General features: G+C 58.9%; 1 protein-coding gene across 1 annotated transcript; it reads left to right on the forward strand.

Moving 5' to 3' along the window:
• The first annotated feature begins 28,258 nt into the window (after nucleotides 1-28,258).
• Nucleotides 28,259-41,356, forward strand: LOC128136642 (endoplasmic reticulum aminopeptidase 1-like). Its single transcript, XM_052776562.1, is given in 17 exon segments — nucleotides 28,259-28,568; nucleotides 29,216-29,226; nucleotides 29,423-29,596; nucleotides 31,357-31,509; nucleotides 31,727-31,773; nucleotides 32,696-32,786; nucleotides 35,220-35,354; nucleotides 35,937-36,063; nucleotides 36,413-36,564; nucleotides 37,135-37,248; nucleotides 38,101-38,232; nucleotides 38,769-38,900; nucleotides 39,051-39,134; nucleotides 40,159-40,316; nucleotides 40,818-40,897; nucleotides 41,180-41,237; nucleotides 41,239-41,356. Coding segments are annotated over 17 exon segments (2,076 nt in total).
• Nucleotides 41,357-69,036: the final 27,680 nt, after the last annotated feature.

The raw sequence follows: 69,036 nt of genomic DNA on the forward strand, positions 1-69,036 counted from the left end.
AGCCCTCGCAGGGATAAATCTTGAGCGAAGCAGATCCTCCAAAAGTCCCAGGGCCTGTGCAGCACCTCTCAGGGGCACGCGTGGGGCCAAGCAGACCCTCCAGAGATGCCCTGCATTTCACCAAGCCCTGTCAAAGGCACACGTAGGGAGAAGCAGACCCTCCAGAGAAGCCCAGGGTTTCTCCAGAACCTCTCCGGGGCAAACATAGGGCCAAGCAGACCCTCCAGAGAGGACCAGAGCCTCTCACAGCCCTCAGAGGGGCACTCGTAGGGCCAAGCAGAACCTCGAGGGAAGCCCGTGGTTTCTCACAGCCTTTATAGGTGTACGTGTTGGGCCAAGCAGACCCTCCAGAGAAGGCCAGGGTTTCTGCAGAACCTCTCAGGGGCACACACAGGGCCAAGCAGACCCTCCAGAAAAGCCCAGGGTTTCTGCAGAACCTGTCAAGGGCACACGTAGGGAGAAGCAGACCCTCCAGAAAAGGCCAGGGCCTCTCACAGCCCTCTCAGGGGCACGCATGGGGCCAAGCAGACCCTTCAGGGAAGCGGCAGAGTTTTCCAGAACCACTCATGGGCACACGTAGGGCCAAGCAGACCCTCCAGAGGAGCCCAGGGCCTCTCACAGCCCTAGCAGGGGCATGCGTGGGGCCAAGCAGACCCTCCAGAGAAGCTCTGCATTGCTCCAAGCCCTCTCGAGGTCGCGCATGGGGCCAAGCAGCCCTCCAGAGAAGCCCAGGGTTTCTGCAGAACCTGTCAAGGGCACACGTAGGGAGAAGCAGACCCTCCAGAAAAGGCCACAGGGCCTCTCACAACCCTCTCAGGGGCCCGCACGGGGCCAAGCAGACCCTCCAGAGAAGGCCAGGGTTTCTCAAATCCCTCGTAAGGGTACGAGTCAGGGCAAGCAGGCCCTCCAGAAAAGGCCAGGACCTCCCACAGCCCTTGTACGGGCACGTGTGGGGCCAAGCAGACCCTGCAGAAAAGCCCAGGGTTTCTCCAGAACCTCTCAGGGGCACTCGTAGGGCCAAGCAGACCCTCCAGAGAAGGCCAGGGTTTCTCACAGCCTTTATAGGTGTACGCGTGGGGCCAAGCAGACCCTCCAGAGAAGCCCGTGGTTTCTCACAGCCTTTATAGGTGGACATGTGGGGCCAAGCAGACCCTCGAGAGAAGCCCAAGGGTTCTCACAGCCCTCGCAATGGCAAGTGTGGGGCCAAGCAGACCCTCCAGAGAAGCCTATGGTTTCTCCAAACCTACTCAGGGCTACACGTAGAGCCAAGCAGACCCTCCAGAGAAGGCCGTGGTTTCTCACAGCCTTTATAGGTGTACACGTAGGGCCAAGCAGACCCTCCAAAGAAGCCTGTGGTTTCTCACAGCCTTTATAGCTGTACGCGTGCGGCCAAGCAGACCCTCCAGAGAGGGCCAGGGCCTCTCACAGCCCTCGCAGGGATAAATCTTGAGCGAAGCAGATCCTCCAAAAGTCCCAGGGCCTGTGCAGCACCTCTCAGGGGCACGCGTGGGGCCAAGCAGACCCTCCAGAGATGCTCTGCATTTCACCAAGCCCTGTCAAAGGCACACGTAGGGAGAAGCAGACCCTCCAGAGAAGCCCAGGGTTTCTCCAGAACCTCTCCGGGGCAAACATAGGGCCAAGCAGACCCTCCAGAGAGGACCAGAGCCTCTCACAGCCCTCAGAGGGGCACTCGTAGGGCCAAGCAGAACCTCGAGGGAAGCCCGTGGTTTCTCACAGCCTTTATAGGTGTACGTGTTGGGCCAAGCAGACCCTCCAGAGAAGGCCAGGGTTTCTGCAGAACCTCTCAGGGGCACACACAGGGCCAAGCAGACCCTCCAGAAAAGCCCAGGGTTTCTGCAGAACCTGTCAAGGGCACACGTAGGGAGAAGCAGACCCTCCAGAAAAGGCCAGGGCCTCTCACAGCCCTCTCAGGGGCACGCATGGGGCCAAGCAGACCCTTCAGGGAAGCGGCAGAGTTTTCCAGAACCACTCATGGGCACACGTAGGGCCAAGCAGACCCTCCAGAGGAGCCCAGGGCCTCTCACAGCCCTAGCAGGGGCATGCGTGGGGCCAAGCAGACCCTCCAGAGAAGCTCTGCATTGCTCCAAGCCCTCTCGAGGTCGCGCATGGGGCCAAGCAGCCCTCCAGAGAAGCCCAGGGTTTCTGCAGAACCTGTCAAGGGCACACGTAGGGAGAAGCAGACCCTCCAGAAAAGGCCACAGGGCCTCTCACAACCCTCTCAGGGGCCCGCACGGGGCCAAGCAGACCCTCCAGAGAAGGCCAGGGTTTCTCAAATCCCTCGTAAGGGTACGAGTCAGGGCAAGCAGGACCTCCAGAAAAGGCCAGGACCTCCCACAGCCCTTGTACGGGCACGTGTGGGGCCAAGCAGACCCTGCAGAAAAGCCCAGGGTTTCTCCAGAACCTCTCAGGGGCACTCGTAGGGCCAAGCAGACCCTCCAGAGAAGGCCAGGGTTTCTCACAGCCTTTATAGGTGTACGCGTGGGGCCAAGCAGACCCTCCAGAGAAGCCCGTGGTTTCTCACAGCCTTTATAGGTGGACATGTGGGGCCAAGCAGACCCTCGAGAGAAGCCCAAGGGTTCTCACAGCCCTCGCAATGGCAAGTGTGGGGCCAAGCAGACCCTCCAGAGAAGCCTATGGTTTCTCCAAACCTACTCAGGGCTACACGTAGAGCCAAGCAGACCCTCCAGAGAAGGCCAGGGTTTCTCACAGCCTTTATAGGTGTACACGTAGGGCCAAGCAGACCCTCCAAAGAAGCCTGTGGTTTCTCACAGCCTTTATAGCTGTACGCGTGCGGCCAAGCAGACCCTCCAGAGAGGGCCAGGGCCTCTCACAGCCCTCGCAGGGATAAATCTTGAGCGAAGCAGATCCTCCAAAAGTCCCAGGGCCTGTGCAGCACCTCTCAGGGGCACGCGTGGGGCCAAGCAGACCCTCCAGAGATGCCCTGCATTTCACCAAGCCCTGTCAAAGGCACACGTAGGGAGAAGCAGACCCTCCAGAGAAGCCCAGGGTTTCTCCAGAACCTCTCCGGGGCAAACATAGGGCCAAGCAGACCCTCCAGAGAGGACCAGAGCCTCTCACAGCCCTCAGAGGGGCACTCGTAGGGCCAAGCAGAACCTCGAGGGAAGCCCGTGGTTTCTCACAGCCTTTATAGGTGTACGTGTTGGGCCAAGCAGACCCTCCAGAGAAGGCCAGGGTTTCTGCAGAACCTCTCAGGGGCACACACAGGGCCAAGCAGACCCTCCAGAAAAGCCCAGGGTTTCTGCAGAACCTGTCAAGGGCACACGTAGGGAGAAGCAGACCCTCCAGAAAAGGCCAGGGCCTCTCACAGCCCTCTCAGGGGCACGCATGGGGCCAAGCAGACCCTTCAGGGAAGCGGCAGAGTTTTCCAGAACCACTCATGGGCACACGTAGGGCCAAGCAGACCCTCCAGAGGAGCCCAGGGCCTCTCACAGCCCTAGCAGGGGCATGCGTGGGGCCAAGCAGACCCTCCAGAGAAGCTCTGCATTGCTCCAAGCCCTCTCGAGGTCGCGCATGGGGCCAAGCAGCCCTCCAGAGAAGCCCAGGGTTTCTGCAGAACCTGTCAAGGGCACACGTAGGGAGAAGCAGACCCTCCAGAAAAGGCCACAGGGCCTCTCACAACCCTCTCAGGGGCCCGCACGGGGCCAAGCAGACCCTCCAGAGAAGGCCAGGGTTTCTCAAATCCCTCGTAAGGGTACGAGTCAGGGCAAGCAGGACCTCCAGAAAAGGCCAGGACCTCCCACAGCCCTTGTACGGGCACGTGTGGGGCCAAGCAGACCCTGCAGAAAAGCCCAGGGTTTCTCCAGAACCTCTCAGGGGCACTCGTAGGGCCAAGCAGACCCTCCAGAGAAGGCCAGGGTTTCTCACAGCCTTTATAGGTGTACGCGTGGGGCCAAGCAGACCCTCCAGAGAAGCCCGTGGTTTCTCACAGCCTTTATAGGTGGACATGTGGGGCCAAGCAGACCCTCGAGAGAAGCCCAAGGGTTCTCACAGCCCTCGCAATGGCAAGTGTGGGGCCAAGCAGACCCTCCAGAGAAGCCTATGGTTTCTCCAAACCTACTCAGGGCTACACGTAGAGCCAAGCAGACCCTCCAGAGAAGGCCAGGGTTTCTCACAGCCTTTATAGGTGTACACGTAGGGCCAAGCAGACCCTCCAAAGAAGCCTGTGGTTTCTCACAGCCTTTATAGCTGTACGCGTGCGGCCAAGCAGACCCTCCAGAGAGGGCCAGGGCCTCTCACAGCCCTCGCAGGGATAAATCTTGAGCGAAGCAGATCCTCCAAAAGTCCCAGGGCCTGTGCAGCACCTCTCAGGGGCACGCGTGGGGCCAAGCAGACCCTCCAGAGATGCCCTGCATTTCACCAAGCCCTGTCAAAGGCACACGTAGGGAGAAGCAGACCCTCCAGAGAAGCCCAGGGTTTCTCCAGAACCTCTCCGGGGCAAACATAGGGCCAAGCAGACCCTCCAGAGAGGACCAGAGCCTCTCACAGCCCTCAGAGGGGCACTCGTAGGGCCAAGCAGAACCTCGAGGGAAGCCCGTGGTTTCTCACAGCCTTTATAGGTGTACGTGTTGGGCCAAGCAGACCCTCCAGAGAAGGCCAGGGTTTCTGCAGAACCTCTCAGGGGCACACACAGGGCCAAGCAGACCCTCCAGAAAAGCCCAGGGTTTCTGCAGAACCTGTCAAGGGCACACGTAGGGAGAAGCAGACCCTCCAGAAAAGGCCAGGGCCTCTCACAGCCCTCTCAGGGGCACGCATGGGGCCAAGCAGACCCTTCAGGGAAGCGGCAGAGTTTTCCAGAACCACTCATGGGCACACGTAGGGCCAAGCAGACCCTCCAGAGGAGCCCAGGGCCTCTCACAGCCCTAGCAGGGGCATGCGTGGGGCCAAGCAGACCCTCCAGAGAAGCTCTGCATTGCTCCAAGCCCTCTCGAGGTCGCGCATGGGGCCAAGCAGCCCTCCAGAGAAGCCCAGGGTTTCTGCAGAACCTGTCAAGGGCACACGTAGGGAGAAGCAGACCCTCCAGAAAAGGCCACAGGGCCTCTCACAACCCTCTCAGGGGCCCGCACGGGGCCAAGCAGACCCTCCAGAGAAGGCCAGGGTTTCTCAAATCCCTCGTAAGGGTACGAGTCAGGGCAAGCAGGCCCTCCAGAAAAGGCCAGGACCTCCCACAGCCCTTGTACGGGCACGTGTGGGGCCAAGCAGACCCTGCAGAAAAGCCCAGGGTTTCTCCAGAACCTCTCAGGGGCACTCGTAGGGCCAAGCAGACCCTCCAGAGAAGGCCAGGGTTTCTCACAGCCTTTATAGGTGTACGCGTGGGGCCAAGCAGACCCTCCAGAGAAGCCCGTGGTTTCTCACAGCCTTTATAGGTGGACATGTGGGGCCAAGCAGACCCTCGAGAGAAGCCCAAGGGTTCTCACAGCCCTCGCAATGGCAAGTGTGGGGCCAAGCAGACCCTCCAGAGAAGCCTATGGTTTCTCCAAACCTACTCAGGGCTACACGTAGAGCCAAGCAGACCCTCCAGAGAAGGCCGTGGTTTCTCACAGCCTTTATAGGTGTACACGTAGGGCCAAGCAGACCCTCCAAAGAAGCCTGTGGTTTCTCACAGCCTTTATAGCTGTACGCGTGCGGCCAAGCAGACCCTCCAGAGAGGGCCAGGGCCTCTCACAGCCCTCGCAGGGATAAATCTTGAGCGAAGCAGATCCTCCAAAAGTCCCAGGGCCTGTGCAGCACCTCTCAGGGGCACGCGTGGGGCCAAGCAGACCCTCCAGAGATGCTCTGCATTTCACCAAGCCCTGTCAAAGGCACACGTAGGGAGAAGCAGACCCTCCAGAGAAGCCCAGGGTTTCTCCAGAACCTCTCCGGGGCAAACATAGGGCCAAGCAGACCCTCCAGAGAGGACCAGAGCCTCTCACAGCCCTCAGAGGGGCACTCGTAGGGCCAAGCAGAACCTCGAGGGAAGCCCGTGGTTTCTCACAGCCTTTATAGGTGTACGTGTTGGGCCAAGCAGACCCTCCAGAGAAGGCCAGGGTTTCTGCAGAACCTCTCAGGGGCACACACAGGGCCAAGCAGACCCTCCAGAAAAGCCCAGGGTTTCTGCAGAACCTGTCAAGGGCACACGTAGGGAGAAGCAGACCCTCCAGAAAAGGCCAGGGCCTCTCACAGCCCTCTCAGGGGCACGCATGGGGCCAAGCAGACCCTTCAGGGAAGCGGCAGAGTTTTCCAGAACCACTCATGGGCACACGTAGGGCCAAGCAGACCCTCCAGAGGAGCCCAGGGCCTCTCACAGCCCTAGCAGGGGCATGCGTGGGGCCAAGCAGACCCTCCAGAGAAGCTCTGCATTGCTCCAAGCCCTCTCGAGGTCGCGCATGGGGCCAAGCAGCCCTCCAGAGAAGCCCAGGGTTTCTGCAGAACCTGTCAAGGGCACACGTAGGGAGAAGCAGACCCTCCAGAAAAGGCCAGGGCCTCTCACAGCCCTTTCAGGGACATGCTTGGGGCCAAGCAGACCCTCCAGAGAAGCCAGCGCCTCTCACAGCCCTCGGAGGGGCACGCATGGGGCAAAGCAGACCCTCCAGAGAAGCCCAGGGATTCTGCAGAACCTCTCACGGGCAGACATAGGGCCAAGCAGACCCTCCAAGAGAAGCTCAGGCCCTCTCCAAGACCTCAGAGGGGCACGCGTGGGGCCAAGGAGACCCTCCAAGAGAAGTTCAGGCCCTCTCCAAGACCTCAGAGGGGCATGCGTGGGGCCAAGCAGACGCTCCAGAGAAAGCCAGGGCCTCTCACAGCCCTGGCAGGGATAAATCTTGAGCGAAGCAGATCCTCCAAAAATCCCAGGGCCTGTGCAGCCCCTCTCAGGGGCATGCGTGGGGCCAAGCAGACCCTCGACAGAAGCCCAGGGTTTCTCCAGAACCTCTCAGGGGCACACACAGGGCCAAGCAGACCCTCCAGAGAAGGCCAGGGTTTCTCACAGCCTTTATAGGTGTACGCGTGGGGCCAGTCAGACCCTCGAGAGAAGCCCGTGGTTTCTCACAGCCTTTATAGGTGTACGTGTGGGGCCAAGCAGACCCTCCAGAGAAGCCCGTGGTTTCTCACAGCCTTTATAGGTGTACGTGTGGGGCCAAGCAGACCCTCGAGAGAAGCCCGTGGTTTCTCACAGCCTTTATAGGTGTACGCGTGGGGCCAAGCAGACCCTCCAGAGAAGGCCAGGGTTTCTCACAGCCTTTATAGGTGTACACGTAGGGCCAAGCAGACCCTCCAAAGAAGCCTGTGGTTTCTCACAGCCTTTATAGCTGTACTCGTGCGGCCAAGCAGACCCTCCAGAGAGGGCCAGGGCCTCTCACAGCCCTCGCAGGGATAAATCTTGAGCGAAGCAGATCCTCCAAAAGTCCCAGGGCCTGTGCAGCACCTCTCAGGGGCACGCGTGGGGCCAAGCAGACCCTCCAGAGATGCCCTGCATTTCACCAAGCCCTGTCAAAGGCACACGTAGGGAGAAGCAGACCCTCCAGAGAAGCCCAGGGTTTCTCCAGAACCTCTCCGGGGCAAACATAGGGCCAAGCAGACCCTCCAGAGAGGACCAGAGCCTCTCACAGCCCTCAGAGGGGCACTCGTAGGGCCAAGCAGAACCTCGAGGGAAGCCCGTGGTTTCTCACAGCCTTTATAGGTGTACGTGTTGGGCCAAGCAGACCCTCCAGAGAAGGCCAGGGTTTCTGCAGAACCTCTCAGGGGCACACACAGGGCCAAGCAGACCCTCCAGAAAAGCCCAGGGTTTCTGCAGAACCTGTCAAGGGCACACGTAGGGAGAAGCAGACCCTCCAGAAAAGGCCAGGGCCTCTCACAGCCCTCTCAGGGGCACGCATGGGGCCAAGCAGACCCTTCAGGGAAGCGGCAGAGTTTTCCAGAACCACTCATGGGCACACGTAGGGCCAAGCAGACCCTCCAGAGGAGCCCAGGGCCTCTCACAGCCCTAGCAGGGGCATGCGTGGGGCCAAGCAGACCCTCCAAGAGAAGCTCAGGCCCTCTCCAAGACCTCAGAGGGGCACGCGTGGGGCCAAGGAGACCCTCCAAGAGAAGTTCAGGCCCTCTCCAAGACCTCAGAGGGGCATGCGTGGGTCCAAGCAGACGCTCCAGAGAAAGCCAGGGCCTCTCACAGCCCTGGCAGGGATAAATCTTGAGCGAAGTAGATCCTCCAAAAATCCCAGGGCCTGTGCAGCCCCTCTCAGGGGCATGCGTGGGGCCAAGCAGACCCTCGACAGAAGCCCAGGGTTTCTCCAGAACCTCTCAGGGGCACACACAGGGCCAAGCAGACCCTCCAGAGAAGGCCAGGGTTTCTCACAGCCTTTATAGGTGTACGCGTGGGGCCAAGCAGACCCTCCAGAGAAGCCCGTGGTTTCTCACAGCCTTTATAGGTGGACATGTGGGGCCAAGCAGACCCTCGAGAGAAGCCCAAGGGTTCTCACAGCCCTCGCAATGGCACGCGTGGGGCCAAGCAGACCCTCCAGAGAAGCCTATGCTTTCTCCAAACCTACTCAGGGCTACACGTAGGGCCAAGCAGACCCTCCAGAGGAGCCCAGGGCCTCTCACAGCCCTAGCAGGGGCATGCGTGGGGCCAAGCAGACCCTCCAGAGAAGCTCTGCATTGCTCCAAGCCCTCTCGAGGTCGCGCATGGGGCCAAGCAGCCCTCCAGAGAAGCCCAGGGTTTCTGCAGAACCTGTCAAGGGCACACGTAGGGAGAAGCAGACCCTCCAGAAAAGGCCACAGGGCCTCTCACAACCCTCTCAGGGGCCCGCACGGGGCCAAGCAGACCCTCCAGAGAAGGCCAGGGTTTCTCAAATCCCTCGTAAGGGTACGAGTCAGGGCAAGCAGGCCCTCCAGAAAAGGCCAGGACCTCCCACAGCCCTTGTACGGGCACGTGTGGGGCCAAGCAGACCCTGCAGAAAAGCCCAGGGTTTCTCCAGAACCTCTCAGGGGCACTCGTAGGGCCAAGCAGACCCTCCAGAGAAGGCCAGGGTTTCTCACAGCCTTTATAGGTGTACGCGTGGGGCCAAGCAGACCCTCCAGAGAAGCCCGTGGTTTCTCACAGCCTTTATAGGTGGACATGTGGGGCCAAGCAGACCCTCGAGAGAAGCCCAAGGGTTCTCACAGCCCTCGCAATGGCAAGTGTGGGGCCAAGCAGACCCTCCAGAGAAGCCTATGGTTTCTCCAAACCTACTCAGGGCTACACGTAGAGCCAAGCAGACCCTCCAGAGAAGGCCAGGGTTTCTCACAGCCTTTATAGGTGTACACGTAGGGCCAAGCAGACCCTCCAAAGAAGCCTGTGGTTTCTCACAGCCTTTATAGGTGTACACGTAGGGCCAAGCAGACCCTCCAAAGAAGCCTGTGGTTTCTCACAGCCTTTATAGCTGTACGCGTGCGGCCAAGCAGACCCTCCAGAGAGGGCCAGGGCCTCTCACAGCCCTCGCAGGGATAAATCTTGAGCGAAGCAGATCCTCCAAAAGTCCCAGGGCCTGTGCAGCACCTCTCAGGGGCACGCGTGGGGCCAAGCAGACCCTCCAGAGATGCTCTGCATTTCACCAAGCCCTGTCAAAGGCACACGTAGGGAGAAGCAGACCCTCCAGAGAAGCCCAGGGTTTCTCCAGAACCTCTCCGGGGCAAACATAGGGCCAAGCAGACCCTCCAGAGAGGACCAGAGCCTCTCACAGCCCTCAGAGGGGCACTCGTAGGGCCAAGCAGAACCTCGAGGGAAGCCCGTGGTTTCTCACAGCCTTTATAGGTGTACGTGTTGGGCCAAGCAGACCCTCCAGAGAAGGCCAGGGTTTCTGCAGAACCTCTCAGGGGCACACACAGGGCCAAGCAGACCCTCCAGAAAAGCCCAGGGTTTCTGCAGAACCTGTCAAGGGCACACGTAGGGAGAAGCAGACCCTCCAGAAAAGGCCAGGGCCTCTCACAGCCCTCTCAGGGGCACGCATGGGGCCAAGCAGACCCTTCAGGGAAGCGGCAGAGTTTTCCAGAACCACTCATGGGCACACGTAGGGCCAAGCAGACCCTCCAGAGGAGCCCAGGGCCTCTCACAGCCCTAGCAGGGGCATGCGTGGGGCCAAGCAGACCCTCCAGAGAAGCTCTGCATTGCTCCAAGCCCTCTCGAGGTCGCGCATGGGGCCAAGCAGCCCTCCAGAGAAGCCCAGGGTTTCTGCAGAACCTGTCAAGGGCACACGTAGGGAGAAGCAGACCCTCCAGAAAAGGGCAGGGCCTCTCACAGCCCTTTCAGGGACATGCTTGGGGCCAAGCAGACCCTCCAGAGAAGCCAGCGCCTCTCACAGCCCTCGGAGGGGCACGCATGGGGCAAAGCAGACCCTCCAGAGAAGCCCAGGGATTCTGCAGAACCTCTCACGGGCAGACATAGGGCCAAGCAGACCCTCCAAGAGAAGCTCAGGCCCTCTCCAAGACCTCAGAGGGGCACGCGTGGGGCCAAGGAGACCCTCCAAGAGAAGTTCAGGCCCTCTCCAAGACCTCAGAGGGGCATGCGTGGGGCCAAGCAGACGCTCCAGAGAAAGCCAGGGCCTCTCACAGCCCTGGCAGGGATAAATCTTGAGCGAAGCAGATCCTCCAAAAATCCCAGGGCCTGTGCAGCCCCTCTCAGGGGCATGCGTGGGGCCAAGCAGACCCTCGACAGAAGCCCAGGGTTTCTCCAGAACCTCTCAGGGGCACACACAGGGCCAAGCAGACCCTCCAGAGAAGGCCAGGGTTTCTCACAGCCTTTATAGGTGTACGCGTGGGGCCAGTCAGACCCTCCAGAGAAGCCCGTGGTTTCTCACAGCCTTTATAGGTGTACGTGTGGGGCCAAGCAGACCCTCGAGAGAAGCCCGTGGTTTCTCACAGCCTTTATAGGTGTACGTGTGGGGCCAAGCAGACCCTCCAGAGAAGCCCGTGGTTTCTCACAGCCTTTATAGGTGTACGCGTGGGGCCAAGCAGACCCTCCAGAGAAGGCCAGGGTTTCTCACAGCCTTTATAGGTGTACGCGTGCGGCCAAGCAGACCCTCCAGAGAAGCCTATGGTTTCTCCAAACCTACTCAGGGCTACACGTAGAGCCAAGCAGACCCTCCAGAGAAGGCCAGGGTTTCTCACAGCCTTTATAGGTGTACACGTAGGGCCAAGCAGACCCTCCAAAGAAGCCTGTGGTTTCTCACAGCCTTTATAGCTGTACGCGTGCGGCCAAGCAGACCCTCCAGAGAGGGCCAGGGCCTCTCACAGCCCTCGCAGGGATAAATCTTGAGCGAAGCAGATCCTCCAAAAGTCCCAGGGCCTGTGCAGCACCTCTCAGGGGCACGCGTGGGGCCAAGCAGACCCTCCAGAGATGCCCTGCATTTCACCAAGCCCTGTCAAAGGCACACGTAGGGAGAAGCAGACCCTCCAGAGAAGCCCAGGGTTTCTCCAGAACCTCTCCGGGGCAAACATAGGGCCAAGCAGACCCTCCAGAGAGGACCAGAGCCTCTCACAGCCCTCAGAGGGGCACTCGTAGGGCCAAGCAGAACCTCGAGGGAAGCCCGTGGTTTCTCACAGCCTTTATAGGTGTACGTGTTGGGCCAAGCAGACCCTCCAGAGAAGGCCAGGGTTTCTGCAGAACCTCTCAGGGGCACACACAGGGCCAAGCAGACCCTCCAGAAAAGCCCAGGGTTTCTGCAGAACCTGTCAAGGGCACACGTAGGGAGAAGCAGACCCTCCAGAAAAGGCCAGGGCCTCTCACAGCCCTCTCAGGGGCACGCATGGGGCCAAGCAGACCCTTCAGGGAAGCGGCAGAGTTTTCCAGAACCACTCATGGGCACACGTAGGGCCAAGCAGACCCTCCAGAGGAGCCCAGGGTCTCTCACAGCCCTAGCAGGGGCATGCGTGGGGCCAAGCAGACCCTCCAGAGAAGCTCTGCATTGCTCCAAGCCCTCTCGAGGTCGCGCATGGGGGCAAGCAGCCCTCCAGAGAAGCCCAGGGTTTCTGCAGAACCTGTCAAGGGCACACGTAGGGAGAAGCAGACCCTCCAGAAAAGGCCACAGGGCCTCTCACAACCCTCTCAGGGGCCCGCACGGGGCCAAGCAGACCCTCCAGAGAAGGCCAGGGTTTCTCAAATCCCTCGTAAGGGTACGAGTCAGGGCAAGCAGGCCCTCCAGAAAAGGCCAGGACCTCCCACAGCCCTTGTACGGGCACGTGTGGGGCCAAGCAGACCCTGCAGAAAAGCCCAGGGTTTCTCCAGAACCTCTCAGGGGCACTCGTAGGGCCAAGCAGACCCTCCAGAGAAGGCCAGGGTTTCTCACAGCCTTTATAGGTGTACGCGTGGGGCCAAGCAGACCCTCCAGAGAAGCCCGTGGTTTCTCACAGCCTTTATAGGTGTACGCGTGGGGCCAAGCAGACCCTCCAGAGAAGCCTGTGGTTTCTCACAGCCCTTATAGGTGGACATGTGGGGCCAAGCAGACCCTCGAGAGAAGCCCAAGGGTTCTCACAGCCCTCGCAATGGGAAGTGTGGGGCCAAGCAGACCCTCCAGAGAAGCCTATGGTTTCTCCAAACCTACTCAGGGCTACACGTAGAGCCAAGCAGACCCTCCAGAGAAGGCCAGGGTTTCTCACAGCCTTTATAGGTGTACATGTGGGGCCAAGCAGACCCTCGAGAGAAGCCCGTGGTTTCTCACAGCCTTTATAGGTGTACGTGTTGGGCCAAGCAGACCCTCGTGAGAAGGCCGTGGTTTCTCACAGCCTTTATAGGTGTACGCGTGCGGCCAAGCAGACCCTCCAGAGAAGCCCAAGGGTTCTCACAGCCCTCGCATGGGCACACGTGGGGGCAAGTAAACCCTCCAGAAAAGCCCAGGAACTCTCCAAACCCTGTCAGGTGCACAAGTAGGGAGAAGCAGACCCTCCAGAGAAGCCCAGGGTTTCTGCAGAACCTCTCCGGGGCAAACATAGGGCCAAGCAGACCCTCCAGAGAAGGCCAGGGTTTCTCACAGCCTTTATAGGTGTACATGTGGGGCCAAGCAGACCCTCCAGAGAAGCCCGTGGTTTCTCACAGCCTTTATAGGTGTACATGTGGGCCAAGCAGACCCTCAGAGAAGCCTATGGTTTCTCCAAACCTACTCAGGGCTACACGTAGGGCCAAGCAGACCCTCCAGAGAAGCCTGTGGTTTCTCACAGCCTTTATAGGTGTACGCGTGCGGCCAAGCAGACCCTCCAGAGAAGGCCAGGGCCTCTCACAGCCCTCGCAGCGATAAATCTTGAGCGAAGCAGATCCTCCAAAAGTCCCAGGGCCTGTGCAGCACCTCTAAGGGGCACGCGTGGGGCCAAGCAGACCCTCCAGAGATGCCCTGCATTTCACCAAGCCCTGTCAAAGGCACACGTAGGGAGAAGCAGACCCTCCAGAGAAGCCCAGGGTTTCTCCAGAACCTCTCCGGGGCAAACATAGGGCCAAGCAGACCCTCCAGAGGACCAGAGCCTCTCACAGCCCTCAGAGGGGCACTCGTAGGGCCAAGCAGACCCTCGAGAGAAGCCCGTGGATTCTCACAGCCTTTATAGGTGTACGTGTGGGGCCAAGCAGACCATTGAGAGAAGCCCGTGGTTTCTCACAGCCTTTATAGGTGTACGTGTTGGGCCAAGCAGACCCTCGAGAGGAGCCCGTGGTTTCTCACAGCCTTTATAGGTGTACGCGTGGGGCCAAGCAGACCCTCCAGGGAAGGCCGTGGTTTCTCACAGCCTTTATAGGTGTACGCGTGCGGCGAAGCAGACCCTCCAGAGAAGCCCAAGGGTTCTCACAGCCCTCGCAGGGGCACGCGTGGGGGCAAGTAAACCCTCCAGAAAAACCCAGGATCTCTCCAAACCCTGTCAGGTGCACATGTAGGGAGAAGCAGACCCTCCAGAGAAGCCCGTGGTTTCTCACAGCCTTTATAGGTGTACATGTGGGGCCAAGCAGACCGTCCAGAGAATCCTATGGTTTCTCCAAACCTACTCAGGGCTACACGTAGGGCCAAGCAGACCCTCCAGAGAAGCCTGTGGTTTCTCACAGCCTTTATAGCTGTACGCGTGCGGCCAAGCAGACCCTCCAGAGAGGGCCAGGGCCTCTCACAGCCCTCGCAGCGATAAATCTTGAGCGAAGCAGATCCTCCAAAAGTCCCAGGGCCTGTGCAGCACCTCTCAGGGGCACGTGTGGGGCCAAGCAGACCCTCCAGAGATGCCCTGCATTTCACCAAGCCCTGTCAAAGGCACACGTAGGGAGAAGCAGACCCTCCAGAGAAGCCCAGGGTTTCTCCAGAACCTCTCCGGGGCAAACATAGGGCCAAGCAGACCCTCCAGAGAGGACCAGAGCCTCTCACAGCCCTCAGAGGGGCACTCGTAGGGCCAAGCAGACCCTCGAGAGAAGCCCTTGGATTCTCACAGCCTTCATAGGTGTACATGTGGGGCCAAGCAGACCCTCGAGAGAAGCCCGTGGTTTCTCACAGCCTTTATAGGTGTACATGTGGGGCCAAGCAGACCCTCCAGAGAAGCCCGTGGTTTCTCACAGCCTTTATAGGTGTACGCGTGCGGCCAAGCAGACCCTCCAGAGAAGCCCAAGGGTTCTCACAGCCCTCGCAGGGGCACACGTGGGGGCAAGTAAACCCTCCAGAAAAGCCCAGGATCTCTCCAAACCCTGTCAGGTGCACACGTAGGGAGAAGCAGACCCTCCAGAGAAGCCCAGGGGTTCTGCAGAACCTCTCACGGGCACACGCAGGGCAAAGCAGACCCTCCAAGAGAAGCTCAGGCCCTCTCCAAGACCTCGGAGGAGCACGCCTGGGGCCAAGCAGACCCTCCAGAGAAGGCCAGGGTTTCTGCAGAACCTCTCCGGGGCACACACAGGGCCAAGCAGACCCTCCAGAAAAGCCCAGGGTTTCTGCAGAACCTGTCAAGGGCACACGTAGGGAGAAGCAGACCCTCCAGAAAAGGCCAGGGCCTCTCACAGCCCTCTCAGGGGCACGCATGGGGCCAAGCAGACCCTTCAGGGAAGCGGCAGAGTTTTCCAGAACCACTCATGGGCACACGTAGGGCCAAGCAGACCCTCCAGAGGAGCCCAGGGCCTCTCACAGCCCTAGCAGGGGCATGCGTGGGGCCAAGCAGACCCTCCAGAGAAGCTCTGCATTGCTCCAAGCCCTCTCGAGGTCGCGCATGGGGCCAAGCAGCCCTCCAGAGAAGCCCAGGGTTTCTGCAGAACCTGTCAAGGGCACACGTAGGGAGAAGCAGACCCTCCAGAAAAGGCCACAGGGCCTCTCACAACCCTCTCAGGGGCCCGCACGGGGCCAAGCAGACCCTCCAGAGAAGGCCAGGGTTTCTCAAATCCCTCGTAAGGGTACGAGTCAGGGCAAGCAGGCCCTCCAGAAAAGGCCAGGACCTCCCACAGCCCTTGTACGGGCACGTGTGGGGCCAAGCAGACCCTGCAGAAAAGCCCAGGGTTTCTCCAGAACCTCTCAGGGGCACTCGTAGGGCCAAGCAGACCCTCCAGAGAAGGCCAGGGTTTCTCACAGCCTTTATAGGTGTATGCGTGGGGCCAAGCAGACCCTCCAGAGAAGCCCATGGTTTCTCACAGCCTTTATAGGTGTACGTGTGGGGCCAAGCAGACCCTCGAGAGAAGCCCAAGGGTTCTCACAGCCCTCGCAATGGGAAGTGTGGGGCCAAGCAGACCCTCCAGAGAAACCTATGGTTTCTCCAAACCTACTCAGGGCTACACATAGGGCCAAGCAGACCCTCCAGAGAAGGCCGTGGTTTCTCACAGCCTTTATATGTGTATGCGTGCGGCCAAGCAGACCCTCCAGAGAAGCCCAGGGTCTCTCGCAGCCCTCACAGGGCACTCACAGGGCCAAGCAGACCCTCCAGGGAAGCCCACGGCCGCTCCCAGCCCTCGCAGGTCCCCTGCAAGGTGCTATAGGGACGCCGCAAGGGTCTGGGGAGAAGCCTGGCTCCACAGGGCCATGTGCGGGCCCTGCTGGGGCTCCTGTGGGGGCCTGGGGGACAGCAGGGCTCCCCAGGGGTGCAAGTGGGACCCAGTGCAGTCCCTCCATCTGTCTGGGTGGCAGCAGGGCTCCACGGCTCCTCGTGCGGGGCTGGCGGAGTAGGTCTCCTACGGGTGCCTGGGGGGTGACAGGGACGTGGCGGTACGGCGGAGAAGAGCTCAAACAGCACATGAAGTTCCACAGTCTCTTTATCAATGGTGGGGAGACACGCAGGCCGGCTGCGCTCGGGGCTCTGCTTGCGCCCTGCAGGATGCGCGTTTCCTTCCTGGGTCGCAGTCCAAAGCGCCGCCGCACGTGGCTGCTGCTTGCGGCTTCACAGCCAGCACGCCCACGGGAGCCGCAGGCCGTGGCCCTCCTGTCCCCTTCCCCATGAAACGGGAGTGCTGGGGAGTGCGGGCGGCCATCCAGGCCGGGATCTGGAGAGGGCTGGGCAACGCAGGGTGCGGTGGTGTGTCCTGCACGGCCCTGGGCTGCTGGCAAGCGGGCAGCTCCAGCTGCTCAGGTGGAGCCAGCGTGCAGAGCACCCCGGGCTCAGCTCTGCACACAGCTCCGGCAGCACAGCCAGCCGTCTCCCAGGGCGCGGGTCGTCCTCCTCCATGCCCTCCGGAACCGGTAGCGCAGCGCTCGCAGGCTGAATCCGGAGGGAGGCTCTTCCACCGCAGTGCCCAGCATCTGCAGGGTTTGAAGTGCCAGGGAAGAGACCGAGGGGCTGCTGTCGTTCGCCTTGCCTTGAAGGGCTGGGACGAAAAGGAACGGAGCCGAGGTCAGAGCCCGGATCTGCGGGGACCTAAGGAGCCCCTCCAGCCAGGGCCACCCCCGCCCCCGCAGCTCTTGCCAAGACCAGCAGGGAGGCAGGGGCACCGGCATCGGCCAGAAGGGGCTGCCCACCGCTGCCCCACGTGCCCCTGCAATCTCCCCCAGCTATGTCCACGCCACCCCTCACCCGCGCAGGGAGCAGAGCCCTCCCCGGCCGGGGCAGGGATTTGAGCTCCCTACCCAGGGTCTTTCCTCCTCCCTGCCAGCCCCCACTCACCCTCGTAGATGACCTGCAGCTTCTCCTGGTGCCCATCCCTCAGCCGCTGCCCAGCGAGCCCTAGGCACACGCAGCCCATCACAGATCCCGCTGGCCTGCCCGCCCCACCGGCCCAGCTCCCCCCCACCGGCCCCACAGGCCTGGCCACGCGCCCTCCTCCCCTTGGGCAAGGCTGACCCCAGGGCGGTCCCCTGAGCGTGGAGCCCAGGAAGGCTGCCAGGGACCCGACGAGGCTCCCGCCAGCCCCCCCTGCGTGGGCAGGAGTGGGAGAGGGCGGCAGGAAGCCCCGTGGACGCCCAGCCCCGCATCAGGCAGCCGGGGCTCTGCAGCCGCCCGGCGGATTCGTCAGCAGCCGTGGCTGGAGCTAAGCCACCGGCGGGCAGGGAGGGACCCTCGGCTCACCAAGGAACCTGACGGCTGCCTCGCGCAAGGGTTCCTGTGGGCTCTGCAGGTACGGCAGGCTCTGGTCCAGGTACTCCTCCGCTCTGCTGCTGTTCTCTGCCGGCTGGTGAGAGCACCAGGGGACAGGGTTGGCGCAGAGCCTCCCCTGAGGCCCAGGCTGGCCTCCCCGACCTTCCCGTGCCCGGACACCCACGACGTCCAGCCAGCAGCGGGCTGGTGCTGGGCTTTGGAGGGAGCAGAGGACAGGGTGCTCCCCAGGGTGCTGCGGTGCCACCCTGCTGCCAAGGCCCAGCGGGGCACCCCTGGGCTCCGGGGGGGGAAAGGGAGCCTGTGTGCGGTGCAGGCAAGCGGCGCAGGGGCACGGCTGCCAGCAGCGCAGGGGCACGGCTGCCAGCCCCACGCGCTGGGCACCGGGGGAGAGGGGCTTCTCCAGGCTGGCTGTGGGGCTTCGGGGCCGTCCTTACCAGGCACTCAGCAACCCTCCAGGTCTGCTCCGTCTCCAGCAGCTTCCGGAGCTGCCTCCGCTTCAGGAGCTTGGCAGCTCCAAGGAGGGCTTCCCGAGAGGCCTGCAGAGCACCAGAGACTGGGAGATGGCACCGCCGCCCAGGGGCCAGGACCTGGCGGTCCCTGGGCAGAGCGAGAGCCGGGGGCTGGCAAGGGGTGGGGGTCCACACCCTGGCCTTAGACACCTGCAGCACGCTGGGAAGCCCACAGGGGCTCCGGGGCGTAGGTCTTTGTGGCTGCGCACTGCTGCCAAGCTCTGCTGCGTCAGGCAGGGCAGGGGTAGGAAGAGCCCCTGCCCGCCTTCTCAGCTGCTGCCAGCTCTGCGGCCGCAGGCAGGGAGGGGCTCTGAGCCCTCCCCAGGGACTCCGGAGGTTGGGCCCCGACTGAGGCACATTCCAAGCGCTTGGAAATGCCCACCTGAGCTACGCTGTGGTCCTCGTCGTGCAGGTGGAAGAACAGGGGCATCAGGCTCCTCCGCACCTCCTTGCTCATCTGCTTCGCGTGGGTGCCGACTGCGACCTCCACCGCATCTCTGCAGAGGAGGATGGAGTGCTCGCGCACGGAGCTGGACTCCTAGGAGGAGAGAAGGAGGAGGGGAGGACCTCAGTCCTGGCTCCTCCAAGCCCACGGTGAGGAGACGAACGCTTGTGGCCCTCCCTCTGCGGCGAGGAGAGGAACTCGCAGGCCGGCGGGCACGTGCGGAGAGGGACGCACCGGCCCCGGGCCGCGCACGCGAGCCCCCCCCCGCAGGCATGCTAACTGAGCCTCTGTTCTCCCGCCGCCTTACATTTTCAAAGAGCGGCAGGAGCGCCGCCAGCAGCTGCGGAGCGATGGGGACAGCCGTCTGCCTGTCCACCAGGCCGAGCGTGTTCCTGAGGACAGTCAGGGCCGCCGTCCTGATGCCGCAGTCGTCGTCCTGCAGTCGCTGCGTGACCTCTGGCAGCAGGCCTTGCAGAGTCGCTGCCTACGCCAAACAGGCGATCTCATTTTGTGGCCGCAAAATGAAACCGCGCTGGCAAACCCGCTCTGTGTGTAGAGGGTGCGGCGCCGGTCGGGCAGACGTCCGTGTGCGGCACAGCCCGGGACCTGGCCTGAAGCGCTCGGGGGCCGCCCGACGGGGGACGGGGGACGGGGGACGAGGGGGCAGCGGTCACCCTTCCTGCCGCTCCCACCGCTCCCACCGCTCCCGCCGCTCCCGCTTCCCGGCACAGCCCGAGCAAGCTGCTGCACACACCACCACCCGCAGCCCAGCCCCAGGCGGAGACCCTCGCTGTGCCCGGCTGCCCCTGCTCACCTTCTCGGGTCTCCCAGACAGCATGGCGAGGCCCGTGACTGCCATCCTGCGCAGCACCAAGCTCTCGCTCCGCAGGTGGAACTGGAGGATGTGCAGGGCGTCGCCATCGACACGCTCAAAGTCGTCGTCGTCCAGGAGCTGAAACGCACCAGGCAGCGGAGTGAGAGCCTGGCACGGCCAGCAGCAGAGCTCCCGGGTGGCTTGGGGCAAGGCCCTCACCGCCTCGCCTCTGCCCTCTGCCTCATGCCCGCAGCCCAGCTTTCCCCTGCCTGCCCTCAGAGAGGCAGCACTCGCCACCAGGCCCACCTCGATGAAGACGGCCATGGTGCCGATGTCCTGGCAGGCCCAGAGGCCTCGGAGCACCTGTGCGGACAGGGAGGCGCAGCAGGCCAGTGCTTCACGCCGCAGCACCCTGGCCGGGGGGAAGAAAGGCATTGGCGGCAGCCAGCTGGGCAGGCAAACCTCTCTGGGACTGTGCTGCCAGCCCCAGCCATTCACCCCCAGGCCAGGCCAGGCCAGGCCAGGCCAGGCCAGGCCAGACGGGGCAAGGCTGCCTTCGTGCCTTGCCTTGGCTGCTTGTGCCCCACCGCCCGTGAGGAAGGCGATTGTTGCGGGGGGGTCCTTCAGCCCGAGGGTAGAAACGCCGGGGGAGACGAGGACAACTGAGAAGGCTCTCACCTGGTCAGCACGGCGATACCGCTGGAGTAGGTCTCGGGGCTCAGGAGCGCGTCCCAGGCGCCCTGCCTCCCGACGTCTTCGGCCAGGGAGGCGCCGCCCAGGCAGTGGAACAGGGCTCGCATGGTGCTCACCGTGCTCCTGCACGCAGAGCAAACCACGGTCACCCGTGGAGCCCCGGCCCCAGCTCTGGGCCCGGGGCAGAGACCAGGGAGCGGGGACAGAGCACCTGATGGGGCGGACTGGAGGATGGCTGGCCTCCCTGCTCCGGCTGCCAGCGGTGCAGCAGCCCCGCCCCGGGCTCTTCAAGCTGAGGGAGGTCTGGAGGACCACGGCCATGAAGAGCTCGTCGACAAGTGCACGCACGCAGTCTCGGCTGGAGGGCACCAGGAAGATCTCGTGCATGGCACCAGCTACCTACGGAAAACAACCAGGGAGCGCTCTCGCCGCAGAGATGTCCCGCGGCACTGCCTGGGGCTGGGGGCCTCAGGCGCTGCCCTGAGCTGAAGGAGATAGATGCCAGGGCAGAGCCCGGAGGCCAGCCGTGGGGGGCTCTCGGGGCTCGGCTCCCTTTCGTAGCGCAGGCACGCAAGCCGAGCCTTCGTGCTCCAGAGGGAAGGGCCCAGACGGCCCCACGGGCCCTGCTGGCTGCCCGGGGCTCGCCCTCCCCAGCGCCACAGCCTGCTCTACCCGGGCAGCCCCCCCCCCCCGGGCTTCCCGGCGGCCGAGCAGGCAGGTGGCGGCGGCGAGGAGGGAGGAGAGCTGCCGAGGGCAGCAGAGGCAGGGGCAGGCTGCCTGCCCGTGTGCTGCGGGGCCGAGCAGCACATGCTGCCCTGCCCGGCTGTGGCCCCGAGGCCCCTGGCCCAGGCGCCCCTGGGGAGGTCCGGGTTTGGGGGCAGGCGGAGAGGGGGGGACAGGCTGGAGAGGGGCACGCAGCCCCGGGCGGGGGGAGCCCGCCTCATCCAGACACTCACAGCCAGGAAAGGCCAGCGGCTGCATTCTTCCGTGTGGCCGCGCTGGCTGGCGTCTTCCTGCTGGAGCAGCAGCCTCCTCAGCACGCTCTCCACCAGGCAGGGCTCAGAGGCCAACATCCTCCACATGGCCCTGGCAGTGCTGCAGAGACCGAGCGTGCCGTCAGGGGGGCCGCCTCGGCCACCTGCCCTTCTGCCCGGGCAGGCCCCAGAGGTCCTGAGCTGCCCCCGAGGCTGACGGGCCACCTACCTGTCACAGTGCGGGGAAGCCCGCAGCAGGCCGGTGGTCACCTTCCAAGGGTTCAGGTGGGCCACCTGGACGAGGGTCGTCCTCAGGATGTCCTGGAGCGGCTTCTCGCTGAGGTGCACCAGCTGCACGTGGATGGTCTGCGTGATCTCTTCCACCTGGCGGAGGCAGTGGGGTGCAGCAGGGTGGAGCGCAGCCACGGGCCCAGCTGCCACCGAGAACCGCTTCCCTCCCGTCGCTCCTTGCTGGCCGCAGAGGCCGCTCGCCCGCCCGCCCACCCGCCCGCCCGTCGGGCGCTCCCGAGCCCGGGACTTGGGGCGGGGGAAACGGCCCCCGCAGGGCACGTGCACAGGGCGACCCGGCCGCACGCTGCCTACCTCCACCAGCTCCGAGCACGAGTGTCTCAAGACCACCTCCAGCACGTTGGCAACCGTCTGGGTGTCAGAGACCCTGGGGTGCCCCAAGTTGCTCAAGACCGTCAGGAGGAAGTCGCTCCTCTCCTTCGGGAGGAGGAAGCTCCCAAACACCTGAGGGAGGGAGGGAGGGAGGGAGGGAGGGAGGGAGGGAGGGAGGGAAGAGGTGTCGCAGTGAGTGCCCTGCTGGCGGGGCACGGCTGAGCAGCGGGGGTGGCTGTGGAGCGAGGAAGCGGGGGCGGCGCTGGCCTCCTGCCCCAGGACAAGGGCCAGCAGCAGGGGCTGCTCCGGAGGGATTGCAGCCATGGGGTGTGTGGAGAGGAGAGGGAGCTGCCCTGTGGGCCGAAGGAGGGGCATGGGGGGGCGAGGTCACGGTGCGCTAGCTCTGCTGGCCACCAGAGCTCGCGGTGGCCAGGGCAGCTGGAGCTGCTGCACTGATGCTGGGTTAAAGCCTCAGGAAAGCTCCTCCCTGTGGAGAGGCGGTGGGACCCCGCAGCCCGATCGGCGGGAGGCCGTGCCGTTCCCCGCGACGGCTGACGCAGCGGTTCGCCCGAGCAAGGAGAGAAGCGCGGGAGAAGCTCGTTACCGTCGTCTCATCAGCGGGCTCCTTGGGCCAAAAAGTGCTAGCGCTTTCCCGCTGCATCGGTAGCTCTCGATCCTCCCGTGCTGCCTGGCAGCCTGGGCAGGAGGGGAAACACACGGTGAGCTGGAGGCAGCAGGCGAGGGTGCGAGGGAGAGCTCTGCGCCTGGCTCTCCGTTCCGTGGGGAGCCAGACACGTGGCAGTGCGCCCGCTTCCAGGGGCAGGAGGGGAAACCCTCCCTCTTAGGCTGCAGAAGGGCACGAGAGCTGGGTCTGGCTGCCTGCTCGGGAGGAGGAGAGAAGCCCGAGAGGCTGATGCCGCAGGGTCTCCAGCCCAAGGGTTCTCGGGACGGGCCCCAAGCCGCCCGTCCGAGGCGGGCTGCCTAGGCCCTGGGCTTGGCGCAGCACGGCTGCTCCCCTGCTCCAGCCTCGCAGGAGTTTGCCGCTCCTTCCTCTAGCAGAGGAGAGGGGCTGAGGCGGTGCGGCGCCTCGCCTGGGCCCGTGTGGCTGGAAGGCCCCAGCATCTCTCACCCTGTCGCAGCAGAATGAAGCTGTGCAAGGCACCGAGCGCCTCCGCAGCCGCGCAGCTGATCTCCTGGTCCTCCTCGGCACAGCACAGAGTGACGTGCCCCATCAGCTGCCCCAGGATTTCCACAGGCTCCTCTTTGAAGAGGAAGAAGTCGCTTTTTCTGAAGGGCACGGCCTGTGGGAGAGAGGAAGGAGCGGTAGCAGGGCCAAGCTGCAGCCGATGGGACGAAAGCCCTCGCCCCCGTGAGCGGGCCCCGGGCCGAGTGCCGCGTGAGCCAGAGCTCTGGAGGGCTCTGCCCTGCGCTGCGCCCCGTGGAGGCATGGCCTGCGGCAGCTGTGGCAGGGCAAGGAGCGTGCTGCCTCCCCACGCAGGGAGCCCTGGAAGGGTTTTGCCTTCCCTCCCCGTGAGCCCGTGGGACTGGGGTGCCTGCTGGAGACTTGAGACCCTGGCTCTGCTGGTCCTCCACACCCCCATTCAGCTGCGGGAGCCCTCCTTCCCCACCTGCGGGACTGCCCACCTCCGCAAAAGTGTGCAGCCATGCACCCTCTCCTCCTGCCGGGTCCTTCTGGCAGGCTGTCTCAAGGCCTGGCACCGTCCTTCCCGGGAAGGGAAGGGGAGGCAAAGCGAGGCAAGGCAAGGCAAGGGAAGGCAAGGCAAGGCGAGGCGAGGCGAGGCAAGGCAAGGCAAGGCAAGGCAAGGCAAGGCAAGGCAAGGGAGCACCTGCGGGGCTGCAGCAGGAGCCCCGGGGCCAGGGGGCCGGGAGCGGGCAGTGGCAGTGGGGAGGGGAAGGGCCTGAGCGCCCCGCAGGCCTTCCACGCTGAAGCAGCTGGGCAGCAGCCCAGGGGAAGGAGGGCTGCCGGAGCTGGGCCTGCAAAACGCTCCCACGGCCCGGGACGGAGCTGGCTCCCGAGAGAAAAGGCACGGGAGAGAGCAGCTCCCAGGGAGAGGGGCAAAGAGGCTGGCACACGGCTGAGCCTTACCGAATGCCCTGCCCTGCGGCCAGGCTTCCCTCGCAGGCAGCCCAGAGCTACCGGCTACTCTGGGGCACCGGGGAGGGGCGAGGGGTGCCAAGAGGTGGCCTGCGCCACAGGCCCCTTACCTCCAGCATCAAAGAGGACATCCAGATCTGGCTCAGGCGGACAACCCTCCCCACAGCCCTCTGGCGCCTAGCCACTTCCTGGGACGCCATGAAGGGCAGCAGGACCTGAGAAGGGAAAAGCTGTTGGCCTTGGGAAACGACGGCGGCTCCTGGAGCGGTGGCTCTGCCAAGCACCTGGCGGGGCTTCGGCAACGTGCTGCCAAGGCTTCCCCCGGGCAGGAGGAAGGCCTGGAACGCGGCGCGGCCGCCCCGCCACCTCAGGGACCGCTGCCGACCGTTGGTGACCTGCTGCGCTCAGGGAGGCAGCCGGATCCCCAGCCGCCTCTGTCCCCTTCCACGCGCTACCCCAAAAATAGCCGCGTGTCCCTTCTCCAGGAGGACGGGAACCTGCAGGGGGGCCTGCGCCAGGGAGGCCGGGCCACGGCCCCTGGGGAGGCCAGAAGAAGAGAGCTTCAGGGCTGGGCTCCCCTTGCACCGCGGCCACGTCCTGGCAGACCTCCGGCCTGCTGCTGTCTGGGGAGGAGAGCGTGAAGGGGGTGGGCAGCAAGGGCAGTGGCTCGGCGGTGCCAGCTGCCGGAGCAGGGGGCCTGGGAAGGACGCTCAAGACTCTTTCCGCTGCTTTGGCTCGGGGCTGGGGCACGCACGCTCCAGAAGGTCGCGTCGCTGCAGGGTAAGGCAAGCGAGAGAGCCCGCGAGCTCTGCTCTCGGCAAGCGCCTGACCTGCAGGATCCTCTCCGCTGTCACCTCGCTGGAGCTCAGCCAAGCGCCGTACGTCAGCACCTCCAGCACGCTGTCCAGAGTTCTCAGGATCTGTGAGGGGGCACAGCGGGTGAGGTGCTTGCACCGGCCCTTCTTCCTTGCAGGAAGCTGGCTCGAGTTGCTTGCAGCTGAAGCGGGCCTCAGCTGCCCGCCCTCTGATGCCCGGGACAGGCCTCCGGGTCTCCCTGCTCTTCCTTCTTCTCCTGTCGTCTTCCAGCAGCCAAAGCCAACTCGGAAGACGAGCACAGGGACTGACCGGCGGGCTCTCCGTAGCTCAGCCCACGCTCACCTCAGCATCGAGCGAAGCATGTTCGCTGTCCATCTGCTGCGCTGGAGGAAGATGGCAGATGCTGTGGATGCAGGGGCCGAGGTGCTGTGCCAGCAGGCCTTCCGTCTCTTCGCTGCAAGGAGAGAAGGTGCCGGGTGGACGCCGAGGCTTCCACGTCCGGCAAGGTGGCCGCAGCCATCGGGGCTGGCAGTCCCCAGGGTGGTACCCGTACGAGGCGGGGAAGGGACGCGTGGAGGCAATCTCCTCCCTCCCCTCTGCCGCTAAGCCGGGGACAGAGGGCAGTCCCGGCCGGCGGAGCCCGAACGCAGCCTCTCAAGCCGAGAGGCACCAGGGAGCCCCGGAGCACCCTCCGCCCTCCCACCTGGCCCACCGACGGGCCGAGCGCGAGGGAGAGCGCCGGCCCCAAGACAGTGCCGCCGGGGTCCTGCCAGGAGAGGGGATGCCTGGTGCCATCGGGCCCACGCCGTGGGGAGGCCCTGGCCCGGCCAGAGTCTGGGGTAGGTACCTCACGGCAGCGACGGCAAGCCCGGCTTGCTGCCACATCACGGCGTCTGTGCTGCGAGGGGCCTCCTTTCGCCGTAGCACCTGGGGAGGGAGAGCACGGCCGGGATGGGGCACGGGAGCTGCCGGTGCCCGGCCCCAGTCCGCAGCCGGCACCGGCACCCGGAGCGGTGGCCCCGTGGCAGGCAGGGCTGTCGCCACGGAGGCCTGTCTCGCCCTCTCCCTGTGCCCAGATGCCCGAGTGCTGGCTGCCCTTAGCGCCGGGCCGGTGCTCGGCCAGCTTTGCCCCCCTCCCTCAGCCCCACGGGGCGCTCCCTCACCTCTATTTTCTCCAGCAGCTCACGTGCTGACGAGGAACTGGGCCGGTACCTGCCCTGCAGCCAGGCTCCGCAGAGCGTGCGGATGGCGGCCAGAAACCTCCGCTTCGAGGCCTCTTCCTGACAGCGAGGGAGAAGAGAGACAGAGAGGGAGGGTGAGGGGGCAGAAGCACGGCCAGCAGGAGCAGGGGCTCAAGGGGCTGCAGGGATGGCGGCGGGGGCCGGCAGGGGAGCAGCTCTGCCCGGCCAGCAGCCCTCCGAGAGCCCGCGCGCAGGCAGCAGGCACGGCAGCACCCAGCTGGGAGCTGCCGGCAGAGCCTCGCTGCTGACAAAGTCTGCAGTTACCCTGCCGGTGCTGTGGAGAAAGGCCAAGAAGCAGTCGAGGGCTTCCTTCTCCTCGCCCTCCAGCTGGCAGCAGGAGGCGGTAGCAGCTGCACCTGATGAAGAACAAGAGCGGGGAGAGCTGTAGGCAGGGGCAGGAGGCAGAGGGAAGAGAGCTGCTCTCTCTCCGGCCCTGCGCCCGCTGCCCTGCACGCAGCGAGACTCGGCCCAGGGTGCCGATGCCCCTGGCGTCTCCCCCAGGACGCCGCTAGCAGCAGGGCAGGAAAGTTCCCAGCCTTGCAGCTGCGCTGCCTCCTGCCAGCCTGGCTGCCTCTCCCTGCCCTGCTCTGGGTCCTGAGGCAGGAGTTGGTCCCCCGGGGTCCTGTCGATGCTCACTTGTGGCGGGGATGCTGGAGCTCTCGTCCTCCTCCGCACGTGCGGCAGGGCTAGTGGAGCCCAAGTCCTCGCTGTGCAGCTCACGCTGCCCAGGCCTTTCTGACCGCCGCCGCTCCTCTGCGGCCACCCTAGCCCTTTCACCCTCTGCCGCCCTGGGTGCACGGCTCCTGCGGGGGGAACGTCTGTGGGGAGACAGAGGAAGGGGCTGAGGGTGGGGAGGGGGCAGCCCACGGCGAGCGGCCCCATCCCAGCGCTGCCTGGCTGGAGCAGGCAGGTGGTGGGGCGGAGGAGCCGGGCAGGGACGGGGGGGATCTCCTGCAGCATGCCGTCTGCCAGCAGGCACCACCCCAGCCCTGGTGCCGGCTCTCCTGCCCCCAGCCCCTTCTGGAAGGGCCTCCCTGCTGGGCCCCAGCCCCTTGGGGTCCCTGTGGCGCTGGCCCCGCCCCAGCCCTGCATTCTTACCTGGTGGAGACGGCGGAACCTTGGGGAAACCCCCGGTGCGCCAGGGGCCGAAGGGAACCACGTGCTCTGTGCATAGAGCCTCTCGCACGAGCTGCGGGACTCATGTCCTGTCCTCGGCAGAGTCCCGGACGCTGTGGGGCTGCCGCGCCGGCGCTGGGCATCACTAGCTGCCGCAAGAGGAGGTCACAAAGGGCCCTATTACCCGCCAACCGGGGCAGGGCGTCCCCCCTGTGACACGGGCTCTCCCAGGGGAGTTGACCCGCCGCTGTCTCCGGCCGCAGCCTCCGGTCCCTCTGCGCGCCTCCCCTGCCACAGGCGGGACTCCCCAGCGCTGGCGCTCCCCCTTTGGATGGAGGCCTTGTGACGGTCTGACAAATTAGAGTCAATGTCTCAAACGTTCGTTCAAGAGCTTTGGTGGAGAAGGCGGTCTCTGTAAAAACGCCGGAGGTTTGGCAACAGGACAATGTGGCCGGAGGAGAGGGCCCTGCGGACCGCGCTTCTCCCGAGCCGCAATTCCTTGTCTTAAGGGACCAGGAGAAGGAGCACAGCATATGCGCCTGGAGGAGGGGGCCCCACGGAGGATGGGACTGTGCTTCTAGCTTAAGCGGTCATGCCAGCAGGGAAAGAGAGGCAACGCCCCAATGAACCCCCCGCAAAGCTCACCGACTAATTCCAGAGAACGACAGGAACGGGAACTGCGCGTGTCGAGACCACCGACTAACACCCTATAAAAGAAGGGAGAACGAGTTCTCAGTGCGCTCCCTCGGGAACTGGATCTCTACGCTGGCTGGACCAGCGCTGGACCTGGGACTGGTGAAACCCTTTTCTTCTCTTTCTTTCTTCCTTCCTTCCTTCCTTTCTTCCCTTCTCTCTTTCTCTCTCTCCTTCTTTTTCTTCTCTCTTTTCCACAGTCCCTACGCCTCATCCTTTCAAACATAAACCGTTGACCGAGTCTGAGACTAGGAGCGGATCCAGCCGCCCCTGGGCTCCTCTTTGAGAAGGAGGCCAGAAAGCAAGGCGGTCTGCTCTGAACCTCGTGACTCAACGGGAGGGCTCTCCTTCTGACACAGTTTCACGTTCCTTTGTCCACTTCTTTTTCTACACCTCCCTTCTCTTTTCAAACAGCGGCTTAATGACATGATGCAAGGTTCATGTTGATGAGTTCACTTGTACTTGGGCAAGGTTAGCTCGGCTGAATCAATGTTGATTGTTGTTTGAACTCCCCTGGTGTTGTTTCACCTTAATTCTGACAAAGGAAATCCACAAACCTGAGACGCTCCAACTTTGGGACGCAACATCTTAGTTGGCGTCACGGACAGGATTTCCCTTGTTGGAAGGGAGTTTCTAACGGGATAGCAGACCTCCACCCGGAGAACGGGTGGGGAGGATCTGGGAAGGATCTCTCAACAATAAGTCGGGAGGGATGCGAGCAGTGGCAGGCATAGAGACCCGGGAAACATCTGTGTCTGACCGTTCCCCTGCTTTAGACAGCCTAACTGGGCCGTGTCCCTCAGAGTGTTCCCAGCGCTGCCAGGGAGTCTCTGAAGGCAGCGGTGGATCTCCGAGCTGCAAGTGTGCCCAGCTGGAAGAACTCTCCAAACAAGTAGCTCTGTCACAAGAGGAGCTCAACAGGCAGCGCAGCCTCTGGAAACGTGAGCGGGAGATCGATCCGTGGTATCGCGCGCTGTCCCAAGCTGAGCGACAGCCCTGCCTCGGGGCTTTACAAGGGGAAGGTTAGCCTGAATTCAGCCTCGAGCTGACTGACCCAACGTGTATGGAAGGGTTAAAAGATGGAATTTTGGTCCGTGGATGAACACCGAGTAAGAAATAGATACCTAAAGACGCAGTCAGCACAGGGAACAGATAGTTTATTGCCTATTGTTTGAAATGCTGACCATAGGGATAAGAAAGTAGAGCAAGGTTAGGGGAGGTAGTACGTGCAATAATGGAGGAATACAAGGCACCACACGTAATTTTGCTTCCCTTGCAAAAGCCCTGCTATTGGTTAGAGCATAGTGGACGTGACTGATGGATTATGGTATTTTGCCACGTGCACAGAGCCCATGAACCAATAGAAGGGATGACTATGGCACGTGCAGCGTGCCTGGCCAGCGGGCGCATGTGCCATAGGCTTCCTATGTTGCAATCGAGGCATGTTTCAACACTCATTGGCCGCGAGTGTCGACACCCGTTCCTCTGCAAATGTATAAAATACCGGAGTTTTCCAAAGAGCAGTGGGCTGGTGTATGGCAGGGTCACCATTGCCTCCGTGGGGACACCCACGTAAAGCTGGCACCTACGGACTGCTGGACTGGGCTCGCGGCGCAAGACGGCACAAGAATGTACGGAATGTACGGATGGTTCATCTTCTTCTTCACAGTCCTTGGGTCGGTATGTTAATAGTTTTTTCGCTTTGTAAAACACCCGTAGCATAACACATGTGCGTAGTTAATAAAAAGCTTGCTTTTTCCCTTATAGTCAGTGTGTGTGTATTACCTTCTTGGGAATCCTCAAAACCACCCTAAAACACCCAAGTAACTCACAAGGCAAAGGAGACTGGACCCTTCCTTGTCTCTGCTGCGAGCAGAGGGAAGAACCTTCCCCTGAAGTGCCCCTGCGTAATAGATTCAGTGCTCTTGGGGCGGAGGATGAAGACCGCACGAGTAAGAGACAGGATCCAGGAGAAGCCGACCACACAGAGCTGATCCACCCATCCAGCCGCACGAGAACCCCTGCCACCAGAAAAGCACATCAAGTACGAGTAACTGGAGATTCCTTACCGAGGGGCACTCGGCAAGCACCCGCTTGCCGTCCAGACAACTTCTCCCGAGGGCTTTGCTGCCTAGCAGGGGCTCGCATTCGCAATGTCACCGAGGGGCTGCCGAGCCTGGTGAACCCCACGGATTGTCATCCGCTCCTACTTTTCCAGGTAGGGTGCAGCAACGCTGCGACGAGGCAACTTGGAACAAAACAAGACTGTATGTGCCTTGGAGCAATGTGAAAGTGAGCTGGAGCACAGGTGGTGTTTTCACCTGTCCTCCCAGTGAAAGGAATGGGTTTAGGAAGGAAGAGATGAAGCGAAAAGGTGAATGCCTGGCTGTGTGGCTGATGCCATACTCAAGGTTTTGGCTTCTATGACAATGGATCTGCCTTTGAGAAGCTGGGTCTGTTGGGAGCTGATGGGATTCACCTGACCGAGTGGGGCAAGAGGGTCTTTGCCAACAAGCTGGCCAGACTGATAAGGAGAGCTTTAAACTAGAGTTAGCAGGGGAAGGGGATGGAGTTTTGAGCGACAGAGGAGCCGGGTGCTGCTGATGGATTAGGAGGCAGCAGGGGAACACCTGTGAGGCGCCTCCGAGGAATTAGGGCACGCTCCTCTAGGAAGGTGACATGGTCAACAGCCCATCAGAAGTGCCTCTGCACTGACGCACGCAGCACGGGTAACAAACAGGAGGAGCTGGAAGCCGTGCTGCAGATAACAAGCTACAATCTAGTCGCCGTCACTGAAACGTGCTGAGAGGAATCACACGACTGGAGCATTGCAGACGATGGCTATAAAGTGTTCAGAAGGGACGGGCAAGGAAGGAGAGGTGGGAGAGTTGCCCTCGATATAAAAAGTGGATTGACTACACAGAGCTGCCAAGCAGCGTGGGGCCAAGCACATCCTCCAGAGAAGGCCAGGGCCTCTCCAAGACCTCTCAGGGGCACACGTGGGCAAAGCAGGCCCACCGGAGAAGCCCAGAGCCTCTCACAGCCCTCGGAAGGGCACTCATGGGGCCAAGCAGACCTTCCAAGGAAGGCCAGTGCCTGTCCAGGTCGTCGCAGAGGCACACGTGGGGCCAAGTAGCCCCTGCCGAAAAGCCCAGGGCCTCTCACAGCCCTAGCAGGAGCAGGTGTGGGGCGAAGCAGACCCTGCAGAGAAGCCCAGGGTTTCTCAAATCCCTCATAAGGGCACGCATGGGGCTAAGCAGACCCTCCAGAAAAGCCCAGGATTTCTCCAAACCCTGTCAGGGGCACACGTAGGGAGAAGCAAACCCTCCACAGAAGGCCAGGGCCTTCCACAGCCCTCGGAGGGGCACGCGTGGGGCCAAGCAGACCCTCCAGAAAAGCCCAGGGTCCCTCCAAACCCTGTCAGGGGCACACGCAGGGAGGAGCAGACCCTCCACAGAAGCCCAGGGCCTCTCACAGCCCTCACAGGCATAAACCTTGAGCGAAGCAGATCCTCCAAAAATTTCAGGGCCTCTCCAACCCCTCTCAGGGGCACACGTGGGGCCAAGCAGACCCTCCAGAGTAGCCCAGGGTTTCTCAAATCCCTCGTCAGGGTACGAGTCAGGGCAAGTAGACCCTCCAGAGAAGCCCAGGGTCTCTCGCAGCCCTTGGAGGTGCACTCATGGGGCCAGGCAGACCCTCTAGAGAAGCTTGGCGGTGCCAGGGGCGGCAGCAGGCCTTTGCCCTGGGACGCAGTGAGTCTTCCCCGAGCACGTCGTCCCGCTGCGTTACCTCCTCCTCGTCCATGCAAAGCTCACCACCCCGGCCTTCGCCGGGACCACCACCGCAGCGGTTCCAGCTGTGCGGCACAGCCAGGGCCCGCGCATCAGCCAGGCTGCCGTCCAGGCTGGGAGCGCCTGCGCGGCGCGGCAGGCGTCGGGAATGAAGCAGCAGCCCTTGGAGCAGGTGGCCTTCCTCGGCGGGCACTGCTGCGGTCTCGGCATCCAGCACCTGGCAGAGTTCTGGGATGGAGCGCTCGCGTAATCCTTGACACGCAAAAGTTTTTGGGAGTACCTCTGGTTATTTCGTAGGTGGGAAACGGCTCTGTTTTCACACCTCGGGGGAGCGAGCACTGCACCTACAAAGGTCTGTGACTGAAACCCTTTGTTTTTCCCCTGCTTAGAGTGCTTGCAGCAACACAGTTGAGCCGACAGCTGCACGAATGGCCTTCCCGTTGTGACGGAAAAGGACTTAACTGCAAGGTTCAAGCAAACGACTTGAACTTCACTCACAGACTTAACTGCAAGGTTCAAACAAACAACTTATTTGAACTTCACTTACAGACTTAACACGCCACTATTACAGGTTTATACAGATACAATGGAGGAATGCACTACTGCAATTTTTTAAGGCAGGAGTAGTACATTATTACAACCACAAGCAATTCACAACCACAAACGCATTTACAAACTTAAAGCATGAACAATATTCACTTACCCCTGCAGGTAACGGCTCTCAATCCCAGGGAAGTTACCTTGACCGGCGTCCCGATCAAGGGGGTGGGAGGGGGGGGTGTATGTGTGTTTCCTTCGCAAGCCAACTGCATAGTTGGAGAAGTGACTCCCCCCATTTCCAACCTGAATCTTAGAGTTTTAATCCCCCGACTTGTGGAATGGTGTGTATAACCATGTCTGAGTGGATTATGATAGATGCCTAAATGGATTATGTGTATCTGAGTGGAGTTTCCCCTTTCCTTCATTGGTCTGTGATTGTTTGAATACACAAGGTTGTCATTTGAAACTGAAGCTGAAACCCTCCGGTACTGGGGGTTTTTTGCCTTGCTTCCTCAGCAACTGAATAGTGGTTGGATTGAGACTCAGGGCATACTGTTTGTTAAGGGATTTCAAGGCTCAGTTCAGGTTTTGGTTCTTTGAATGGTGCGGCCACTGCCCTGTTTACTTTAGGGTTTATCAGACAACCCAGGGCTAAGCTGTCTACACAGCTCCCCGTGAGTCGTCTCTGCAGAGAGACAGGGCCTCAAGGCAACCCAAGGCTGGGTCGCTTTTGTAACCCCCCCGCCCCCCATGAGTCGCCTGTGTGCACTAGACATGGTGAAACTCGTTTGTGAACTATGAGCTGGACAATCCACACCCCCATGTTTCGACGAACCAGCCTTCCAAGCCAGGTTTTCAATTAAGGTGAGGAGGGAACCAAAGCACCTCGCACTGTCCAATACCCCAGTTGTAGGTGGATACTTTTAATGGTGTGCTGTTGATTGATGACCATTGAAAGGAGAAAGCAAAAGGAGAACGGAATATCCAGGCAGTTGCTGTTAATGGGAATGGTGATCTGAACGTTACCGCAGGTCTTTTATGGGAGTGTGTGGTGCTGCTGCTGGTGGTCTTGGCACAAGGTTGAAAAGGAATGAATAAAATAATGCGTGTGGCTTCCTGCTTCTCAGCAGAGGTGCAAGAATGATCAGCACAATGTGTGTCTATAATCTTTATTTTACTCACAAAATGCTTTCCATGTTGATCTTATATTTTAAGATTAATGATGAAATACATATGAATAAGTACACGATTCATGTGTATTAACTTACTTGTCAGATAAGCAGGAGTGTCTCTGTGAAAAAAAAACCCAAACTTTGGAGCTCAACAAAAATCTCGGCACGAAAGTGCCATATATGTAATAGCAACAAATATTGTTTGCCATTATAAATATGTATGCATATAGAGGGTGAACTACATTTTGTACATTTGATCTTACTTTGGGTGTAAGAGATTCTTCATAATTTCTTCTGTACTACTAGTTGCTAGTTTGCAAGGAAACTAAGCCTTATAGCTGAGGGAACAGCACCACCACCACCCCCGCCCGGTACTTTTCAGATATGAAACACTTTGAAAGTTGGTATAAGAAATCAATTCTTTTGTAGAGAAATGGATAAAATAATGAATAAGGAGTGGGTGCCAGTGTTACAGTTCAGTGTGGCTAAACAGGTTCCAGGTCTAAGTTAGTTAGCTAAGGCCCTCTGTAACCAAGAGGCGAAAATGGATACCTCCACCACACGACCCATTTTATGCTTAACTAGATATCTGCGGTACCTGATTCACGATCTGGAGAAGTTCACTTCTCTCGTGTAAGAACGTCTGCTGAGATTTATACCGCTTCTACTCAGCTGAAGTTGTGTGAGATTAATTCAGTCAGTGCGCTGGCAGACACTGAGGATAACTGAAGCAGTGAACAGTATTTTTGTTTTTCTAGTTTTGCCAATGTAGAACTAAGTAATGCTTACGAATGAAACTGCCTGTATATACACATGTGTATTGGCTTTGTGTGGCAAGGTTTTGCTAGCAGGGGCGGTTACAGGGGTGGATTCTGTAAGAAGCTGCTGGAAGCTTCCCCTATGTCCGACAGAGCCAACACCAGCCGGCTCTAAGATGGACCCACTGCCAGCCAAGGCCGAGCCCATCAGCGGTAGTGGTAATGCCTCTGTGATAACATTTTTAAGAAGGAAAAAAAGGTTGCGGGACAGACACAGAAACAGCAACCAGAGAGAGAGTGAGAACATGTAAGAGAAACAGCCCCGCAGACGCCCAGGTCAGTGCAGAAGGAGGGGGAGGAGATGCTCCAGGCGCCGGAGCAGAGATTCCCCTGTAGCCCGTGGGGAAGACCATGGTGAGGCAGGTTGTCCCCCTGCAGCCCATGGAGGTCCACGCTGGAGCAGATCTCCACCTGCAGCCCATGGAGGACCCCACAGTGGAGCAGGTGGGTGCCCGAAGGAGGCTGTGACCCCGTGGGAAGCCCGCGCTGGAGCAGGCTCCTGGCAGGACCTGCGGATCTGTGGAGAGAGGAGCCCACGGAGCAGGTTTTTTGGCAGGACTTGTGACCCCTGTGGGGGACCCACGCTGGAGCAGTGTGCTCCTGAAGGACTGCACGCCGTGGAAAAGACCCATGCTGGAGCGGTTTGTGAAGAACTGCAGCCCGTGGGAAGGACCCACGTTGGAGAAGTTCATGGAGGACTGTCTCCCATGTGAGGGACCCCACGCTGGAGCAGGGGAAGAGTGTGATGAGTCCTGCCCCTGAGGAGGATGAAGCGGCAGAAAATAACGTGTGATGAACTGACCGTAAACCCCATTCCCCGTCCCCCTGCGCCGCTGGGGGGTTTGGTAGAGAATCCGGGAGTGAAGCTGTGCCCAGGAAGAAGGGAGGGGTGGAGGGAAGGTGTTCTGAGATTTGGTTTTATTTCTCATTACCCTACTCTGGTTGCTTGGTAAGAAATTGAGTTAATTTTCCCCAAGCTGAGTCTGTTTTGCCCGTGACGGTAATCGGTGAGTGATCTCTCCTGTCCTTATCTCGACCCACAAGCCCTTTGTTATATTTTCTCTCCCCTGTCCAGCTGAGGAGGGGGGAGTGATAGAAGAGCTTTGGTGGGCACCTGGTGTTCAGCCAGGGTCAACCCGCCACAACATGTGTGTGTTTTTGTTCTCTGTGTGGGGAAGAATAGCCACGGGGATGACTCATTTCCAATGTATCTTTGAAATGTAATGTAGTCTCTTTAAAATGTAGTCTCTTTAAAAGGTAGTCCCTTTAAACTGAGGAGAAACACAACAATTGGTGGCGCCAAGGTCCTCACAGGTGGTGCTACTGGGTGATGAGCTGTGCCTGTTCTTTAGGTGAAGTCTGTGAATATAATGCCCCGGCTTGTTAAGGACCATTTTGATACCACCGTCAAGATGACTACGTACCTTGTGGCCTTTATTGTTTCAGATTTTAAATCCATCAGCAAAATAACCGGTCATGGAGCTAAGGTAACTGTGTCTCATTTTGTAAGAGCTTTTTTGTGTTTAAGTCTGTGTGAATACATAATGGTTTCCTTTTCAGTTAAATCATTGGATTTATGTATCTCGATGTTTTACAGGAATGAAAGGAGAGAATTAAATTGGTTTTGTAATTGGATGATGAGTTTGCACACTGAGCTTTGTTAGTTGCAGAAGATTTTGGTAACGGGCTTGCTTTTTGTATCGTTATATGCATTGGTAACATAGTTTGTTTCATGTAAGATTATATAATCAAGGGCAAATGAAATACAGTTTTCATGGAGAATCAGCACTAAAATAAACCTGTGTCAGTTGAACGACTCTAACGTGGTAGGGGTGGAAATTGTAGAAGTCTTTGTAGGGGCATAGTGGTTCTGGTGGGCAAGTTTTAAAACTTGTGTTCCTAATTCTGATAATATTTTTATGCAAATGTTTTAGTAACTGGTGTATGAGAACTGTTAAGTGTGTGCTCTAGGGTCCCTTTTTGTGGTCATTTAAGTAACTGGGATGAAGAACAACTTCTGTCAGCTTTTGATGCTGGTATTGGAAGCGCTGCCTTCTTGTCTGCTGTAGATTTCCATGTCCACGGTGCCAGACAAGATCAACCAAGCTGACTATGCGTTGGATGCGGCAGTGAAACTTTTAGACTTGTACGAGGATTACTTCAGCATTCCATATCCTCTACCTAAGCAAGATAAGTGTTAAATAACTTAATGTATTTGAGAACATTATTAAGCATAGAGAGTAAAATAGCAGTAAAAATCAGTAATTTAGAGTGTTAAGACTGGGCAAAGTTTGGCTCACAGACTTTTAAACTGGCTGCTTCACAGAACTTAAGGACAGATTGAAAAGCTTCACTGAGAACTTCAAATCCTTGTGCTCTGTCTGGAGATTTTTTTAAAGTATGCTTTTGTGATTACATTTAAGAGAGCCCTTAGAAGTGTGTGTGATACATGTGCCTGTGTGGGAGCAATCAGGAAGTGGGATGAGCGAGCTCTTTATGGATTAAAATGATACTAGTACTATTTTAATGTTTTTTCTAGGTTTAGCAGCTATTCCTGACTGTCGGTCTGGTGCTATGGAAAACTGGGGATGGCCCACATACCAGGAATCTGTGTTGTTGTACAACCCTGAAAAGTCCTCAGCATCTTCTAAACTTTGGATTAGTAGTATGGTAATAGCCCATGAGCTGGTTCGTCAGGCGGGATCTGGGGAAGAATAAGGAGTTTGAATGGGCATGAGGAGGGGTCAGGGACGATGGATTCTGTGTGGGTAGGGGGATCTTGGAGCTATAAGCTGAAAATAGTTGCTTTGGCTTGAAGGTGCTCTTCTGTGAATCATGAGGACTGTTTCTGGTGAAGGAGTCCCGGCAGGCTGCATAGACGCGGAGGGCTGTAAACGTAAATGTGTTCAGTTCAGCGGCTGCAATGCTGCGGGGCCTTTGCACCACTGTCAGCCCTTGAAATTAATTGCAGGCCACCAAAATAGGCACATAAAAGTTTGGAAAGGTTAGCTGTTTCGTATGTGGCTCTCCTGCCAAAAGTGGTTTCTTTACAAGGTTTCTTGGAACGTGAGTGGAAGCCAGTGTTTTAGCGTATTACCATTAAAATGAGAAATGCAGTGGGAAGACGCCAGAGCAAGCTGTATCACTACAAAAAGTTCCTTAGAGGTCAATAGCATACTATGAATGCAGTTTCTTACAGGTCAGTAGCAGCTTTTAGGATAAATTGTGTATTTAATTTCAGAAGCTCTTCCCCCCTCCCTCCCGCAGGGGTTTGGCAACCTCGTTACCACGGAGCGGTGGCATGATCTGTGGTTAAATGTAGGGTTTGCAAAGTTTATGGAGTTCGTGTCAGTCAGCATTACCCATTGAGAACTGAGAGTTGTAAGCAGCAGTTATGGTATTTTTATTTTGTAACTGCCTTCTAAATCCACTAGTTAAGGATAAAGATCAAGCAGATTTTTGCTGTGAACAACTTTTAAATTTCTGTTTGTGAGGATTATCTGATGTTAACTCTGAAGAGTAGGGATGTTGATTTGCCTACATGTACATGTTTTCAGGAACTTATGATGGATTTAATGATTGCAGTGAAAGTGTATTCTTTTTTCAAAGACATTTAGACTTCCAAAAGTGTAACGAAATTATTTTATCTTATTTCATCAAATAGGGTGAGAGTTGAAAAGACGAAAATCCTTCCACTAGCTTTATCAGAGGTCCGATACATGAAATTTTCTACCAAAGTGAGAAGAACAATGCATCTGGGCAGAATTTTGCCATAGCACTGCAGTGGCATGATAATAGGGAAATTCACCATTTGGGGGGGGGGGGGGGGGGGGAGTAATTTGTTTTGTGGTTACTGACCACTCTGTCGGAATGTGCAGGTGTCTTTAAGTCTCACTAGCTCAACTAATTTTAGAATCACAGAATGATAGAATGGAATCACAGAATGGTTTGGGTTGGAAGGGACCTTTAAAGGTCATCTTGTCCAATGCCCCTCCGCAATGAGCAGGGACATCTTCAACTAGATCAGCTATTTAAGTTAGTTTAGAACACTGGGACTTATTTGGCTGTATTATTGTTGGGGGGGGGATTATGCTCTGGAATAAAAGAAAGATATGGTTTGCTTTCTTTGTATGATTTAAAGATCACGTGGAATGGACTGAAAAGTGAATGAATAGGGGTTCAGTGGTCACTGAGCAAAATGTAGTAGTAATATTTGGTTTTGCCTCCTATTAGGAAGACTATTTCTTAAGGAGATGTTTTTATGCCATGGCAGTGGATGCATTAAATTCCTCACAACCTCTGTCTACTCCTGTGGAAGGTCCAGCTCAAATTTTAGAGATGTTTGATAATGTTTCTTATGAGAAGGTAAAATACAAAACTGTTACTGATTTCAGTTGTACTGCTTGTACTATACAGTTGTATTTTACTGATTTCGACCCTACATAGAATACCTGGCACACGGTATTAATGGGTTTATGACTTGAATAGTTCCTTGTCCAAAACACCTGGGTGGATTCAAATGGCAGTTGCCTTTTCGATTTCTAAAATGAGGAAGCCTTTACTTCTTCTATCTGTTCTGTAACAACTTAGTCTTAAACCATTCTGGGGGGCTCTTAACCCAAGGAGCATTTTTCACTGGAGCATTATACGGTGCTGGCTTGTATAGTAATTAGAAAAATAATAGCGTAACTTACTCAATCAGTGATATTTTTAAGAGTGACGATCACACAAACCCAAAGAAGTACTGTTTCAATATACATAAAACCCAATTACTTTTTAATCAGAGACACATACAAAAGTGTACCGTTATGCAGATGAGTGGCATGCTGAAATTCTTCTGAAGCAAGCCTCTTGCTAGCGAAGGAGTAGTTTTGTAAACACTTTGTCACTCTTTTTCTCAGGGATCTTGTATATTAAATATGCTGAGGGACTACCTGACTGCTGATGTGTTTAAAGCTGGACTTGTGCAGTACCTGCAGAAATACAGCTATTGAAATACAAAAAATGAAGATCTGTGGAACAGCATGATGAATGCAAGTATTCCTCATTTTCTTATTTGTGTTTTTAGATTTCATCACTTCTCGTGAATGATGTGTCTCTCTAATATATTCCTGAAGACTGCGACCAGTACTTACGATTATGACATCAAAGAAAGATGACCAAAACTTTTTTTTCCCTTTCAGATTTGCCCTACAGGAGGTACTAACAAAAATGAACCACAAGGTGATGGCTGTTGCAGAAGAAGCCAACAGTCATCTTCATATGCAGTAAGCATCTAGTTTTTTATCCGTCAGTATTTAGGAATTTGACACGTATCTGTGCCCTCACGTTTATTCTGTGCTGTGGCATTGATACATGCACCTTCCAAAAGCATTCTTTGCCACTTAAGCATGGTTCTGGGGAGAGTGTAAGTTTCTTCAGTTCCATTGGAAATCTGTATTTTTCTGTGATTGGACAGAAATTCTGCTCCTGTGCCCAGGGCTGACTGAAAAACAGCAGTACTTCAGGAGTTGCCATTAACTCCATGAAAGTGTGCACAAGAAAACCAGATGGAGACGTCATGATATCCAGTCCAAACATACCTCTATAGAGCTTACAAATACCCAGCAGCTTGTACAGAGTTCTTACACACCCATTTCTGAGGCAAGGGGAGTCAAAAGAATCTCAGTAGACATAATAAGGGGGGATGAAGGATGATGTTTAGCGCTTACATTGTCGAAATTAGCTGAGGCAAAGACAGTCTTTGATAAGAAGAGCTAGTCCCAAGGACCAGCCAATGAGGTAAAGACAGCTCCCGATAAGAAGCAGGAGCAGGCCCCAAGAGCCAGCTAAGACTGGTCTTGCGGCTTGGGTGAATAGCAAGAAATGGCTGAGCCTGCGCAAGAAAAAAGGTTACTAGCGGTGACGAAGAGGAGTCATCTATCTTCATCTCTGCGACCACCAGACGACCACCATAAAGAGGCACTGCGTGAGCGCAGTTGAGAGGAGACTATGGAAATGACCTCTCGGAGCTAATTTTAATAGGAAGCGGGGATAGGTCATGCATATGTATAGGCGTATTGTGAATATGTAACACTTGACTGTATAAACTTGAGACAAACTGCCGAGTCGGGCGCGCACGACTTGGGTGGGACTACCCCCCGTGCGGCCCAACGCTGAATGAACATACCTACTTTACGATCTCACTGATTGCGGAGTCTGTTTTCTGCACGTCATTTCTGTTTCACTGTCAGTGTACTCCCGTCTTCCACTTCTTACTTGTCTGCTTTTTCCCTTGCTACTAAAAACAAGCACTGGACTAAAGGAGAAACTCTTGATGTGAGGGCAACGATGGGCACTTGGACACTGCAGAAAGGTTTTCCCCTGCTAACTCTCACAGTGAGAGGGAAGAATGTCCACCTGCAGCAAGAGTACTACGTGACAGGGGTAGATTCTCCTTCATCCACAGGGTAAACAAAATGGGGAAATCTCAGCACGCAAACGGAAGTACTCTCGAATGGCAGACAGTGATGTATGCTAAGAGCTTTTACTGTTGTTTCTTAAGGAACGCTCCCTGAGCTGTTTGGTTGTGAGTCTGTCCCTGTGTAGCTCAGGATCAGCAGCACTCGTAGGCGTCGTTGGACCCTGCGTGCCTGGCCGAGGTGCCAGCAGCTGCAGAGCTGCAGTGCCTGGGCTTCTGGGTGAGCTGGGTGAGCCTGTGCTGGAGACGTGCTAGTGGAACTAGGCTGGAAAGTTCATATTGTGGCGGCTTCAGTGTCAGCGATCTGCCAGGCAAACTAAATGAAAGGTAGCGAGATGCACCTGGCACTGCACTGAAGTCAGAAGTGCGAGCGCAGCCTGTTGCTGCTACTGTGTGGGCAAAAGATTTTACTCGGTGGTTAGACTGGGACAAGTTGGAGAAACTTTTGCAAAGTTCTTCCATTAAACAAAGCACTTCTGTTTTGCAGTAGGTACCTGTGGCACATTCCACTAACCTCCACTACCAGTAAATCTGACACTGTTCAGAGATTTTTGATGACAACTAAAGCAGGTAATTTCTTTGACTAATTAGGCGATTAATTTATTCAAAGTTTGTTTGCAAGCCTTTTAGTTTTGCAGGTTTTTTTTCAGAATGCGGAACTGGAACAACTAGTCCCAGAGAAGCAAATACTTGTCAGCTCAATAATATCACTATAACGATCTCTTAATATTTTCAGAAACCGTGCTGCTGTGTTCTTTAAATCACTGAAATGAGAGTAACAGTATTACTGGGTATAGTACTAGGATGTGTTTGAATCACTAAGAAAAAAAGGAGTTACCCTTTTGTTTCCAGACGTTATTATCCTTCCGGAAGAGGTGGAGTGGGTTAAATTCAGGGGGGACATGAATGGGAATGGTGCACTATGAAGATGATGGGTGGGATCATCTGATCAACCTTTTGAAAGAGAACTATACAGTGATTAGCAGCAAAGACAGAGCAAGTCTCATTAACAGTGTATCCAGGTCGTGAGGTAAGGCCTTCTGTCCAAGTCTGAAAAACATACTAATTCTGTATTTGTGAGTATATACCACTGAAGAAGGAAGTGTTGATAATGTATATAGTATTCATTAAATCTGTTAAATAGACTGAGAGCATATTCTTTTCTTGCTTACAGCAGTGTAAACCCAGGATTTCTCTTGGTTACAGTGGACTTATCTAAGCCGGCTAAGTGAAACGTGTCGTCTTCAGTAAAGACATGTTAATGGAAGGATGCCAGTGTGAAGTGATGGACTAGGATAATGTTTTTGCACCTGGAAAGGTGCTGCTGCCGTTTCTCAGTTAGAAACAAGGCTATTACAGTCATAAAGATGTGACGCAATGGTGATTAGAGCTCAGCGCAACGACATGCTTTGTTGCCCATAATCTCACGGTCACAGTGGAGTACGTAGCATGCACAGCGTGCGGCGTCTGCGCTGGAGGAAGAAGCGATCGCTGCTACCAACTCCCAACTACGTTTTCAGAGCTCTGCCCCCCGAAATACACACTTGAAGCGTGACCTGTAGATTCTGCAATAACAGTTAATCCACACTCGCGTAAACACTAGAGTGGTTAGACAGACCGCACGCACCCGTTTGCGTTCACAGACCAAGCCTACCTGTTCCAATTGTTTCGTGCAATTCGTAGTACTTGAGAATTTCCCCACAGTCACCTGCAGACATTCCGAGAGGAACAGGGATCTGGCGATTCTTCTCAGCACCTGCAAGGAGAAAGCGGGAGCAGGCGTTCGCGCGTTTCCACTCCCAGCATGAGCGGCGGAACGCGCCTGGGGCAGCTCCGGTGGCCCGGGGAGGTGCCGCTTGCTACAACCCCAGCAGCAAACTCACTAAACGAACAACTCGGAAGGCCCAGAGGCCGAAGGCACGAAACGCCAGCGCCGTTCACCGGAGCTCCGCGGCGGGGGCCCTCCGGCGGCCGGGGCGGCCCGGCGAGACGCGTAGAGCGGGCACTGCCTGTCAAGGCACCGGCGAGAGGCCGCTGCTGCCGAGGAGGAGCGGGCACCGGGGGAGAGCAGCGCTCACCAGCTGGGCGGCCGCCGCCTGCGCGGCCGTTAGCGTTCAAATCTCCCCGCTTCCGGCCGGGGCCCCCCCCGCGGGGCCAATCAGCGCTCAGCGCTTGACCGGAGCTAGGCGGGGACGCGGCGTGCATGACGGGAGGGAGGTCGAGACGGAGGGGAGGTGGTGTGAGCGCCGCCATGGCGGGAGGGTCTCCGCTGCCATCTCGTTGCCGACGGGGACGGCCTCGGCCGCGCCCGGCCCCGACAGAGACGGGGAGCAGCGCCCGCTCCCATCGGGAAGCCCGCTCCCCCGTACCGACGGCGGGGACTGGCGTGGGCTCCGCGCCGCCGGGTCTGCTGCCACGCACAGGATGGCCGCCCGGCCCGCCGCCCCGGGGAGACTACGTCTCCCAGCATGCTCCGCGGGTCCGGCCTTCCGTGACGGGAGGGCCCTTCCGCCGCCAGGCCCGGCCCGGCCCCCGGCCGCGCTGCAGGCCCCGCTCCGCCTCGGAGCAGCCCGGGGCAGGTGAAGGAAGCGAACAGAAACACGGGGTTTGCTCTCTTCAGGCAGGGGCTGGCGGTCTGCCTTTGCTGCGGCCGGCCGTTCCCCTGCCAGGCCGTTCGCCTCACAGCATACCAGAGGCCTCGGCCTACAGCCACAAGCAAAACCAGGAAAACGGGGCGGGGGGGGAAGGTTGGTGAACGTCTTAGTTCTGTAACCTGTCTCTCCTTTGGAATCCTCCCAGACAGGTTAAACCTTTCCTGAATGAAGACCCTGTCCTGCTTTCAGCTGGGGTAGAGTTAATTGTCTTCCTAGTAGCTGGTACAGTGCTATGTTTTCGCGCTAGGTATGAGAAGAATGCTGATAACACACTGATCTCTCCACTTGTTGCTAAGTCATGTTTAGTCTGAAGTCAGGGATTTTTCAGCTTCTGATGCCCAGCCAGCAAGAAGGCTGGAGGGGCACGAGAAGTTGGGGGGGGCCACAGCCAGGGCACCTGACCCAAACTGGCCACAGGGCTATTCCAGACCATGTGACCTCATGCCCAGTACATAAACTGGGGGGAGTGGGGGTGGGGGGATCGCCACTCAGGGTCTAACTGGGTGTCTGTTAGCGGGTGGTGAGCAATTGCATTGTGCATCACTTGTGTATTCCAGCCCTTTTAGGATTACTGTTGTCATTTTATTAGTGTTATCATTATCATTATTGTTTCTTCTTTTCTGTTCTATTAAACTGTTCTTATCTCAACCCACGAATTTTACTTTTTTTTTTCCAATTCTTTCCCCCATCTCACTGGGGGGGGGGGAAGTGAGTGAGCGGCTGCGTGGTCCTTAGTTGCTGGCTGGGGTTAAACCACGACAGACCCTCATTTTTGAGAGTAAGGTTTGATTCTCTCCTGAATAAAAAAGAGGAAGAAGGATGTTTTGGGGAGAGAGAATGGAGCCCTTCCTTGCGGGCAAGACAAGTGGTGTCTTTTCTAGATGGGGTGTCACCTTCTGTTCTTCATCAGCCAATTAACGGTTCCTTGCGTCCCCATTCATACAGTCACCCACATCAAAAACCATTGACTAATTTCACTCCTGTATTTTCCGTCATCTCCTACATGGCTATCGCAGGTGGAAGACACTGAACGGGAGAGGTGAGTGTGGCTCATTACCGGTGTTGACTGACAGAAGGCAGAAGACCTTGGTGCTGAGGGTTAACCCCGGCAGGCTGCGAAGCTCCAGGCAGCAGCTGGCTTGGATTGGGGGAAGAGGAAAGGGAGGGTAAAAGCAAGCAGCCTGGTGAGTCAGGATGAAAACAGTTTCACAAGCAAAGGAGAAGTGGAAGAAGAGAGAAAGAAAAGAAAACAAAGCAAGTAATGCAAAGGCAAGAGGCAAGCACCTACCACCACCCGTGGGGTAGACCTGTGCCCAACCACTTGCCAAGCAAAAGCTGGCTAACCTCCCGAAAACCCCTCCCCTCCCTTTTGACTGCTGAGGGCGGCGTGATGTGGCACGGAATATCTCTTTGGGTAGCTGGGGTCGTCTGCCCGGTTGTGTGCCGTCCCCACCTATTCACTGGGGCGGCAGAGCGAGGTGTGGAGAAGTCCTTGAGGCCGTGCAAGCACTGCTCGGCGGCAGCCAAACCATCAGTGCGTTATCAGCGCTGTTATGGTCACAAGTCTAAACCACAGCGACACGGGAGCTGCTGCAAAGAAAATGACCTCGATCCCGTGCACTTGGGAAAACAGGCGACGACCTTTGAACATCTCACTTCTGCCGTACACCCCAGAGATGTGTGTGAACATTGTCTAGTTGTCCGGGCGGTAACGCTTCTGGGGTGTAGCCACAGGCTCAACGCCTGTCAAGTGCTCATCGTGTTTGAGTATTACTAGTCTTAACGGACATGCCGAAACATGGCAATGAAAAGAACGAAACCACGTTGCTCTGAGCTTCCGGCACTGAGCATTTCCGAAACACTGATAAAACTGAACTTCGCAGTAATTGTAAAAAGAACTGAAAATGTAAGCATTTTAAGCGGATGAGAATGTCTGGCGATAGTGATGGAGCAGCTGGGCCTGCACCTGCCATTGAAGCGTTGTGGGCAATTGCTAGCCTGCTGGCAGTCGCCAGCTCTGCTTGACGTGCCTTCTCGAGAAGGTGTTTTGGGAACAGTTGGCTTTCTCTGAGCTGCAGCTCCTGAGAACTCATGGTGTCTAGCTGTGGTCTGACCCTGCAGGGTCCCGTCCCTGTCCCCCTGAGGGTCCAGATCCCATCCCCCTGGGGGGCCCTGTCCCGTCCCAGGGACAATGGACAGCGAGGTATTGTCTGACATCGAGAGGCTGCTGTCATGGCGGGCCACAGGCATGGCTGACTATGGCTCCATTTCGTATTGGGGGCCTCCACCCCTGCCCACACTCCCACTGGTGGGGCCCACTCTCCACACGTCGAGCACCCCATGGGTGCCTGGGGAAGCAATGCCGCTCAGGTGAGAAGAAGGTGGAGAAGCAACGGGCACCAACATGCACAATTTCCTACATGTACAGAGCTAGCGGGCTTGCCCGGGACCTGGTCAGGGACCTGCTGCCGAACACAGAAGCCCAGGGCATCTCACAGCCCTAGCAGGGGCACGCGTGGGGCCAAGCACACCCTCCAGAGAAGCCCAGGGTTTCTCCAGAACCTCTCAGGGGCACTCGTAGAGCCAAGCAGACCCTCCAGAGAAGGCCAGGGTTTCTCCAGAACCTCTCAGGGGCACTCGTAGGGCCTAGCAGACCATCCAGAGAAGCTCTGCATTGCTCCAAGCCCTCTCAGGGGCAAGCACAGGGCCAAGCAGACCCTCCAGAAAAGCCCAGGGTTTCTGCAGAACCTGTCAAGGGCACACGTAGGGAGAAGCAGACCCTCCAGAAAAGGCCAGGGCCTCTCACAGCCCTCTCAGGGGCACGCATGGGGCCAAGCAGACCCTTCAGGGAAGCGGCAGAGTTTTCCAGAACCACTCATGGGCACACATAGGGCCAAGCAGACCCTCCAGAGAAGCTCTGCATTGCTCCAAGCCCTCTCGAGGTCGCGCATGGGGCCAAGCAGCCCTCCAGAGAAGCCCAGGGTTTCTGCAGAACCTGTCAAGGGCACACATAGGGAGAAGCAGACCCTCCAGAGAAGGCCAGGGTTTCTCAAATCCCTCGTAAGGGTACGAGTCAGGGGAAGCAAGCCCTCCAGAAAAGGCCAGGACCTCCCACAGCCCTTGTACGGGCACGTGTGGGGCCAAGCAGACCCTCCAGAAAAGGCCAGGGTTTCTCCAGAACCTCTCAGGAGCACTCGTAGGGCCAAGCAGACCCTCCAGAGAAGCCCAAGGGTTCTCACAGCCCTCGCAATGACACGCGTGGGGCCAAGCAGATCCTCCAGAGAAGCCTAGGGTTTCTCCAAACCTACTCAGGGCTACACGTAGGGCCAAGCAGACCCTCCAGAGAAGGACAGGGTTTCTCACAGCCTTTATAGTTGTACCTGTGGGGCCAAGCAGACCCTACAGAGAGGACCAGAGCCTCTCACAGCCCTCAGAGGGGCAGTTGTAGGGCCAAGCAGACCCTCGAGAGAAGCCCGTGGTTTCTCACAGCCTTTATAGGTGTACGTGTGGGGCCAAGCAGACCCTCGAGAGAAGCCCGTGGTTTCTCACAGCCTGTATAGGTGTACGTGTGGGGCCAAGCAGACCCTCGAGAGAAGCCCGTGGTTTCTCACAGCCTTTATAGGTGTACGTGTGGGGCCAAGCAGATCCTCCAGAGAAGCCCGTGGTTTCTCACAGCCTCTATAGGTGTACATGTGGGACCAAGCAGACCCTCCAGAGAAGCCTGTGGTTTCTCACAGCCTTTATAGGTGTACGCGTGGGGCCAAGCAGACCCTCCAGAGAAGCCCAAGGTTTCTCACAGCCCTCGCAGGGGCACGCGTGGGGGCAAGTAAACCCTCCAGAGAAGTCCAGAGCCTCTCACAGCCCTCGTAGGGGCAAGCATGGTGCCAAGCAGACCCTCCAGAAAAGCCCAGGATCTCTCCAAACCCTGTCAGGTGCACACGTAGGGAGAAGCAGACCCTCCAGAGAAGCCCAGGGTTTCTGCAGAACCTCTCTCGGGCACACGCAGGGCAAAGCAGACCCTCCAAGAGAAGCTCAGGCCCTCTCCAAGACCTCGGAGGAGCACGCCTGGGGCCAAGCAGACCCTCCAGAGAAGGCCAGGGTTTCTGCAGAACCTGTCAAGGGCACACGTAGGGAGAAGCAGACCCTCCAGAAAAGCCCAGGGTTTCTCCAGAACCTCTCAGGGGCACACACAGGGCCAAGCAGACCCTCCAGAAAAGCCCAGGGTTTCTGCAGAACCTGTCAAGGGCACACGTAGGGAGAAGCAGACCCTCCAGAAAAGGCCAGGGCCTCTCACAGCCCTCTCAGGGGCACGCATGGGGCCAAGCAGACCCTTCAGGGAAGCGGCAGAGTTTTCCAGAACCACTCATGGGCACACGTAGGGCCAAGCAGACCCTCCAGAGGAGCCCAGGGCCTCTCACAGCCCTAGCAGGGGCATGCGTGGGGCCAAGCAGACCCTCCAGAGAAGCTCTGCATTGCTCCAAGCCCTCTCGAGGTCGCGCATGGGGCCAAGCAGCCCTCCAGAGAAGCCCAGGGTTTCTGCAGAACCTGTCAAGGGCACACGTAGGGAGAAGCAGACCCTCCAGAAAAGGCCACAGGGCCTCTCACAACCCTCTCAGGGGCCCGCACGGGGCCAAGCAGACCCTCCAGAGAAGGCCAGGGTTTCTCAAATCCCTCGTAAGGGTACGAGTCAGGGCAAGCAGGCCCTCCAGAAAAGGCCAGGACCTCCCACAGCCCTTGTACGGGCACGTGTGGGGCCAAGCAGACCCTGCAGAAAAGCCCAGGGTTTCTCCAGAACCTCTCAGGGGCACTCGTAGGGCCAAGCAGACCCTCCAGAGAAGGCCAGGGTTTCTCACAGCCTTTATAGGTGTACGCGTGGGGCCAAGCAGACCCTCCAGAGAAGCCCGTGGTTTCTCACAGCCTTTATAGGTGGACATGTGGGGCCAAGCAGACCCTCGAGAGAAGCCCAAGGGTTCTCACAGCCCTCGCAATGGCAAGTGTGGGGCCAAGCAGACCCTCCAGAGAAGCCTATGGTTTCTCCAAACCTACTCAGGGCTACACGTAGAGCCAAGCAGACCCTCCAGAGAAGGCCAGGGTTTCTCACAGCCTTTATAGGTGTACACGTAGGGCCAAGCAGACCCTCCAAAGAAGCCTGTGGTTTCTCACAGCCTTTATAGCTGTACGCGTGCGGCCAAGCAGACCCTCCAGAGAGGGCCAGGGCCTCTCACAGCCCTCGCAGGGATAAATCTTGAGCGAAGCAGATCCTCCAAAAGTCCCAGGGCCTGTGCAGCACCTCTCAGGGGCACGCGTGGGGCCAAGCAGACCCTCCAGAGATGCCCTGCATTTCACCAAGCCCTGTCAAAGGCACACGTAGGGAGAAGCAGACCCTCCAGAGAAGCCCAGGGTTTCTCCAGAACCTCTCCGGGGCAAACATAGGGCCAAGCAGACCCTCCAGAGAGGACCAGAGCCTCTCACAGCCCTCAGAGGGGCACTCGTAGGGCCAAGCAGAACCTCGAGGGAAGCCCGTGGTTTCTCACAGCCTTTATAGGTGTACGTGTTGGGCCAAGCAGACCCTCCAGAGAAGGCCAGGGTTTCTGCAGAACCTCTCAGGGGCACACACAGGGCCAAGCAGACCCTCCAGAAAAGCCCAGGGTTTCTGCAGAACCTGTCAAGGGCACACGTAGGGAGAAGCAGACCCTCCAGAAAAGGCCAGGGCCTCTCACAGCCCTCTCAGGGGCACGCATGGGGCCAAGCAGACCCTTCAGGGAAGCGGCAGAGTTTTCCAGAACCACTCATGGGCACACGTAGGGCCAAGCAGACCCTCCAGAGGAGCCCAGGGCCTCTCACAGCCCTAGCAGGGGCATGCGTGGGGCCAAGCAGACCCTCCAAGAGAAGCTCAGGCCCTCTCCAAGACCTCAGAGGGGCACGCGTGGGGCCAAGCAGACCCTCCAAGAGAAGCTCAGGCCCTCTCCAAGACCTCAGAGGGGCACGCGTGGGGCCAAGGAGACCCTCCAAGAGAAGTTCAGGCCCTCTCCAAGACCTCAGAGGGGCATGCGTGGGTCCAAGCAGACGCTCCAGAGAAAGCCAGGGCCTCTCACAGCCCTGGCAGGGATAAATCTTGAGCGAAGCAGATCCTCCAAAAATCCCAGGGCCTGTGCAGCCCCTCTCAGGGGCATGCGTGGGGCCAAGCAGACCCTTGACAGAAGCCCAGGGTTTCTCCAGAACCTCTCAGGGGCACACACAGGGCCAAGCAGACCCTCCAGAGAAGGCCAGGGTTTCTCACAGCCTTTATAGGTGTACGCGTGGGGCCAAGCAGACCCTCCAGAGAAGCCCGTGGTTTCTCACAGCCTTTATAGGTGGACATGTGGGGCCAAGCAGACCCTCGAGAGAAGCCCAAGGGTTCTCACAGCCCTCGCAATGGCACGCGTGGGGCCAAGCAGACCCTCCAGAGAAGCCTATGCTTTCTCCAAACCTACTCAGGGCTACACGTAGGGCCAAGCAGACCCTCCAGAGGAGCCCAGGGCCTCTCACAGCCCTAGCAGGGGCATGCGTGGGGCCAAGCAGACCCTCCAGAGAAGCTCTGCATTGCTCCAAGCCCTCTCGAGGTCGCGCATGGGGCCAAGCAGCCCTCCAGAGAAGCCCAGGGTTTCTGCAGAACCTGTCAAGGGCACACGTAGGGAGAAGCAGACCCTCCAGAAAAGGCCACAGGGCCTCTCACAACCCTCTCAGGGGCCCGCACGGGGCCAAGCAGACCCTCCAGAGAAGGCCAGGGTTTCTCAAATCCCTCGTAAGGGTACGAGTCAGGGCAAGCAGGCCCTCCAGAAAAGGCCAGGACCTCCCACAGCCCTTGTACGGGCACGTGTGGGGCCAAGCAGACCCTCCAGAAAAGCCCAGGGTTTCTCCAGAACCTCTCAGGGGCACTCGTAGGGCCAAGCAGACCCTCCAGAGAAGGCCAGGGTTTCTCACAGCCTTTATAGGTGTACGCGTGGGGCCAAGCAGACCCTCCAGAGAAGCCCGTGGTTTCTCACAGCCTTTATAGGTGGACATGTGGGGCCAAGCAGACCCTCGAGAGAAGCCCAAGGGTTCTCACAGCCCTCGCAATGGCAAGTGTGGGGCCAAGCAGACCCTCCAGAGAAGCCTATGGTTTCTCCAAACCTACTCAGGGCTACACGTAGAGCCAAGCAGACCCTCCAGAGAAGGCCAGGGTTTCTCACAGCCTTTATAGGTGTACACGTAGGGCCAAGCAGACCCTCCAAAGAAGCCTGTGGTTTCTCACAGCCTTTATAGCTGTACGCGTGCGGCCAAGCAGACCCTCCAGAGAGGGCCAGGGCCTCTCACAGCCCTCGCAGGGATAAATCTTGAGCGAAGCAGATCCTCCAAAAGTCCCAGGGCCTGTGCAGCACCTCTCAGGGGCACGCGTGGGGCCAAGCAGACCCTCCAGAGATGCTCTGCATTTCACCAAGCCCTGTCAAAGGCACACGTAGGGAGAAGCAGACCCTCCAGAGAAGCCCAGGGTTTCTCCAGAACCTCTCCGGGGCAAACATAGGGCCAAGCAGACCCTCCAGAGAGGACCAGAGCCTCTCACAGCCCTCAGAGGGGCACTCGTAGGGCCAAGCAGAACCTCGAGGGAAGCCCGTGGTTTCTCACAGCCTTTATAGGTGTACGTGTTGGGCCAAGCAGACCCTCCAGAGAAGGCCAGGGTTTCTGCAGAACCTCTCAGGGGCACACACAGGGCCAAGCAGACCCTCCAGAAAAGCCCAGGGTTTCTGCAGAACCTGTCAAGGGCACACGTAGGGAGAAGCAGACCCTCCAGAAAAGGCCAGGGCCTCTCACAGCCCTCTCAGGGGCACGCATGGGGCCAAGCAGACCCTTCAGGGAAGCAGCAGAGTTTTCCAGAACCACTCATGGGCACACGTAGGGCCAAGCAGACCCTCCAGAGGAGCCCAGGGCCTCTCACAGCCCTAGCAGGGGCATGCGTGGGGCCAAGCAGACCCTCCAAGAGAAGCTCAGGCCCTCTCCAAGACCTCAGAGGGGCACGCGTGGGGCCAAGGAGACCCTCCAAGAGAAGTTCAGGCCCTCTCCAAGACCTCAGAGGGGCATGCGTGGGTCCAAGCAGACGCTCCAGAGAAAGCCAGGGCCTCTCACAGCCCTGGCAGGGATAAATCTTGAGCGAAGCAGATCCTCCAAAAATCCCAGGGCCTGTGCAGCCCCTCTCAGGGGCATGCGTGGGGCCAAGCAGACCCTTGACAGAAGCCCAGGGTTTCTCCAGAACCTCTCAGGGGCACACACAGGGCCAAGCAGACCCTCCAGAGAAGGCCAGGGTTTCTCACAGCCTTTATAGGTGTACGCGTGGGGCCAAGCAGACCCTCCAGAGAAGCCCGTGGTTTCTCACAGCCTTTATAGGTGGACATGTGGGGCCAAGCAGACCCTCGAGAGAAGCCCAAGGGTTCTCACAGCCCTCGCAATGGCAAGTGTGGGGCCAAGCAGACCCTCCAGAGAAGGCCAGGGTTTCTCACAGCCTTTATAGGTGTACACGTAGGGCCAAGCAGACCCTCCAAAGAAGCCTGTGGTTTCTCACAGCCTTTATAGCTGTACGCGTGCGGCCAAGCAGACCCTCCAGAGAGGGCCAGGGCCTCTCACAGCCCTCGCAGGGATAAATCTTGAGCGAAGCAGATCCTCCAAAAGTCCCAGGGCCTGTGCAGCACCTCTCAGGGGCACGCGTGGGGCCAAGCAGACCCTCCAGAGATGCCCTGCATTTCACCAAGCCCTGTCAAAGGCACACGTAGGGAGAAGCAGACCCTCCAGAGAAGCCCAGGGTTTCTCCAGAACCTCTCCGGGGCAAACATAGGGCCAAGCAGACCCTCCAGAGAGGACCAGAGCCTCTCACAGCCCTCAGAGGGGCACTCGTAGGGCCAAGCAGAACCTCGAGGGAAGCCCGTGGTTTCTCACAGCCTTTATAGGTGTACGTGTTGGGCCAAGCAGACCCTCCAGAGAAGGCCAGGGTTTCTGCAGAACCTCTCAGGGGCACACACAGGGCCAAGCAGACCCTCCAGAAAAGCCCAGGGTTTCTGCAGAACCTGTCAAGGGCACACGTAGGGAGAAGCAGACCCTCCAGAAAAGGCCAGGGCCTCTCACAGCCCTCTCAGGGGCACGCATGGGGCCAAGCAGACCCTTCAGGGAAGCGGCAGAGTTTTCCAGAACCACTCATGGGCACACGTAGGGCCAAGCAGACCCTCCAGAGGAGCCCAGGGCCTCTCACAGCCCTAGCAGGGGCATGCGTGGGGCCAAGCAGACCCTCCAAGAGAAGCTCAGGCCCTCTCCAAGACCTCAGAGGGGCACGCGTGGGGCCAAGCAGACCCTCCAAGAGAAGCTCAGGCCCTCTCCAAGACCTCAGAGGGGCACGCGTGGGGCCAAGGAGACCCTCCAAGAGAAGTTCAGGCCCTCTCCAAGACCTCAGAGGGGCATGCGTGGGTCCAAGCAGACGCTCCAGAGAAAGCCAGGGCCTCTCACAGCCCTGGCAGGGATAAATCTTGAGCGAAGCAGATCCTCCAAAAATCCCAGGGCCTGTGCAGCCCCTCTCAGGGGCATGCGTGGGGCCAAGCAGACCCTTGACAGAAGCCCAGGGTTTCTCCAGAACCTCTCAGGGGCACACACAGGGCCAAGCAGACCCTCCAGAGAAGGCCAGGGTTTCTCACAGCCTTTATAGGTGTACGCGTGGGGCCAAGCAGACCCTCCAGAGAAGCCCGTGGTTTCTCACAGCCTTTATAGGTGGACATGTGGGGCCAAGCAGACCCTCGAGAGAAGCCCAAGGGTTCTCACAGCCCTCGCAATGGCACGCATGGGGCCAAGCAGACCCTCCAGAGAAGCCTATGCTTTCTCCAAACCTACTCAGGGCTACACGTAGGGCCAAGCAGACCCTCCAGAGGAGCCCAGGGCCTCTCACAGCCCTAGCAGGGGCATGCGTGGGGCCAAGCAGACCCTCCAGAGAAGCTCTGCATTGCTCCAAGCCCTCTCGAGGTCGCGCATGGGGCCAAGCAGCCCTCCAGAGAAGCCCAGGGTTTCTGCAGAACCTGTCAAGGGCACACGTAGGGAGAAGCAGACCCTCCAGAAAAGGCCACAGGGCCTCTCACAACCCTCTCAGGGGCCCGCACGGGGCCAAGCAGACCCTCCAGAGAAGGCCAGGGTTTCTCAAATCCCTCGTAAGGGTACGAGTCAGGGCAAGCAGGCCCTCCAGAAAAGGCCAGGACCTCCCACAGCCCTTGTACGGGCACGTGTGGGGCCAAGCAGACCCTGCAGAAAAGCCCAGGGTTTCTCCAGAACCTCTCAGGGGCACTCGTAGGGCCAAGCAGACCCTCCAGAGAAGGCCAGGGTTTCTCACAGCCTTTATAGGTGTACGCGTGGGGCCAAGCAGACCCTCCAGAGAAGCCCGTGGTTTCTCACAGCCTTTATAGGTGGACATGTGGGGCCAAGCAGACCCTCGAGAGAAGCCCAAGGGTTCTCACAGCCCTCGCAATGGCAAGTGTGGGGCCAAGCAGACCCTCCAGAGAAGCCTATGGTTTCTCCAAACCTACTCAGGGCTACACGTAGAGCCAAGCAGACCCTCCAGAGAAGGCCAGGGTTTCTCACAGCCTTTATAGGTGTACACGTAGGGCCAAGCAGACCCTCCAAAGAAGCCTGTGGTTTCTCACAGCCTTTATAGCTGTACGCGTGCGGCCAAGCAGACCCTCCAGAGAGGGCCAGGGCCTCTCACAGCCCTCGCAGGGATAAATCTTGAGCGAAGCAGATCCTCCAAAAGTCCCAGGGCCTGTGCAGCACCTCTCAGGGGCACGCGTGGGGCCAAGCAGACCCTCCAGAGATGCTCTGCATTTCACCAAGCCCTGTCAAAGGCACACGTAGGGAGAAGCAGACCCTCCAGAGAAGCCCAGGGTTTCTCCAGAACCTCTCCGGGGCAAACATAGGGCCAAGCAGACCCTCCAGAGAGGACCAGAGCCTCTCACAGCCCTCAGAGGGGCACTCGTAGGGCCAAGCAGAACCTCGAGGGAAGCCCGTGGTTTCTCACAGCCTTTATAGGTGTACGTGTTGGGCCAAGCAGACCCTCCAGAGAAGGCCAGGGTTTCTGCAGAACCTCTCAGGGGCACACACAGGGCCAAGCAGACCCTCCAGAAAAGCCCAGGGTTTCTGCAGAACCTGTCAAGGGCACACGTAGGGAGAAGCAGACCCTCCAGAAAAGGCCAGGGCCTCTCACAGCCCTCTCAGGGGCACGCATGGGGCCAAGCAGACCCTTCAGGGAAGCGGCAGAGTTTTCCAGAACCACTCATGGGCACACGTAGGGCCAAGCAGACCCTCCAGAGGAGCCCAGGGCCTCTCACAGCCCTAGCAGGGGCATGCGTGGGGCCAAGCAGACCCTCCAAGAGAAGCTCAGGCCCTCTCCAAGACCTCAGAGGGGCACGCGTGGGGCCAAGGAGACCCTCCAAGAGAAGTTCAGGCCCTCTCCAAGACCTCAGAGGGGCATGCGTGGGTCCAAGCAGACGCTCCAGAGAAAGCCAGGGCCTCTCACAGCCCTGGCAGGGATAAATCTTGAGCGAAGCAGATCCTCCAAAAATCCCAGGGCCTGTGCAGCCCCTCTCAGGGGCATGCGTGGGGCCAAGCAGACCCTTGACAGAAGCCCAGGGTTTCTCCAGAACCTCTCAGGGGCACACACAGGGCCAAGCAGACCCTCCAGAGAAGGCCAGGGTTTCTCACAGCCTTTATAGGTGTACGCGTGGGGCCAAGCAGACCCTCCAGAGAAGCCCGTGGTTTCTCACAGCCTTTATAGGTGGACATGTGGGGCCAAGCAGACCCTCGAGAGAAGCCCAAGGGTTCTCACAGCCCTCGCAATGGGAAGTGTGGGGCCAAGCAGACCCTCCAGAGAAGCCTATGCTTTCTCCAAACCTACTCAGGGCTACACGTAGGGCCAAGCAGACCCTCCAGAGGAGCCCAGGGCCTCTCACAGCCCTAGCAGGGGCATGCGTGGGGCCAAGCAGACCCTCCAGAGAAGCTCTGCATTGCTCCAAGCCCTCTCGAGGTCGCGCATGGGGCCAAGCAGCCCTCCAGAGAAGCCCAGGGTTTCTGCAGAACCTGTCAAGGGCACACGTAGGGAGAAGCAGACCCTCCAGAAAAGGCCACAGGGCCTCTCACAACCCTCTCAGGGGCCCGCACGGGGCCAAGCAGACCCTCCAGAGAAGGCCAGGGTTTCTCAAATCCCTCGTAAGGGTACGAGTCAGGGCAAGCAGGCCCTCCAGAAAAGGCCAGGACCTCCCACAGCCCTTGTACGGGCACGTGTGGGGCCAAGCAGACCCTGCAGAAAAGCCCAGGGTTTCTCCAGAACCTCTCAGGGGCACTCGTAGGGCCAAGCAGACCCTCCAGAGAAGGCCAGGGTTTCTCACAGCCTTTATAGGTGTACGCGTGGGGCCAAGCAGACCCTCCAGAGAAGCCCGTGGTTTCTCACAGCCTTTATAGGTGGACATGTGGGGCCAAGCAGACCCTCGAGAGAAGCCCAAGGGTTCTCACAGCCCTCGCAATGGCAAGTGTGGGGCCAAGCAGACCCTCCAGAGAAGCCTATGGTTTCTCCAAACCTACTCAGGGCTACACGTAGAGCCAAGCAGACCCTCCAGAGAAGGCCAGGGTTTCTCACAGCCTTTATAGGTGTACACGTAGGGCCAAGCAGACCCTCCAAAGAAGCCTGTGGTTTCTCACAGCCTTTATAGCTGTACGCGTGCGGCCAAGCAGACCCTCCAGAGAGGGCCAGGGCCTCTCACAGCCCTCGCAGGGATAAATCTTGAGCGAAGCAGATCCTCCAAAAGTCCCAGGGCCTGTGCAGCACCTCTCAGGGGCACGCGTGGGGCCAAGCAGACCCTCCAGAGATGCCCTGCATTTCACCAAGCCCTGTCAAAGGCACACGTAGGGAGAAGCAGACCCTCCAGAGAAGCCCAGGGTTTCTCCAGAACCTCTCCGGGGCAAACATAGGGCCAAGCAGACCCTCCAGAGAGGACCAGAGCCTCTCACAGCCCTCAGAGGGGCACTCGTAGGGCCAAGCAGAACCTCGAGGGAAGCCCGTGGTTTCTCACAGCCTTTATAGGTGTACGTGTTGGGCCAAGCAGACCCTCCAGAGAAGGCCAGGGTTTCTGCAGAACCTCTCAGGGGCACACACAGGGCCAAGCAGACCCTCCAGAAAAGCCCAGGGTTTCTGCAGAACCTGTCAAGGGCACACGTAGGGAGAAGCAGACCCTCCAGAAAAGGCCAGGGCCTCTCACAGCCCTCTCAGGGGCACGCATGGGGCCAAGCAGACCCTTCAGGGAAGCGGCAGAGTTTTCCAGAACCACTCATGGGCACACGTAGGGCCAAGCAGACCCTCCAGAGGAGCCCAGGGCCTCTCACAGCCCTAGCAGGGGCATGCGTGGGGCCAAGCAGACCCTCCAAGAGAAGCTCAGGCCCTCTCCAAGACCTCAGAGGGGCACGCGTGGGGCCAAGCAGACCCTCCAAGAGAAGCTCAGGCCCTCTCCAAGACCTCAGAGGGGCACGCGTGGGGCCAAGGAGACCCTCCAAGAGAAGTTCAGGCCCTCTCCAAGACCTCAGAGGGGCATGCGTGGGTCCAAGCAGACGCTCCAGAGAAAGCCAGGGCCTCTCACAGCCCTGGCAGGGATAAATCTTGAGCGAAGCAGATCCTCCAAAAATCCCAGGGCCTGTGCAGCCCCTCTCAGGGGCATGCGTGGGGCCAAGCAGACCCTTGACAGAAGCCCAGGGTTTCTCCAGAACCTCTCAGGGGCACACACAGGGCCAAGCAGACCCTCCAGAGAAGGCCAGGGTTTCTCACAGCCTTTATAGGTGTACGCGTGGGGCCAAGCAGACCCTCCAGAGAAGCCCGTGGTTTCTCACAGCCTTTATAGGTGGACATGTGGGGCCAAGCAGACCCTCGAGAGAAGCCCAAGGGTTCTCACAGCCCTCGCAATGGCACGCGTGGGGCCAAGCAGACCCTCCAGAGAAGCCTATGCTTTCTCCAAACCTACTCAGGGCTACACGTAGGGCCAAGCAGACCCTCCAGAGGAGCCCAGGGCCTCTCACAGCCCTAGCAGGGGCATGCGTGGGGCCAAGCAGACCCTCCAGAGAAGCTCTGCATTGCTCCAAGCCCTCTCGAGGTCGCGCATGGGGCCAAGCAGCCCTCCAGAGAAGCCCAGGGTTTCTGCAGAACCTGTCAAGGGCACACGTAGGGAGAAGCAGACCCTCCAGAAAAGGCCACAGGGCCTCTCACAACCCTCTCAGGGGCCCGCACGGGGCCAAGCAGACCCTCCAGAGAAGGCCAGGGTTTCTCAAATCCCTCGTAAGGGTACGAGTCAGGGCAAGCAGGCCCTCCAGAAAAGGCCAGGACCTCCCACAGCCCTTGTACGGGCACGTGTGGGGCCAAGCAGACCCTGCAGAAAAGCCCAGGGTTTCTCCAGAACCTCTCAGGGGCACTCGTAGGGCCAAGCAGACCCTCCAGAGAAGGCCAGGGTTTCTCACAGCCTTTATAGGTGTACGCGTGGGGCCAAGCAGACCCTCCAGAGAAGCCCGTGGTTTCTCACAGCCTTTATAGGTGGACATGTGGGGCCAAGCAGACCCTCCAGAGAAGCCCAAGGGTTCTCACAGCCCTCGCAATGGCAAGTGTGGGGCCAAGCAGACCCTCCAGAGAAGCCTATGGTTTCTCCAAACCTACTCAGGGCTACACGTAGAGCCAAGCAGACCCTCCAGAGAAGGCCAGGGTTTCTCACAGCCTTTATAGGTGTACACGTAGGGCCAAGCAGACCCTCCAAAGAAGCCTGTGGTTTCTCACAGCCTTTATAGCTGTACGCGTGCGGCCAAGCAGACCCTCCAGAGAGGGCCAGGGCCTCTCACAGCCCTCGCAGGGATAAATCTTGAGCGAAGCAGATCCTCCAAAAGTCCCAGGGCCTGTGCAGCACCTCTCAGGGGCACGCGTGGGGCCAAGCAGACCCTCCAGAGATGCTCTGCATTTCACCAAGCCCTGTCAAAGGCACACGTAGGGAGAAGCAGACCCTCCAGAGAAGCCCAGGGTTTCTCCAGAACCTCTCCGGGGCAAACATAGGGCCAAGCAGACCCTCCAGAGAGGACCAGAGCCTCTCACAGCCCTCAGAGGGGCACTCGTAGGGCCAAGCAGAACCTCGAGGGAAGCCCGTGGTTTCTCACAGCCTTTATAGGTGTACGTGTTGGGCCAAGCAGACCCTCCAGAGAAGGCCAGGGTTTCTGCAGAACCTCTCAGGGGCACACACAGGGCCAAGCAGACCCTCCAGAAAAGCCCAGGGTTTCTGCAGAACCTGTCAAGGGCACACGTAGGGAGAAGCAGACCCTCCAGAAAAGGCCAGGGCCTCTCACAGCCCTCTCAGGGGCACGCATGGGGCCAAGCAGACCCTTCAGGGAAGCGGCAGAGTTTTCCAGAACCACTCATGGGCACACGTAGGGCCAAGCAGACCCTCCAGAGGAGCCCAGGGCCTCTCACAGCCCTAGCAGGGGCATGCGTGGGGCCAAGCAGACCCTCCAAGAGAAGCTCAGGCCCTCTCCAAGACCTCAGAGGGGCACGTGTGGGGCCAAGGAGACCCTCCAAGAGAAGTTCAGGCCCTCTCCAAGACCTCAGAGGGGCATGCGTGGGTCCAAGCAGACGCTCCAGAGAAAGCCAGGGCCTCTCACAGCCCTGGCAGGGATAAATCTTGAGCGAAGCAGATCCTCCAAAAATCCCAGGGCCTGTGCAGCCCCTCTCAGGGGCATGCGTGGGGCCAAGCAGACCCTTGACAGAAGCCCAGGGTTTCTCCAGAACCTCTCAGGGGCACACACAGGGCCAAGCAGACCCTCCAGAGAAGGCCAGGGTTTCTCACAGCCTTTATAGGTGTACGCGTGGGGCCAAGCAGACCCTCCAGAGAAGCCCGTGGTTTCTCACAGCCTTTATAGGTGGACATGTGGGGCCAAGCAGACCCTCGAGAGAAGCCCAAGGGTTCTCACAGCCCTCGCAATGGCACGCGTGGGGCCAAGCAGACCCTCCAGAGAAGCCTATGCTTTCTCCAAACCTACTCAGGGCTACACGTAGGGCCAAGCAGACCCTCCAGAGGAGCCCAGGGCCTCTCACAGCCCTAGCAGGGGCATGCGTGGGGCCAAGCAGACCCTCCAGAGAAGCTCTGCATTGCTCCAAGCCCTCTCGAGGTCGCGCATGGGGCCAAGCAGCCCTCCAGAGAAGCCCAGGGTTTCTGCAGAACCTGTCAAGGGCACACGTAGGGAGAAGCAGACCCTCCAGAAAAGGCCACAGGGCCTCTCACAACCCTCTCAGGGGCCCGCACGGGGCCAAGCAGACCCTCCAGAGAAGGCCAGGGTTTCTCAAATCCCTCGTAAGGGTACGAGTCAGGGCAAGCAGGCCCTCCAGAAAAGGCCAGGACCTCCCACAGCCCTTGTACGGGCACGTGTGGGGCCAAGCAGACCCTGCAGAAAAGCCCAGGGTTTCTCCAGAACCTCTCAGGGGCACTCGTAGGGCCAAGCAGACCCTCCAGAGAAGGCCAGGGTTTCTCACAGCCTTTATAGGTGTACGCGTGGGGCCAAGCAGACCCTCCAGAGAAGCCCGTGGTTTCTCACAGCCTTTATAGGTGGACATGTGGGGCCAAGCAGACCCTCGAGAGAAGCCCAAGGGTTCTCACAGCCCTCGCAATGGCAAGTGTGGGGCCAAGCAGACCCTCCAGAGAAGCCTATGGTTTCTCCAAACCTACTCAGGGCTACACGTAGAGCCAAGCAGACCCTCCAGAGAAGGCCAGGGTTTCTCACAGCCTTTATAGGTGTACACGTAGGGCCAAGCAGACCCTCCAAAGAAGCCTGTGGTTTCTCACAGCCTTTATAGCTGTACGCGTGCGGCCAAGCAGACCCTCCAGAGAGGGCCAGGGCCTCTCACAGCCCTCGCAGGGATAAATCTTGAGCGAAGCAGATCCTCCAAAAGTCCCAGGGCCTGTGCAGCACCTCTCAGGGGCACGCGTGGGGCCAAGCAGACCCTCCAGAGATGCTCTGCATTTCACCAAGCCCTGTCCAAGGCACACGTAGGGAGAAGCAGACCCTCCAGAGAAGCCCAGGGTTTCTCCAGAACCTCTCCGGGGCAAACATAGGGCCAAGCAGACCCTCCAGAGAGGACCAGAGCCTCTCACAGCCCTCAGAGGGGCACTCGTAGGGCCAAGCAGAACCTCGAGGGAAGCCCGTGGTTTCTCACAGCCTTTATAGGTGTACGTGTTGGGCCAAGCAGACCCTCCAGAGAAGGCCAGGGTTTCTGCAGAACCTCTCAGGGGCACACACAGGGCCAAGCAGACCCTCCAGAAAAGCCCAGGGTTTCTGCAGAACCTGTCAAGGGCACACGTAGGGAGAAGCAGACCCTCCAGAAAAGGCCAGGGCCTCTCACAGCCCTCTCAGGGGCACGCATGGGGCCAAGCAGACCCTTCAGGGAAGCGGCAGAGTTTTCCAGAACCACTCATGGGCACACGTAGGGCCAAGCAGACCCTCCAGAGGAGCCCAGGGCCTCTCACAGCCCTAGCAGGGGCATGCGTGGGGCCAAGCAGACCCTCCAGAGAAGCTCTGCATTGCTCCAAGCCCTCTCGAGGTCGCGCATGGGGCCAAGCAGCCCTCCAGAGAAGCCCAGGGTTTCTGCAGAACCTGTCAAGGGCACACGTAGGGAGAAGCAGACCCTCCAGAAAAGGCCACAGGGCCTCTCACAACCCTCTCAGGGGCCCGCACGGGGCCAAGCAGACCCTCCAGAGAAGGCCAGGGTTTCTCAAATCCCTCGTAAGGGTACGAGTCAGGGCAAGCAGGCCCTCCAGAAAAGGCCAGGACCTCCCACAGCCCTTGTACGGGCACGTGTGGGGCCAAGCAGACCCTCCAGAAAAGCCCAGGGTTTCTGCAGAACCTGTCAAGGGCACACGTAGGGAGAAGCAGACCCTCCAGAAAAGGCCAGGGCCTCTCACAGCCCTCTCAGGGGCACGCATGGGGCCAAGCAGACCCTTCAGGGAAGCGGCAGAGTTTTCCAGAACCACTCATGGGCACACGTAGGGCCAAGCAGACCCTCCAGAGGAGCCCAGGGCCTCTCACAGCCCTAGCAGGGGCATGCGTGGGGCCAAGCAGACCCTCCAAGAGAAGCTCAGGCCCTCTCCAAGACCTCAGAGGGGCACGCGTGGGGCCAAGGAGACCCTCCAAGAGAAGTTCAGGCCCTCTCCAAGACCTCAGAGGGGCATGCGTGGGTCCAAGCAGACGCTCCAGAGAAAGCCAGGGCCTCTCACAGCCCTGGCAGGGATAAATCTTGAGCGAAGCAGATCCTCCAAAAATCCCAGGGCCTGTGCAGCCCCTCTCAGGGGCATGCGTGGGGCCAAGCAGACCCTTGACAGAAGCCCAGGGTTTCTCCAGAACCTCTCAGGGGCACACACAGGGCCAAGCAGACCCTCCAGAGAAGGCCAGGGTTTCTCACAGCCTTTATAGGTGTACGCGTGGGGCCAAGCAGACCCTCCAGAGAAGCCCGTGGTTTCTCACAGCCTTTATAGGTGGACATGTGGGGCCAAGCAGACCCTCGAGAGAAGCCCAAGGGTTCTCACAGCCCTCGCAATGGCACGCATGGGGCCAAGCAGACCCTCCAGAGAAGCCTATGCTTTCTCCAAACCTACTCAGGGCTACACGTAGGGCCAAGCAGACCCTCCAGAGGAGCCCAGGGCCTCTCACAGCCCTAGCAGGGGCATGCGTGGGGCCAAGCAGACCCTCCAGAGAAGCTCTGCATTGCTCCAAGCCCTCTCGAGGTCGCGCATGGGGCCAAGCAGCCCTCCAGAGAAGCCCAGGGTTTCTGCAGAACCTGTCAAGGGCACACGTAGGGAGAAGCAGACCCTCCAGAAAAGGCCACAGGGCCTCTCACAACCCTCTCAGGGGCCCGCACGGGGCCAAGCAGACCCTCCAGAGAAGGCCAGGGTTTCTCAAATCCCTCGTAAGGGTACGAGTCAGGGCAAGCAGGCCCTCCAGAAAAGGCCAGGACCTCCCACAGCCCTTGTACGGGCACGTGTGGGGCCAAGCAGACCCTCCAGAAAAGCACAGGGTTTCTCCAGAACCTCTCAGGGGCACTCGTAGGGCCAAGCAGACCCTCCAGAGAAGGCCAGGGTTTCTCACAGCCTTTATAGGTGTACGCGTGGGGCCAAGCAGACCCTCCAGAGAAGCCCGTGGTTTCTCACAGCCTTTATAGGTGGACATGTGGGGCCAAGCAGACCCTCGAGAGAAGCCCAAGGGTTCTCACAGCCCTCGCAATGGCAAGTGTGGGGCCAAGCAGACCCTCCAGAGAAGCCTATGGTTTCTCCAAACCTACTCAGGGCTACACGTAGAGCCAAGCAGACCCTCCAGAGAAGGCCAGGGTTTCTCACAGCCTTTATAGGTGTACACGTAGGGCCAAGCAGACCCTCCAAAGAAGCCTGTGGTTTCTCACAGCCTTTATAGCTGTACGCGTGCGGCCAAGCAGACCCTCCAGAGAGGGCCAGGGCCTCTCACAGCCCTCGCAGGGATAAATCTTGAGCGAAGCAGATCCTCCAAAAGTCCCAGGGCCTGTGCAGCACCTCTCAGGGGCACGCGTGGGGCCAAGCAGACCCTCCAGAGTTGCTCTGCATTTCACCAAGCCCTGTCAAAGGCACACGTAGGGAGAAGCAGACCCTCCAGAGAAGCCCAGGGTTTCTCCAGAACCTCTCCGGGGCAAACATAGGGCCAAGCAGACCCTCCAGAGAGGACCAGAGCCTCTCACAGCCCTCAGAGGGGCACTCGTAGGGCCAAGCAGAACCTCGAGGGAAGCCCGTGGTTTCTCACAGCCTTTATAGGTGTACGTGTTGGGCCAAGCAGACCCTCCAGAGAAGGCCAGGGTTTCTGCAGAACCTCTCAGGGGCACACACAGGGCCAAGCAGACCCTCCAGAAAAGCCCTGGGTTTCTGCAGAACCTGTCAAGGGCACACGTAGGGAGAAGCAGACCCTCCAGAAAAGGCCAGGGCCTCTCACAGCCCTCTCAGGGGCACGCATGGGGCCAAGCAGACCCTTCAGGGAAGCGGCAGAGTTTTCCAGAACCACTCATGGGCACACGTAGGGCCAAGCAGACCCTCCAGAGGAGCCCAGGGCCTCTCACAGCCCTAGCAGGGGCATGCGTGGGGCCAAGCAGACCCTCCAAGAGAAGCTCAGGCCCTCTCCAAGACCTCAGAGGGGCACGCGTGGGGCCAAGGAGACCCTCCAAGAGAAGTTCAGGCCCTCTCCAAGACCTCAGAGGGGCATGCGTGGGGCCAAGCAGACGCTCCAGAGAAAGCCAGGGCCTCTCACAGCCCTGGCAGGGATAAATCTTGAGCGAAGCAGATCCTCCAAAAATCCCAGGGCCTGTGCAGCCCCTCTCAGGGGCATGCGTGGGGCCAAGCAGACCCTTGACAGAAGCCCAGGGTTTCTCCAGAACCTCTCAGGGGCACACACAGGGCCAAGCAGACCCTCCAGAGAAGGCCAGGGTTTCTCACAGCCTTTATAGGTGTACGCGTGGGGCCAAGCAGACCCTCCAGAGAAGCCCGTGGTTTCTCACAGCCTTTATAGGTGGACATGTGGGGCCAAGCAGACCCTCAAGAGAAGCCCAAGGGTTTTCACAGCCCTCGCAATGGCACGCGTGGGGCCAAGCAGACCCTCCAGAGAAGCCTATGCTTTCTCCAAACCTACTCAGGGCTACACGTAGGGCCAAGCAGACCCTCCAGAGGAGCCCAGGGCCTCTCACAGCCCTAGCAGGGGCATGCGTGGGGCCAAGCAGACCCTCCAGAGAAGCTCTGCATTGCTCCAAGCCCTCTCGAGGTCGCGCATGGGGCCAAGCAGCCCTCCAGAGAAGCCCAGGGTTTCTGCAGAACCTGTCAAGGGCACACGTAGGGAGAAGCAGACCCTCCAGAAAAGGCCACAGGGCCTCTCACAACCCTCTCAGGGGCCCGCACGGGGCCAAGCAGACCCTCCAGAGAAGGCCAGGGTTTCTCAAATCCCTCGTAAGGGTACGAGTCAGGGCAAGCAGGCCCTCCAGAAAAGGCCAGGACCTCCCACAGCCCTTGTACGGGCACGTGTGGGGCCAAGCAGACCCTGCAGAAAAGCCCAGGGTTTCTCCAGAACCTCTCAGGGGCACTCGTAGGGCCAAGCAGACCCTCCAGAGAAGGCCAGGGTTTCTCACAGCCTTTATAGGTGTACGCGTGGGGCCAAGCAGACCCTCCAGAGAAGCCCGTGGTTTCTCACAGCCTTTATAGGTGGACATGTGGGGCCAAGCAGACCCTCGAGAGAAGCCCAAGGGTTCTCACAGCCCTCGCAATGGCAAGTGTGGGGCCAAGCAGACCCTCCAGAGAAGCCTATGGTTTCTCCAAACCTACTCAGGGCTACACGTAGAGCCAAGCAGACCCTCCAGAGAAGGCCAGGGTTTCTCACAGCCTTTATAGGTGTACACGTAGGGCCAAGCAGACCCTCCAAAGAAGCCTGTGGTTTCTCACAGCCTTTATAGCTGTACGCGTGCGGCCAAGCAGACCCTCCAGAGAGGGCCAGGGCCTCTCACAGCCCTCGCAGGGATAAATCTTGAGCGAAGCAGATCCTCCAAAAGTCCCAGGGCCTGTGCAGCACCTCTCAGGGGCACGCGTGGGGCCAAGCAGACCCTCCAGAGATGCTCTGCATTTCACCAAGCCCTGTCAAAGGCACACGTAGGGAGAAGCAGACCCTCCAGAGAAGCCCAGGGTTTCTCCAGAACCTCTCCGGGGCAAACATAGGGCCAAGCAGACCCTCCAGAGAGGACCAGAGCCTCTCACAGCCCTCAGAGGGGCACTCGTAGGGCCAAGCAGAACCTCGAGGGAAGCCCGTGGTTTCTCACAGCCTTTATAGGTGTACGTGTTGGGCCAAGCAGACCCTCCAGAGAAGGCCAGGGTTTCTGCAGAACCTCTCAGGGGCACACACAGGGCCAAGCAGACCCTCCAGAAAAGCCCAGGGTTTCTGCAGAACCTGTCAAGGGCACACGTAGGGAGAAGCAGACCCTTCAGAAAAGGCCAGGGCCTCTCACAGCCCTCTCAGGGGCACGCATGGGGCCAAGCAGACCCTTCAGGGAAGCGGCAGAGTTTTCCAGAACCACTCATGGGCACACGTAGGGCCAAGCAGACCCTCCAGAGGAGCCCAGGGCCTCTCACAGCCCTAGCAGGGGCATGCGTGGGGCCAAGCAGACCCTCCAGAGAAGCTCTGCATTGCTCCAAGCCCTCTCGAGGTCGCGCATGGGGCCAAGCAGCCCTCCAGAGAAGCCCAGGGTTTCTGCAGAACCTGTCAAGGGCACACGTAGGGAGAAGCAGACCCTCCAGAAAAGGCCACAGGGCCTCTCACAACCCTCTCAGGGGCCCGCACGGGGCCAAGCAGACCCTCCAGAGAAGGCCAGGGTTTCTCAAATCCCTCGTAAGGGTACGAGTCAGGGCAAGCAGGCCCTCCAGAAAAGGCCAGGACCTCCCACAGCCCTTGTACGGGCACGTGTGGGGCCAAGCAGACCCTGCAGAAAAGCCCAGGGTTTCTCCAGAACCTCTCAGGGGCACTCGTAGGGCCAAGCAGACCCTCCAGAGAAGGCCAGGGTTTCTCACAGCCTTTATAGGTGTACGCGTGGGGCCAAGCAGACCCTCCAGAGAAGCCCATGGTTTCTCACAGCCTTTATAGGTGGACATGTGGGGCCAAGCAGACCCTCGAGAGAAGCCCAAGGGTTCTCACAGCCCTCGCAATGGCAAGTGTGGGGCCAAGCAGACCCTCCAGAGAAGCCTATGGTTTCTCCAAACCTACTCAGGGCTACACGTAGAGCCAAGCAGACCCTCCAGAGAAGGCCAGGGTTTCTCACAGCCTTTATAGGTGTACACGTAGGGCCAAGCAGACCCTCCAAAGAAGCCTGTGGTTTCTCACAGCCTTTATAGCTGTACGCGTGCGGCCAAGCAGACCCTCCAGAGAGGGCCAGGGCCTCTCACAGCCCTCGCAGGGATAAATCTTGAGCGGAGCAGATCCTCCAAAAGTCCCAGGGCCTGTGCAGCACCTCTCAGGGGCACGCGTGGGGCCAAGCAGACCCTCCAGAGATGCCCTGCATTTCACCAAGCCCTGTCAAAGGCACACGTAGGGAGAAGCAGACCCTCCAGAGAAGCCCAGGGTTTCTCCAGAACCTCTCCGGGGCAAACATAGGGCCAAGCAGACCCTCCAGAGAGGACCAGAGCCTCTCACAGCCCTCAGAGGGGCACTCGTAGGGCCAAGCAGAACCTCGAGGGAAGCCCGTGGTTTCTCACAGCCTTTATAGGTGTACGTGTTGGGCCAAGCAGACCCTCCAGAGAAGGCCAGGGTTTCTGCAGAACCTCTCAGGGGCACACACAGGGCCAAGCAGACCCTCCAGAAAAGGCCACAGGGCCTCTCACAACCCTCTCAGGGGCCCGCACGGGGCCAAGCAGACCCTCCAGAGAAGGCCAGGGTTTCTCAAATCCCTCGTAAGGGTACGAGTCAGGGCAAGCAGGCCCTCCAGAAAAGGCCAGGACCTCCCACAGCCCTTGTACGGGCACGTGTGGGGCCAAGCAGACCCTGCAGAAAAGCCCAGGGTTTCTCCAGAACCTCTCAGGGGCACTCGTAGGGCCAAGCAGACCCTCCAGAGAAGGCCAGGGTTTCTCACAGCCTTTATAGGTGTACGCGTGGGGCCAAGCAGACCCTCCAGAGAAGCCCGTGGTTTCTCACAGCCTTTATAGGTGGACATGTGGGGCCAAGCAGACCCTCGAGAGAAGCCCAAGGGTTCTCACAGCCCTCGCAATGGCAAGTGTGGGGCCAAGCAGACCCTCCAGAGAAGCCTATGGTTTCTCCAAACCTACTCAGGGCTACACGTAGAGCCAAGCAGACCCTCCAGAGAAGGCCAGGGTTTCTCACAGCCTTTATAGGTGTACACGTAGGGCCAAGCAGACCCTCCAAAGAAGCCTGTGGTTTCTCACAGCCTTTATAGCTGTACGCGTGCGGCCAAGCAGACCCTCCAGAGAGGGCCAGGGCCTCTCACAGCCCTCGCAGGGATAAATCTTGAGCGAAGCAGATCCTCCAAAAGTCCCAGGGCCTGTGCAGCACCTCTCAGGGGCACGCGTGGGGCCAAGCAGACCCTCCAGAGATGCTCTGCATTTCACCAAGCCCTGTCAAAGGCACACGTAGGGAGAAGCAGACCCTCCAGAGAAGCCCAGGGTTTCTCCAGAACCTCTCTGGGGCAAACATAGGGCCAAGCAGACCCTCCAGAGAGGACCAGAGCCTCTCACAGCCCTCAGAGGGGCACTCGTAGGGCCAAGCAGAACCTCGAGGGAAGCCCGTGGTTTCTCACAGCCTTTATAGGTGTACGTGTTGGGCCAAGCAGACCCTCCAGAGAAGGCCAGGGTTTCTGCAGAACCTCTCAGGGGCACACACAGGGCCAAGCAGACCCTCCAGAAAAGCCCAGGGTTTCTGCAGAACCTGTCAAGGGCACACGTAGGGAGAAGCAGACCCTCCAGAAAAGGCCAGGGCCTCTCACAGCCCTCTCAGGGGCACGCATGGGGCCAAGCAGACCCTTCAGGGAAGCGGCAGAGTTTTCCAGAACCACTCATGGGCACACGTAGGGCCAAGCAGACCCTCCAGAGGAGCCCAGGGCCTCTCACAGCCCTAGCAGGGGCATGCGTGGGGCCAAGCAGACCCTCCAGAGAAGCTCTGCATTGCTCCAAGCCCTCTCGAGGTCGCGCATGGGGCCAAGCAGCCCTCCAGAGAAGCCCAGGGTTTCTGCAGAACCTGTCAAGGGCACACGTAGGGAGAAGCAGACCCTCCAGAAAAGGCCACAGGGCCTCTCACAACCCTCTCAGGGGCCCGCACGGGGCCAAGCAGACCCTCCAGAGAAGGCCAGGGTTTCTCAAATCCCTCGTAAGGGTACGAGTCAGGGCAAGCAGGCCCTCCAGAAAAGGCCAGGACCTCCCACAGCCCTTGTACGGGCACGTGTGGGGCCAAGCAGACCCTGCAGAAAAGCCCAGGGTTTCTCCAGAACCTCTCAGGGGCACTCGTAGGGCCAAGCAGACCCTCCAGAGAAGGCCAGGGTTTCTCACAGCCTTTATAGGTGTACGCGTGGGGCCAAGCAGACCCTCCAGAGAAGCCCATGGTTTCTCACAGCCTTTATAGGTGGACATGTGGGGCCAAGCAGACCCTCGAGAGAAGCCCAAGGGTTCTCACAGCCCTCGCAATGGCAAGTGTGGGGCCAAGCAGACCCTCCAGAGAAGCCTATGGTTTCTCCAAACCTACTCAGGGCTACACGTAGAGCCAAGCAGACCCTCCAGAGAAGGCCAGGGTTTCTCACAGCCTTTATAGGTGTACACGTAGGGCCAAGCAGACCCTCCAAAGAAGCCTGTGGTTTCTCACAGCCTTTATAGCTGTACGCGTGCGGCCAAGCAGACCCTCCAGAGAGGGCCAGGGCCTCTCACAGCCCTCGCAGGGATAAATCTTGAGCGGAGCAGATCCTCCAAAAGTCCCAGGGCCTGTGCAGCACCTCTCAGGGGCACGCGTGGGGCCAAGCAGACCCTCCAGAGATGCCCTGCATTTCACCAAGCCCTGTCAAAGGCACACGTAGGGAGAAGCAGACCCTCCAGAGAAGCCCAGGGTTTCTCCAGAACCTCTCCGGGGCAAACATAGGGCCAAGCAGACCCTCCAGAGAGGACCAGAGCCTCTCACAGCCCTCAGAGGGGCACTCGTAGGGCCAAGCAGAACCTCGAGGGAAGCCCGTGGTTTCTCACAGCCTTTATAGGTGTACGTGTTGGGCCAAGCAGACCCTCCAGAGAAGGCCAGGGTTTCTGCAGAACCTCTCAGGGGCACACACAGGGCCAAGCAGACCCTCCAGAAAAGGCCACAGGGCCTCTCACAACCCTCTCAGGGGCCCGCACGGGGCCAAGCAGACCCTCCAGAGAAGGCCAGGGTTTCTCAAATCCCTCGTAAGGGTACGAGTCAGGGCAAGCAGGCCCTCCAGAAAAG

Source organism: Harpia harpyja, chromosome Z (genome assembly GCF_026419915.1).
Source record: "Harpia harpyja isolate bHarHar1 chromosome Z, bHarHar1 primary haplotype, whole genome shotgun sequence".
NCBI classification, from domain to species: domain Eukaryota; kingdom Metazoa; phylum Chordata; class Aves; order Accipitriformes; family Accipitridae; genus Harpia; species Harpia harpyja.